This window comes from Lytechinus pictus, chromosome 19, assembly GCF_037042905.1.
Source record: "Lytechinus pictus isolate F3 Inbred chromosome 19, Lp3.0, whole genome shotgun sequence".
Taxonomy (NCBI): Eukaryota; Metazoa; Echinodermata; class Echinoidea; order Temnopleuroida; family Toxopneustidae; genus Lytechinus; species Lytechinus pictus.
The window spans coordinates 4,014,012-4,086,100 of NC_087263.1; the positions used below are offsets into that span (position 1 = coordinate 4,014,012).

The 72,089-nt window shown below is 37.6% G+C and overlaps 4 protein-coding genes across 6 annotated transcripts in view; 1 reads left to right on the forward strand and 3 right to left on the reverse strand.

The window, feature by feature from the left end:
- Window positions 1-14,543: 14,543 nt before the first annotated feature.
- LOC129282599 (43 kDa receptor-associated protein of the synapse-like) lies at window positions 14,544-28,630 on the forward strand. Its single transcript, XM_064113795.1, has 5 exons — window positions 14,544-14,638; window positions 22,561-22,683; window positions 23,485-23,538; window positions 23,890-24,089; window positions 25,116-28,630. The coding sequence occupies exons 1-5, from the start codon at window positions 14,546-14,548 to the stop codon at window positions 25,198-25,200; spliced, it is 555 nt and encodes a 184-aa protein (XP_063969865.1). The 5' UTR covers window positions 14,544-14,545; the 3' UTR covers window positions 25,201-28,630.
- A 455-nt stretch (window positions 28,631-29,085) lies between these two features.
- LOC129282568 (uncharacterized) lies at window positions 29,086-35,078 on the reverse strand. Of its 2 annotated transcripts, none has more exons than XM_064113793.1 (6): window positions 34,549-35,078; window positions 33,539-33,749; window positions 32,990-33,072; window positions 32,583-32,604; window positions 30,856-30,959; window positions 29,086-30,234 (listed from the first exon to the last, which is right to left on the reverse strand). In XM_064113793.1, the coding sequence occupies exons 2-6, from the start codon at window positions 33,730-33,732 to the stop codon at window positions 30,056-30,058; spliced, it is 582 nt and encodes a 193-aa protein (XP_063969863.1). In that variant the 5' UTR covers window positions 33,733-33,749; window positions 34,549-35,078; the 3' UTR covers window positions 29,086-30,055. The 2 variants fall into 2 exon arrangements, with proteins under 2 accessions (XP_063969863.1, XP_063969864.1); XM_064113794.1 differs by having other exon boundaries at window positions 33,539-33,754; window positions 34,549-35,019.
- Window positions 35,079-37,263: 2,185 nt separating this feature from the next.
- On the reverse strand, window positions 37,264-51,459 carry LOC129283161 (gastric triacylglycerol lipase-like). 2 transcript variants are annotated; one of them, XR_010296593.1, is made up of 9 exons: window positions 51,265-51,421; window positions 48,572-48,885; window positions 48,005-48,155; window positions 46,299-46,391; window positions 45,373-45,522; window positions 44,100-44,171; window positions 43,349-43,417; window positions 39,638-42,572; window positions 38,740-39,559 (listed from the first exon to the last, which is right to left on the reverse strand). XR_010296593.1 is itself a non-coding variant. In XM_064113873.1 (8 exons), the coding sequence occupies exons 1-8, from the start codon at window positions 51,394-51,396 to the stop codon at window positions 42,324-42,326; spliced, it is 1,230 nt and encodes a 409-aa protein (XP_063969943.1). In that variant the 5' UTR covers window positions 51,397-51,459; the 3' UTR covers window positions 37,264-42,323. The 2 variants fall into 2 exon arrangements, 1 of the variants encoding a protein (XP_063969943.1); XM_064113873.1 differs by having other exon boundaries at window positions 37,264-42,572; window positions 51,265-51,459.
- An 8,865-nt stretch (window positions 51,460-60,324) lies between these two features.
- The window catches only part of LOC129283162 (AT-rich interactive domain-containing protein 2-like), a 21,837-nt gene continuing 10,072 nt past the window's right edge, over window positions 60,325-72,089 (reverse strand). Inside the window, exons 8-15 of the mRNA XM_064113872.1 lie at window positions 71,883-71,988; window positions 71,294-71,428; window positions 70,339-70,475; window positions 65,451-69,483; window positions 63,913-64,051; window positions 63,143-63,328; window positions 61,978-62,069; window positions 60,325-60,864 (exon numbers count right to left, since the gene is read on the reverse strand). Of these exons, the coding sequence (XP_063969942.1) occupies window positions 60,759-60,864; window positions 61,978-62,069; window positions 63,143-63,328; window positions 63,913-64,051; window positions 65,451-69,483; window positions 70,339-70,475; window positions 71,294-71,428; window positions 71,883-71,988 (4,934 nt within the window). The 3' untranslated portion in view covers window positions 60,325-60,758. The remainder of the gene's footprint in view (window positions 60,865-61,977; window positions 62,070-63,142; window positions 63,329-63,912; window positions 64,052-65,450; window positions 69,484-70,338; window positions 70,476-71,293; window positions 71,429-71,882; window positions 71,989-72,089) is intronic.

Here is a 72,089-nt window from a genome sequence, read left to right on the forward strand (position 1 = left end):
ATTGCAAAGCCATGGTCGTTGCTATAATCTTGGGATAAAGCTGTAGGAAACTGCAAGTCCGAGGGGCTAGTTTTCTGTCTATGAACCTCAAGCATTGCCTAAAAGATTTTTTTCTTCAATTTTTCAAGTCTGTTTATTGACTTACTGTCCCATTACATAATGCGCTCTAAAACATTCTACTCAGATTTAGAGAGATCTGGGGCCCGTTGCAGAAAGAGTTGCAATCAATCGCAACTCTAAAAATCATGCGCAACTTGATTTTGAACCAATCAACAGCGCGCATTTGGGACTTGCGATTGATTTTTTGACTTGCGTTTAAACGCAACTCTTTCTGCAACGGACCCCTGGCCTGTCAGAAGGGCCCTGTATATATTTTTTTGAATAAAAATATTAGTTTCTTGTTAATTATAAGAATCTATATAGTTATTTGTTTTAAATGGACATTCTAATCAATTTTTTTTTTAATGTCGTTTTGTTGTGTACCCCTCTGACAAGCACCCCTGCTTGATTTTCCGTTTATCATATAATTTTTGTTTTGGATACTCGAGTTTTCTTATTCCGTAGTCCAATCTTTAACACCGTTTTTAGACCTGCGAATTAATTACTTAAAAAAGCATACAAGTGCACACCCAGTAACCAAGAATATAGCATTTCCATTTTTTGAATGCAGGATAAAAGAGCTTTGTCGATTAAATGCCTTGCTCTCAAGAATAGGTGCCGCGGCCGGGAATCGAACCCCGGACTTTCCATATAGTCAGGCGCCTTAAACCGCTCGGCTACGGCACCTCCACAAATTACCAATGTCATTACTATCGATCGTATTGGTATTGATATCGTTGGTGTGACTGAGGCTAAAGTCAAGGTGACCTTGTGCCTGCGATGAGTCATTTCTCGGGTGGAAATTCGTACTCTTCAACGGCAAGTTTATATAAACACTTTCTAGCAAGATGAAGCAGTATGTAAACATCTCATATCATATTTTTTATCGAATCTCATTTAATATTGCTGTGAAGATGGGCTGTCAGCCCTGAGAAAAGTCGCATACAAAAATGACGATCATGTATTTAATCTGAAAAAAATGATGAAACTATATGAGGCCCACCCACAATTAGAAGTAAATAGTAATATATCGATTGATTATAGGCCTTGTGTCTTGGCTTATAATTGCCTCTATTGATCAAATGTGTTCCCTTCAGTCATAGCAGAAACATGTAATTTTGGCTGAGGTTAAAGTTGCAAGATTCAGGGAATACAGGGATTACGTCAGACGCAGGTCAAGTTGAAGAGGTCAGGCGCTAGCCTGTACTCAAGGTCAGAGGTCAAAGGTTAAAGCTATTGAAACCAAGAATCACATTCTTCACGAGGTCACTCACGACTGAGAATTTGGGCATAGTTCAAACAGGTATACTCCCAACTTTCTGGTTCAAGCTAGAAAAGGTCAAATCCTACCATGGTAAAAGGTCAGTTTAAAACAATAGGTCGAATATGACAAAGTTCAAGGGTCAAGAGTGATCCACGTAAAGGGTCAAAGTGGCAAAGGTTCAAAGTACATTATGACCAAGGTCACGGGTCAAGTCAGAATCACCCTCCAAGTCACGAGTTCCTTGCAAGATTAAGTTGTAAAAAAGATGGTCAATTCTTTTCAAGGTCAAATGTCAAAGCTATCAGACCCGAATTGTTGTTCATTTTTAATCACATGAAGGTTTCGGCAAACTTAAAAAGTCATAGATAAAATCTGATCATGGTCAATGGCCAAATTAATCTGACATGAGAAAGCAGGGTTAAGGTTTTATAAGTAAGAAGTTTCATGTGACCAAGTTCAAGGGTCAAAGTCGATTTCACGAATTTCTACCATTTTGACGCGCATGAGCGGTATCACATTAATTGTTTCTTGTTGAATTTTACTTTTGTTAATTAATATTTTGACAAAGATTGATGGTTATTCATTATAATATTTTAATTTCATAGGTGTATTTAAGCCACCATGTATACATCATTATGGTATCTAAAGTGTATATACTCTACCTGAAGTCTGCCACATGGCCTGTTTTATGTAGAGTAAAAGCACTTTTCAGAGAAACCCTTAAAAGTGCTCTCGTAGGTGAAAAATGATTATCACATCGCTCACGTGACAAATATTTATCAAGATATCCGTTTCACAATGTCAAATGTGACGGAGATATGGCCCATTAGCGTTCCATAGACACCCAATCCCGTATCAGTCACACTGTGATGAAACCTACTCAGACCGATCAAAGCTATTGCTTTATTCCCAATGACATACCATCGGTCGGTTTGGAGTCGGTTTCGTTGGTGTAACTGTAGCGAAGCGCAAGTACATGAGGCGAATCGAGTGTAATTACATTTGCCAAGGGAGTAGTCTTTAGTTACAAGACTCTGGTTGTGAAGATGACAGTGTTGTAACCGGTTTCGAGGTTTGTCCGTCCCAGAGTCAAAGAAATAAAGCATTTGCACCATTGGAGGAATGGTAGTGGGGTCACTTTGGATTCAAATTTAATAATAATAGCTGGATTTATAAAGCGCTTTTTGCCTGAGGATACAAAGCGCTGCTATTATTACCCCGGCTTTAGCTCGAGCTACCATCACCGGCGCCCAGTGCATACAAGGAATTAATCCTGCCGGGTACCCATTCACCTCACCTGGATCGACTGACTGGAATACTCCCCAGAGAGTGGAGGATGTGCACACATTGTGTGCGGGAATGACTGATTGAATCCGATGACCGGGGTAATAATATATCTGTAAAGCGTTTAGACACGTCGTTCCGATGTATTAAGCGCTATATAAAAAACGGATTATTATTATATTATTATTATCGAGTGCAGCACAGTGTGGATAAATTTCTTGCTGAAGGAAAACACGCCATGGCTAGGATTCGAACCCACGACCCTCTTGTTTCAAAGGCGAGAGTCAGAACCACTAGACCACGACGCACCCACAATTTGTCACTTTGATTCTAAACACGGTCGATCACAATGGGATACCCCCAAAAGTCTGAAAAGCAAAATAAAAAAAACTTTGGGGGAGGGGAGGGAGTAATCACTCCCAAAACTTGGAATGATTTAAGTATTTTTTTTCATAACTTCTTTCTGTGGAAAGGGAGGAGTTTTTCAATAGGAAAATCTAGTCATAATTTCAAACCTTTAAGGTCAGACATCTATCGCTAAACGCCTTAAGTTTGCAGATTAAGCAGTCATTCATATTTTTTAAATTCCGGTAGCAATTATTGTCTAAATAGCCAGCGTATACCACGAGAACTTTTATAGTTATATACAAAATATATAGATATTATCGCATTTTCATTTTGATTATCATTATCGCGATCAACCCGTCATAAGTCATGTCTCACGGCCAGTTATATACATCTTCCAGCTCTTTCCCACCAAATTATCGGATTCATATCATCAGATAAAACACGGATTCGAGAGAAACACATCATAAATCATGACTCATGCACGTATCGGTGCGCAAATATAATTTATTCCCCGTTTTATACCTTGGTCACATTTGTTCTACGGCGGCCGTACGGCGAGTCGAAAACAGCCGTTTTAACATGTTTTTGTACCAGCTACATAGAGGTGGTTTGAATAAAAATGAATAAAACGACTGTTTTCGACTCGCCGTACGGCCGCCGTAGAACAAATGTGACCAAGGTATTAATGACCGTAATGACCCAAATTAGAATTCATTTTGCCGCCATTTATCATTGTCCCCCTTTCAGTTTCGGCGCGCACTGTTATGTAGTGCGCAGTTGCACCAAGGACACCAAAGTACATTACGACCAAATCTATTGCGTTATTCTGATAGGATACCATCGGTCGACTTGTAGCCGGTTTGAGTTGGTTTCATTCATTGTGACTGGGACTTTATAGAAAGCAGGGGATGGCCAGCAGCGTGTATTTATAGAGATTTATGCTTAGATTAATCGGTGTGTGTGACTGTAAAGAGTTCGTTAATTTATCTCATCAGAAAGAAAAATGCCCCGCGGGGGTATTATAGGTTGGTAGATCTGATTGAGCTCAGCTAGCGAACTCCCAATTAATTAATATCCATTTAAATGAGTAAATCGGAAGTCAGATCAAATCGCGATGGAGTGTTGTACTGTGTTAAGGTTACAGCAGGTCAAAAATCAGGATTACTCCATTGTCAGACGACACACTCGAAAAACACTGAGTAAAATTTTACCCAATATTGGGTAGAATGGGAACATGCATGTTTGCTGGGATTTTTTATGACCCCATATTGGGCTATTTCAACGCAACATTGCGTAAAATTTACAAAATATTGGGTATCTTTGCTCCCATTTTACCCAATATGGGGTAAAACTTTTTTTTAGAGTGCATCGTTGCATTATTTGTAAGATTTTTGTAGATTAAAGCAGTAAGTTATGTTTGTAGCATTATGGGGAGTTATCCAGTTATTGACTTTGTAATGTTTTTTAACATGAATTATTAGTGCCCATTATTTGAAGTAATAAATCATTAAATTCGTAATGTTTGTGGCTTGAATTATGTAAAGGACATTGCAGGTGCATAAATAGGTATAGAAATAGATGGAGATTTCAATACTATCAAGTTGTATTAAAACGAAATTTAATTCAGGATATTGTATCTTCTACTGCGTGTACAGTACGTGCTATGAGGGGAAACATCAGGTTAAGCCATAATGTTTCTACATCTTTTGAAGAATACGGTTGTACTTTTGACATGGGCATTTCAAGGTTTGATCTTCACAAAAAAAAAACAATTTAGTGGGTTTTTTTTATAGATATTGTAAGTGAAACTTGAAACCATTATCACCTTAAAACTTTTCCACTCATTAACTATACTCTATTATTTGAGTAAGCCTGGCTATAGAACTCCAAACTGTGCATCGGGATGTTAAGTATAATTTTCATGTACTATATATTAGCCTACTTGCAATAATGATTGTTCACGTTTAGATATAGAATCTATAGATGATGCCATAATTATGGTACAATTCGAATTTGAGTATTTTTTCCCCTGTCCATGGCTTAGAAAAAAACCCACAAAGATCATAACTCCAAACGGAAAAAAAGTAATTGGTAAAGTGTAAACAACAAGGTGAAGTCATCCCTCAAGAATTCACTCGAAATACCTCAGCCTTCTAAAGACGGACCTAACGAGATGAACATGACCTTTGACCCGAGCAATGGTCTCCTGGGCCTTGACGCGATTTGAGCTCCCTGGTCATGTCGATCAAGGCTCGTGGATTTTCGTGTGATTCCGAAGGTCTTCGGAATTCTTCGGATATCATGGAAAGGCTCGTTTATTTTCGTATTTTTTCTAATTTTATCGGAATTTTCAAGTTCTACTAGTTCCATCTATGTTCACTGATTGTAAATTCGCATATCTTCTCACTGTTTCTATTATAAACTAATTATTTTTGTCAATGTACTTTGTTCGGGATGATTCGGAATGTCTTCGTATTCATGTCTGAGAGTTCATAATTATAATCGTCGTAATATGAATATGCTAATAAATTTTTAAAGATTGATGATAAATTTTACACCAGCTTTTCCGTTGCATTACTTTGTTTATCAAAACTATCTGAATGCATGACGTTTGTTAGACCAAACTCAATGATGTTTAGGTCAGTTTGGTGGAAAAGAAAGAGGAACTCTCGTATCTTTTCGCATGTGTACGGAATACTTCGGATATCATCGGAAGATCAAATAATCTATCGATAGTTCAACACCTCTCTTTGACGAACTTTTCCATCCAATTATATTTATTTATATAGACAATATCAAAGGATCACTTCTATTTGATGTAGGATTAGGTCTAAGCTTGATATAGATTCTGTTTGGTATCACAACTTATCTCAAGACGAAACAGACACCCTGCCCCTCCTCCTGTCCCTCTTCCCAGTATATCAGGGAAAATTGTTTCCATCTTAACTCTTCTCCCTTTTTCAGGTTTTTTCGCTCCATCCTGGACCGCCTCTTCCCATCAGCTTTCCCGTTCACCTTCTTTGTTTTCTTTCGCCCTCTTTCTTTTTTTTTTTTGTGATTTTTTTTTTACACTTAAAGGACAAGTCCAAAAGTTCTTTTGAATAAAAAGAGAAAAAAATCCAACAATTAAGCATAGCATTAAAAATTTCATCAAAATTGGATGTTAGATGAGAAAGTTATGATATTTTCAAATTTCGCTTAATTTCACAAAACATTTATATGCACATCCTGGTCTGTATGCAAATGAGGGGACTGATGACGTCACCCACTCACTATTCCTTTTGTATTTTATTATATGAAATATGAACTATTACAATTTTCCCCTCATTTTCATGTGAAAGAAAGTTTTATTCCCCTCCGAACATGTGGAATTTACAATTGTTAATGCATTTTGTGGTTTGGTCAAGTTGGTCCCTATTGTCAGATTTGTAGAAATTGAAATATTGTATATTTCAAACAATTAAAGAAAAAATAAATAGTGAGTGAGGGACATCATCGACTCTCTCATTTGCATGTCACTGACTTGTTCATATAAATATTTTGTGAAAAATAAGCGAAACTCTAAAAACTTTCTTACTTTACATTTGAATTTTATGAAATTTTCAGCGTTATGCTTGTTTGATTTTAATCAACATTTTTCTAGGGCGGACTTGACCTGTATGGTGTAGTCAATGTTGTAAGCTAGAGTAAAAAAAATTATTGAATGTTATTTTATCCCAAGTGGCGCAGATTCGTGTCCATTAATATAATCATTCCGTCCGTCATAACCACACCGCGAAATGGACCACATTAAAGTGCGGCATAAGAAGGGGAGGGGGGCAGGTGTGTTTTTCAGCTGATATAGATGGGCGTGCCACCACCCTTCCTCCATCCCCTATGTTTTAGAGTTTAGACCGTTTCTGGCACTATGATAATTTCAACGAATAGTGGAAATTGTTTTGAAGAATTCAAACTTCATAGGCATGACTGTGTCAAGTTCTCTACCATTATGACATGATGTTAGTATCATTCCTGTCATACGATGCGGTCTGTAGACATTTCGTTTACACGACATCACTCTCCTTCCCTTGTGTTTATAGTAACAAGGGGCGGCGCAGTAAACTTCAGGAGGGAGTGTCCCTATGTTTTTTTTAAAAGTGAAAATATAAAAAGAGAGGAAAATGAAGAAATGAGGAAGAAGAGTATGGAAAACGAGATTTGGGCTTTGTGACTCTGTAATAAATCTATAATTTAATTGAGAACAACTATAACGTCATCACTCTTAGGTATTTTTGTCCCCTCCTCATTGAATCCTGGCGCCGCCCCTCACATGCCTAATGATAACATCTCACTGATATGCATACTTTTTTTTCTAAGGGAACCGAATAAAGATAACCGACCCTGTTGGATAACCCCTTTTAACATTTGGGGCCTGTAAAAATGAAGATATTTTTGTCAGAAAATGTTCTTTTATCTGGTCAAATACAATGATTTTTCATGAAACTTATAAGTAGGTGTTAGTGTTGATCATCCTGTCATGGTCCGGGACTAGTCTGCAGGCACAGACCCTGATTGGAACTTTGATCAACAAGTGTGCCTCCACGCAAAGGCTAGCACGTACAAAACTTGCTGTTCCAAGCGAGAGACCCTTCAGTACACAGGCATGAGTAGGCTGCACATTCAGACGAGTGAAGGGTTTGCCCAGCAGACTAGTCCGGGACAGCGCCATGATAGGGGGTGGGGCCGTTGACCTAATTAATGACGCAATATATTCTCGATTGTAATAAGAGTAATATACAACATACCTTCTTTTTATACTTTTCTTTCTTTATTCCCATGCACCCCTTCCCCCTTTTTACTATTTGACAAATCTCAGATCGCCCCGCGTGCCCCCTTCCCTGTATTATGTGCACTTCTTCTTGTTTTCTATATTAAATAATTTCATCCTTGTTTTTAATTTGTAATGTCATGTCTTTGTAAGTAGTATAATATTCTTTAGGAATTCCGTGTTACATATTTTTTTATTTATCATCATCATCTAATGAAAGATGTAGCTTACAATCTTGATGTTTCGATATTTATTATCAATGTGAAACATTAACGACTTTTGTCGCTGTCTGACTCCCGAAAAAGAAATAGAAGCTGATTTCCTCACAGGCGATTTCTAATCATATTCAAGCAATGTACAAATGAATTGAACTGACCCGTCGATACATTGCACTATTAATATAGGTCGTGGTATACTCGCATACTGCCTCGGGGACAGTTTCGTACATTTTCGGAAAATAACTCGAAAACTTGTCGGTGCTGTGATTTATAAGACCTTTAAAATCATGACTCATATTTTTCTCGCCTAATGTCATTATTGTCACGCTGTGAGTTATGGGACAATCGGCTCGCCGCCATCGGGTCAAAGGTCACGTCCTCCGACCCGACCGTCTTTATTTTCATTCTTTCCTATTTGGAAGTCAAGTTGTTGGCTAGTCTGGATTCAGTCACTAGTTGTTGAAGTTTTCCATTTTATTTCATCAATTCTTTGACGAGGTGGGTTTTTAAATTATATGTTACTATATTTGTGTGATTCCCTGCGATGAATAGTTTGACTAAAAGAATAATTCATCCTTTTTTTTCAGGATGGTTGAAAGATTATTTTGTATTGCCCCCCCCCCCCTTCTTTACTTATTTTAATCACAGTGGCTGGAATTTTTCTGTATTGCTTGTCATGCTTGTGGGAAATCTCGCTAAAACCCGAGTGATGACGGAGTGAAAATGAATCCCTTTTATTTGAAGAATCTCACGAAATTCAAGTAATTGCAAAGCTGGCAAAATAAATCACGCACACACCTTCATACACACACTCCAAACACACACCCACTCCCTGCTTACTTCAAGCATGGACAATATTGTATGTAGGCATATTTTGTATTATGACCGCAATGCCATAAAATATTATTGTATTCGAATCATGCCTGTTAATTTTAACGAATTTTGAGATATTGAACATTTGCCCAAAGGTGGTGTAATTTTTGTTCTGAAAAGGGAACTAGGTCATTGTATCGTAGAACGACACTATTTTCAATAATCTTGTCTGTTTTTCTAATCATATTTTCCCCTTTCTCCCCTCTTTACCCCTTAATTTCTGATCACTTACAAAAGTGAAAAAGGACGGTCGCGCGCCCCTGCCCCCCCCCCCCTTGTGCCACCCATGATCACGGAGGTGATTTTGGTGGTATATACATGATAGAAGGGAAAGGCTTAGCAATGACCAAATATCTAGGCTAGTATGACAATGAACACAAAAAGAAGATCTGATCCACCCTCAGCGAAAAGTTTTATATTTGAATAGAAAGAGAAAATTTAACAGGCATAACTCTTAAAGGGGTGGTCCGGGCTGAAAGAATTTATAGTTTGATAAATAGAGTAGAATTCACTGAGCAAAATGCCAAAAATTTCATCAAAATCGGATAACAAATAACAAAGTTATTGAATTTTAAAGTTAAACAATATTTTGTGAAAACAGTCGTCATGAATATTCATTAGGTGGGCTGATGATGTCACATCTCCACTTGTTCTTTTGTATTTTATTATATGAAAATAGGTTTAATCAATTTTTTTCCTCCAAGAACTAGACAAATTGGATTGACATCTGATTTAGTGCATTAGATATTTATTGCTGCAACTTATTTCATTATAAAGGAGACATATTATTTACACAAGTGTGAAATAATGAAAAAAATATGATTTTATGTAATGACATAAGAAAACGGAAAGTGGAGATGTGACATCATCAGCCCACCTAATGAATATTCATGACGACTGTTTTCACAAAATATTGCTAAACTTTAAACTTCAATAACTTTATTATTTGTTATCCGATTTTGATGAAATTTTCGGCATTTTGCTTAGTGAATTCTACTCTATGTATTAAGATATAAATATTTTCAGCCCGGACCATCCCTTTAACATGTCTCCAATATCGATGTAATTTAAGGAGATGACATTTTAAAGTTACGCTTAATTTCTCTCAACACTAATGTGCGCATCCTGGTAGATAATTATGCAAATGAATAAACGGATTACTGACGTCACCCATGCACAATATTTCTTTTGTATTTATCATAAGAAATGTGAAATGTTTTAATATTCTCCTTAATATAATATGAACAATTTTGTTTCCTCCCTGAACATATGGGGTTGCCATTATGTGATTTATTGTGATTTGACGAAGAATCTCCGAAGTGTCATATCTGCAAAAAACATGAAATACTGTGTAATTCAACTAATGATAAAAAAAGTGAGTGAGTGACATCATCGGCTCTTTCATTTTCCATTCTCTCGTTATACCAGTTTCATAGTTTCCTTATAATTTCCTTTTCACATTTTGTGCCTTTTTTATACTTATAGTGCTGTTTTCTTAATTTGATCAGGAAGGTGGCAGGAAAAATCTTTCCTCGCCAACCAGATGCTGGCGCGCCAGGAAAATATTTTGGCAAAATCCTTGGAAAAATACGAATTATGTCCAAACATTGTTGGCTTACAAGACCAAGGTATGCCCGGGCCGAAGGGTTTATTTGCATTACTCAAAATGGAATGACACAGTGTGACTTACCTGGCGAATCAACTCTCAAGTTCAGGGGCGGTTCGAAGAGCAAGTTACAAAAATCAATCGCATGTAGTGAATGCGCATGCGCTGTTGATTGGTTGTATATCATGGTTTGAATGAAACTCATTTAGCAACGGATGGAGTCATGGGCCCCGTGATACAAAGGTTAGCGATTAATCGCTAATTTGAAAGAGCAATTCTGATTGGTTCCTAGTCAGTCTACTGAGCAACATGCGCATGCAACGATGATCTTGATGGGCCATTTCTTTTCAGTAGAGATTTATCGCAAACCTTTTTGTTACGGGGCCCAGAACACGGATGAATTATTGTTCAACTCCATCCCTGGACCAGTGGCACAATGAGCAATGGAGGGGGGAGGCTAATCATGGTGTGGGGAAACTTTTCTACAAAGACGTGATCGAGCGCAGCGAGTGAGCTAAAATTTAAATCTTTTTAATTCAATTGAATTAAATTCTAGACAATTCAACACAGTTATTTCAAACAATACAAAGCGTCATTTTTCTTTGTAGATTTAAACATAGCATTCCGAAAATAACATATTCCACCACTTTCTTTTAATCTATTTTCTGTCTTTTTCTGTTTTTTTTTTTTTAGGGGGGAGTGGACTTTTTTATATCTAGTTCCCCCAAGCCCGAGTGATATGTTTGGGATTTCGTCACATGTGTAATATCGGAGTCTATTAGTCCAGTTCCGAATGATTCAATTCAATGACGTTGTTGAGGATTATTCTTTGGTGCGATTTCTTCCCACGGGTATCCCTCGGGCAAGAACTATTGAAGTTTGAGGTCATGACCTCGTGACCCGATGACCTCTTGAACAGCTGAACCATATTCATCCGGGGTTTCTTGACGAATATCAAACGAAATCAAGAAAAGAACTCGTTATGATATGCCGCCTTCATTCGTACCGTCGCTGTTCAACTGACAAACACCTACAAATTACTTCGAATGTTTTATGGGTTTCCTGAGAAATGTCAGTTTTGATTAATTGCCCGAATTCAATTCCAAAATTTTGTTTAACTCTCTTGAAAACTTGTCAACATGGTCAATATGAAATGAGATGAAATAGAGGGTAGATAATGATTTTAGAAATGTTTCTTCAAACTGTCTTTAATTTTATTCTGCACAAACATTTCGAGGAAATACATTTGAACGAGAATATTGGAGAAGGCAAATCAAAACGGGTCTTTATTTATTTCTGACAGTTCAATTCGCCATTATTATTATTATTATTACTGATTGTTTGCTTAAAGTGAGCTAGTGTGACGATTAATCAGGTTTATCCGGACGCTGGAACTTAATATGTAAAACTATAGATAGCTCTTTGGAACTTGCTTATATTTATAGGAGTACTTAACTTTGTTCTAACTAATGATTTTCTTATTATGATTATTGTTAGGGACACCACCCCGCCCCGGGTTTTTTTTAACAGCAATGATTTCATATAACGCACAAAAGAGAGCTTGCATATTTTGAAACGCATGCATTTTCGTTTTCAGTTAGGGTATGATAAATCTGACCTCTTTCATACTTGCCTGAGCTGATAGAAGGTAGGAAGAATAACAAGTTTGGAAGCGATTTCTCGGCGATTTTCATTCTACACAAAAAAGAACGGGGGAAAAACTTTGACGTTGCTGACAAAGCAGTGGTGTTTTCACAAGAACTTTTACAAGATGCTTGGCCACAGGGGGTCAAGCATCTCTCTGGGCTGTGGCATTCATGGCGTAATTGGCTGCTTTTTTGTTCTCATTGGTCATTGTAGGGGGCTTCTTACGTTGACACACCCTTCACGCCCAAAGCACCCCTCGAAGAACGCTTGTACCCCTCCCATCTCTCCCCCTCCCTCTCTCCTCTGTCTCTCTCTCCCTCATCCTTCCACTTTCTCGGTCTGTAGACGTTCTCTCTCACTCTTTCCCCCTCTCATTATTGTGTTTGTAGGCCTACATGTGTTCTCTCTCTCCCCCTCTCTCCCACTATTCCCCCTCTCTCTTTCCTTCCATCCCCTCTCTCATTTTCTCTTTCGTCCCCTTCCTCTCTTTGTCCATCTCATCCCTCTTTTGTTCTGATTTTCTCTCTTCTATTCTACCCCATTGGCATACCCTCCTGCATCCATCCACCGCCTCATCATATTCTACCAGGAGTAATATCTACCTACCGATACACCTGTGTTTCAAATTGCAGAATCGCGGGAAGCAGGTTCTGTGCTGAGGTCATTGGCATTCATTGACACGTCAAAAATCCAATCATGCATTTCATGACACTAAGATCCCATAGATGCAAGATGAAGTCGTTTTACATCATTGCATTGCAGCCGAATCATGATAGTAGTATGATATTATGGTTTTATTATTATGTCAACACATAGTTCGTAAGGAAGAGAAACAGTTCCCAACTAAAATTAAGACGGGAAGTGTATATGACACTGTGGAGTGCGGGTGGTTGTGAAAATGACAACGATGATAATGATGATGATGATGATGACGACGATGATGATGATGATGACGACGGTGATAATGATGATGATGATGATGATGACGACGATGATGATGATGATGGTGGTGGTGATGATGATGATAATGATGATGATGATGGTGACGACGACGACGATGATGATGATGATGATGGTGGTGATGATGATGATAATGATGATGATGATGGTGACGACGACGACGACGACGACGATGATGATGATGATGATAATGATGATGGTGATGCTGTCGGCGAAGACGATGGTGGTGGTGGTGATCGTTGTTGTGGTGTTAATGGTGATATAGTGTTGGTGTTGGTACTGGTAGTGATGGTGAAGATGATGATATTGATATTGATAATAATGAGGATGACAATGATGACGACGAAGATGATGTTGATTAGTTAGCTTATTACTATCTTATGTATGTATTAATTCATTTCAAAGCGAATTGGAGGTTCTCATGTCATTAAACAATTCTTCTAAGAATATACCCACTCATTTTCGACTATACAGCATCAAAGTCGCTATTTCGGTCTCCATCTCTGTACCGTCAGTAAGACTATAGCTGGCGCTCAACATATTAAAATAGTTTTGCTTTATTCCTATTCCCAAGTTATCACAAATCACGGGTTACACATATGCCCCCCCCCCCCCCAATAAAAAAAAAGACCCTTTAGTCTATTTTGTTGATATATAGGGGATGGGAACTCTGTATTTCACTTCCCGTGGAAGTTTTGTCACTTGTTTTTTAGTTTTAAAGAAAGTACTCAGACCCAATTCTCTTCTCGGTTCAAATCCTGGATTCACGTTAGCAAAAATTTATCTCTTAAGATATTTTTAGAATGATTTATCTTAGTAATTAATTGTCTCTCGAAAAATTCCGGGTTATAAATGAGAGAAATAGATAAGTTTCAGAACCCAGAAATACTACTTGAGAACTCCGACCTTATGAGAGCGAAATACTGCACAATTTTTTTTTCTAAGTGATAGGGACTGAAAAATGAAACTGAAAGTGCATATTACTCAGAAATGATAAATAAGGCACTAATTATTCTGTTTCGGCGTTGAATGATCCGCTTCCGGAATCTTAAGATGGGTGGTTTTAGTCCACACTTCCTGGATTTCACCTTTCTTCCTTCATATTCATGATACAAAAATAAATGACTGAATAATTCATCGAAAGGCACTGTATTATTTCTTTCCATCTAATATTTTGGGACATTACTGTTGCAATAGGATTAGAATAGTTTGCACTGGGCATGCTGGGTGTTGTCCTATAGGTCCTCATTGGCAAATCGGCCAGGATGCAATGCACATTATTGCAACTGTTTTGTGAAATTAAGCGAAACTTTAACAATGTCAATTCTTTCTTACTTGACATTCCATGTTTTATTTTAGGACCAATATTATGTTTGATTGATATTAATTAATTGATCAATTTTCTTGTCCTTTCTTTGCCATCTCTTCCACAGGAAGCGATGAAGCTATCCCTCCAACAGCACGATCACTTCGCCCAAGCTCGCTGTATGTGTGTCTTCGCTGATGTGCACAGAAATAGAGGGGATTGCGAGGTTCGTATAAGAATATATAAATTGTTTTTTATTCACAGAAGCGGCGCTACAGGAGCAGGGGGATCCACCGCCCCCTTCCCACGTGCTTTTTCAGCAATAAACACAAAAATAGGGAGGACCAGAGAAAAGAGGAGAAGACAAGGGAAGAAAAAGAGATAGTTGTTGCTAGTAGAATGTATAGAGTTATAATAGAATTACTGAGAGCAGGTAGGCCTTATTCTTTCTAAGAGAAAGAAGAATCCTGGTTGTACAATCTCTTCTTCACAGCCGCTGTTGTCCATATGGGGCTTGGAGGCCCTTGCCCCCAATATCCCACGACCAAGAAAAATAAGGGGAAAAGGAAGGGAATGAAATAGAAATGGATTTGAAAAATGTGTTCTGGATGTTAGAACTTTAAAGAGTTTTTTTTTTACTCACTCGCTTCGCTTTCATGCGATTATTTAGAGAATTCCAAACACGTCACAATTCAACCCCTCAAATATGTTGCCTCATTTCGCCAATATTTGCAGCATGTAAAATATTTGCAGCATGTAAATCAATATTTTACTTGTTTTTCATACACTTCAGCATGTAGTGAATTGTAGAATGACGTTCTGCCACACATGCTGAAGGCGATAGGAACTTGACCTTTGACCTCAAGCACGTGACTTCCGATGACCCCTCTGTCACTTTGAGCGAATTAGGATGAGTAACGAGCTTCTGTAACACAATGGAATGACTTCAAAGTGGATGATTTGAGATGATGAAACTTGGAAAATGCGGCAACAAGCCACATGATATGTCGCTGCATGGAGTTTACAAAATATCGTTATAAAAATAGCTAGGTACATGAGTAAATGAAAAAATATAAATGAATGTTAACTGAATAAATTAATGAAGTTGAAAGTGAGTCATAAAATATTAAGTTAAAGTAATTTCAACCCTGGTAACGCCTAAATGAATTGATAAACGGATGAATAAAGAAGTACGTAGATAAGTGAATAGATGAATAAACTATTAATAGAACGGTTCATGAATCAAAAGATAAATGAATCGACCTAGATAAATGAATAGTTAATGAATAAACCAATCAATGAAGTAATCAACCAATCAATCAGTTAGCCAGTCAATCAATCAATCACAGATGAACACATAAAACAATCAAATATAATGCTTTTCATTTTGTTTTCACATAATAACGTTTGAAAAATGAAACTCTCTTTCTCGTTGGTTCCGCCACATCACGTGCTGCAACCAGGGCTCCGTAACACAAAGGTTTGCGATCAATCGCTTAATGAACTGACCAATCAAGATCAATCTTACAGGCGCATTTGGTTTAAAATACTGACCAGGGACCAATCAATGCGGATATTTCATATTTGCACTTCCATGGCAAACCTTTGCGATACGGAGCACAGATGTTGCATCTGCTCAGCATCTCTCTGATCCTAAGATTTCCGAGTTTAAATCCTGGTTCCTACTCGAGACTAGAATGTTTCAAGAATCTGTGCCAATCCCGGATTGACATGGTTAAGTAGTAACATGATAACTGGGACATAAAGAGTTCAATTAATGACATCGTTTGACGTTTCGACAACATGCTCACGATATGGTCTCTGTCACATACGACATGTTTCCGTTTATGTTCAGTGGCGTGATGAGCCAAAAATTTTGAGGGGGCAGATGTGTCGTATCGGGCAAAATGTATTTTTAAAAAAGCTGCGAGCGAGCGAAACTTTTGACAATTTTTTGAAAGATCTTAACATAATATTCAGGCAATATATATTTCACCATTTAATTCTCTCATTCCTATTCTTTCCTTTTCTCTTTTTTTCTTGGGTCTGTACGCCACCGACGTTGTTAGATGGCGGCAAACGCTTTTTGCCTGTTAAGTAGGGATGAGAGAGAAACAAGTCTGCCATTATACGACTAAAAATCACCTCGACTTCAGAATGAATTTAACAAGTAAAATAAACGTATGTACTCGCTTTCTAGACGGTATCTGTGTAATGACTTCAGAGTTTGACAAGTTCTTAAGGAAATTCATTCCACATGACGCCCAGATAGAGTGAAGATATCGGTGTTTATAATTCTCTTACCCGTTTATTTGACTTTTTTTAAATCTCAGGACTGATGTAGTTGGTCTGTGCCACGTCACTTGGATATTACCCAGCACAGATTGTTTGATATCAGTCAACAACTCTTGCGTTGATAGCGAAAGGTCCCATGTTGCATAAACATGAAAACAGTTGATCTGATCGGAAAAGTTCAAAGCGAATTGCCATATGCAGCGATTCGAAGGGACGGGGGATATGTCCCATAGCATCTTTTCTTAGGGGTTGTCCGAATTTAGACCTTTTTTATTATGCCTATTTTTCGAGGAAAAAAAATCAGCCTTCTCGTTTTGCTCCCTCGCATAAAATCGACTATACCCCCTTCGACATCTCAAACGGAGTAAGTGGGCGGGCTATAGTTGCAATGCTGCCATGATATTTATTTTCAACGAGACTCTTATTTTATTGTAAACTCACACCAGGCTCAAACTAGCGCTGTAACATTGCTTGCAAACTTCCCCCAATTGCCAAACTCGCAGACAAAATAAACTTGCATCTTGTTCGGACCGGGTTGGGCTCGCAACTTGTTGGGACCATGATCCTGATAATTACAATTCAAACTTATAGTCATGGCTACCCCCCCCCCCTCCATTGTAAACCATCCGTTATTCGTCTCTACAGTGAGAGGGAGAAAATATGTGGGTGTGGGGGGGGGAGTGGGGAGAGAGAGGGGGGATGGGGGAGAGGAAGAAAGAGACAGCTAAGGGATGAGTGACCGGTGTGCCAATTTGGTCAAGTTAACGGCCAATTGAAATTGTCCAGAGTTTTGGCATCCCAGATGTCAGGATCTATTTGCGGACCTGATGTGCCAGTTGATATGTTCAGCTTGTACGCCATATAGACAGGTGTACTCGAGAAGCTTGCGATTGGGTGACGTCACAATAAATGGGCAGTTATTAACATATCTTTTCGTCAATATATTATTTTGTTTTATTGAATGTTGAAACCAGTGGAAGACAAGATGTTGCATTCTAGATGCCAATAAATACAATTCAATTATATTCATTAAAGAGAAAATATGTATTACATGTATTTTATATGTTAGAATTTTGCATCATGCATCCACGGATTTCACTCATTTCTACATCACAGTTTAGTGACATATAGTAGTAAGCCTATATTCATGGGAATACCTACTAAATTGGGCATTTACTGATATTAACTTTCAATTAGATTAATATATATATATATATATATATATAATCACAATTATGGCAATTATATTTACTTCTGCATGAGATACGCAGTATCATAATTATAAGATTATGCATGAATGTCATCTTGCTATATTTATCATTGCGTAATATACTGTAATTCAATCATGCATAAAATGATTTGATATACATAGGCCTAACTTTTTTAAATCTGCTGGACCCTCTGACTTGTCTTCGGAGTTGATGTTAGAGGGAACGGAGAATCGGGTCACACCTTGAAGTTCACGTTCGTACATGCGATCCGACATGAGAGATTTATATGACCGCGGGCTGCTGTCTTAGTTGACATCACGCTGTTGATAATTGGAGTAGGTCTATATAGTTTAGGAGTGGTGATGATCACATCCATCGCTTACCGGTCAGCTACACTGCAAAAACTCCGGTGTTGAATTAACACCAGCCCGGAATCTATATTATGTCCACACCAGAGAAGTATTGAAACAACACCAGTTTGGAATCAAACCGATGATGTTTTAATACTAATTGGTGTTGTAGAAACACCTATCTTGTGTTAGACCAAAACGAAACTGGTGTTGTCTAACACTTCTGTGGTGTGGACATATATAGTTTCCAAACTGGCGTTAAATCAATACCGGAGTTTTTGCTGTGTATACACTTTGTAAACCTGATCACAAGGGGCAGAAAATTTCGGACAAGCTAAATAAAAGAGGGCTCACCAGTGGCAAAATTTCCGAAAATCTGACGACGAAAAAAAAATCTTGAAAAAAAGATAAATGAAACTAAGAATTTGGGGAACGCTGCCCTCCTTCATTCACCCCCCGCCCCCGGTACGCTAGTTACTAAAGTTTTAATCTGTCCCGTGCAATGTTGCTCTGTTCATTTGTTTATAAAAATGACCGTCCTGATTGGTCAAGACTAGTCAATGACGTTATCTCTTGCTTGGATGCCGACCAAGATCAATTTTCGCCGACAGAATTACGTATACGCCAGCGCGTATAAAATTATGACCACTTTGGTTTTTATGGATTTCAGATCACTAACGTATAGATGGGGGCTTTGGGGGCTCTTGCCCCCCCCCCCTAAAAAAAGGATTTCACGACCAAGAAAAAAAGAAAAAGGGAAGAAAAGGAAAGAGGGATGGATGAAATATTATGTTATTTTCTGAATATTATGTCAAAATCTATCACAAAATTGGATTTGTGAAAAATTTTACACGACACGCCATATCTCTAGCCCCCTCAAAGTTTTTTACTCATTACGCTACTGTTTCAGATAGTATCTCGTAATAGCTTAAATCACTCTTTGTAAGCATAAAATTTACAGTCTAAACCTCTAAATCTAGCTCTATTTGTAAACATTCCCAAGCCCCATGCTATCGGAGGTCCGAGTATTACTGTTTTGGTAAAAAGGTCGATCTGATGAAGATATGAACTTAGTCATTTCGTAATGACGGTGTGTAGGGTGTTGTGACAGGGGGGGGGGGGCGTTTTATGAAAGTTGACAGCTCTGACTGACTTGTCAGCGGTGATAATTCTAGTGAAATCCTTGGTTTTGATCCCGGGGTTTTCATTGGCTAAGAAGGTGGTAACTGTCGGAGAAAGACGACTTGTCAGTGCTGACATGATACGGTCACATGGTGAAGAAATTATAGTGTCACATAACGCTTATTCGAATATCCTACCTAAAATGTCAAAATAATGTTACGAACACTGAATGCGTTTGATATATATATATATTTTTTTAAATATAAAATAGACCGTTTGGGTGGGGGAGGGGGCTCCGATTTTCATTCATCGTGCGAAAGAAGGTGCTTTGATTTTGTTTTGTTTGAAGAGAAAAAATCAGATTTTAGCTCAGGAAGTTGAGTTCAATTCGTGAATTTTATATATTTTTATAACGTTGTTTTGGAAACACTGCCAAGCTGATGTGTTCCTGCATTTCCTGTGGCATGCTATTACTATTCGTCTAGTAACTCGAGTTATCTCGAGTATTTACGGACTCCTGTTAACAAACCAAAACAAGGACTGCACCAGTGGTGTCATCGATTCAGGTTTATGTCAGTTATGTGAGGGACGCCGGAGCTTCGGGGGTGAAGTCCCGTAGGAGCCCGCTGAGATAACCTTTTTCATCATGGTTTGACCCCCTGGCGTTTTGTGAATTCCTACCGGTACTGGCCCGCTGAGCGCCTGTCCAACTACCGTATTACTTGTAAGACTAGTCGCGAATGGCGCTGGCATGCTCCTCTTCATATTAGACAGTTTTCGCAAACGACGTGGACGCGGGCCCCGCTTTCTACAACGCTCCATACTCCTATGAAAATGCAAGTCTAATAACAAGGGAGAACTGAGAGGCTTTTGTCGAAAGTTGATGGACCGGGTCAGCATATTTGGACCGGAAACAATTTGCAAATATGTCGTTGTCCGGATCGGATGCACGAGACGACGCTGCTCTCCCGGTCCTCCGACTTTCGACAATAGCCTCTCAGCTTTTTATTGTGATTTGACTTGCATTTTCAAACATGTCAAAGGAATTGGTCATACTGTCATACCTCTCTAACTGGGTCCATGACGTTTGCTCCGACGACAATAGCTCCGATGGAAAATTCGCGCATGAAACATGTCACTGAAAAAAACTATTGGGTAACATATTTACCACCACGAGGGTAATTATGTGTCCAACCAATTTGGGGCAGTATCCAATGCGGGAAGCATGTTGTCTAGTAAGGTTGAAAAATAAGCAGCAGTTACTTTAGAATGTGCAAAATTTTCATCTCACTGGATAAATAAAAATGCCCAAAAGAAAAAAGCCCAATGTTGGTTGGACACATAATTACCCTCTTTGAGCACTTTTACCCAAGATTGTAAACCCTAATCATAATCTTTACATTATTCTGAACCAAAAACTATTATATTCCTAACTGTAACGCTATTCCCTCTGAGATATTAAGACCGGAGCAAAATTAATGTCGCATGTCGTGTCACCCTCTAGCTCCATCCATCTTTTTCTCTTTTCTGCCCCCCCCCTCATTTTGTAACGTTTTCCCGCCCACATCATTCCATCTTCCATAATGTCTTGCATAAAATTTGTTTGGCATGTGAAAGTGGATGGCGTGTATCAGACTACATTCCCGGACTAGATTATTTTGTCCCCCCCCCCCCCCCCTTTCTCTCCTTCTCATCGGGGCGGGGAGGTGGAATATTGGTTCATTTCCATCCAGCTTTATCACATTCTTAAATACCTAACTGATATCTTTCTGCTGGAAAAAAAAGAGAGAAACGCTACAAAACAACTAAACAGTCAAGCCCCCCCCCCCCCACCTTCTTTCATCTTCACACAACGCCGCTTCGCCTGTCCTATACCTACATGAATGTTAATCAATTCAACGTCCTTAGACAGCTTCCTACCGTTTATGTTACTGGAGAGATGCAGATATTAAAATAAATGTTTACATGCCTAAGTGCATCTGCTTGTAAACATTACTATCTCGTTGGCACGCATCAGGCCTTGCTAATTTCCTCCTCCTTCAGATAACGCCCCATTAGAGATAAGGCATGTATAGTCAGTAATGTCCACTTATTTTATTAAAGGACAAGTCCACCCCAACAAAAACTTGATTTGAATAAAAAGAGAAAAATTCAACAAGCACAACACTGAAAATTTCATCAAATTCGGATGTAAAATAAGAAAGTTATGACATTTTAAAGTTTCGCTTCATTTCACAAAACAGTTATATGCACATCTCGGTCGGTATGCAAATGAGGGAACTGATGACATCACTCACTCACTATTTCTTTTGTATTTTATTATATGAAATATGAAATATTTTGATTTTCTCGTCATTGTCATGTGAAATGAAGTTTCATTCCTCCCTGAAGACGTGGAATTCCATTATTTTAACATTTTGTGCTTCAGGCAAGGAGGTCCTAATCATCAAATTCGTAAAAATTGAAATATTGTATAATACAAACAATAAAAAACAAAAGAAATAGTGAGTGAGTGACATCATCGACTCTCTCATTTGGATGTAACTGGCTCGTTCATATAACTATTTTGTTAAAAATAAGCGAAACTTTGAAATGTCATAACTTTCTTATTTTACATCCGATTTTGATGAAATTTTCAGCATTGTGCTTGTCTGATTTTTCTCTATTGATTCAAATCAACATTTTTCGGAGGTGGACTTGGCCTTTAAGTCCCCTTCCTGACTATACTGACGACAAACGTTATCAAAATTGCCAAGGAAATCGGCAACGGAAATTTGTAGTATGAGGGTGACCGATATTTTTCCTTCGAGCATAGCGAGCGAGAATAGTTTAGGACAATTTGCTCTTGTGCCTTCTATCTTATCTATCTAAATATGAATTTAATATCAGTTTACTTACATTACTTGAAATACTTGTCGTCTTGTTTATTTTAAGGGATGAGTTTTTAGCTCACTTTCCTCACTCTCGCGAATCAGCGCCTGTACTTTTGATAAGTCAAATTTATTGTCAATATTCATGCCTCTTTTCTTTTCCCCTTACCTCTTCACTCCTCTTCTCCTCTCTTCTCTTCTCCTTTCTTCTCTTCTCTTCTCCTCTCCTCTCTTCTCTTTTCTTCTCACCTCGTCTATAATATTGTACTGTCTTGTCTTCTTTTCATTTCTTGACTACAGAGGGCGTTTCCTCGATACGAGTCTGCGTTGAATCTGATGTCGGATATTGGTGATCGCTTTGGTCAGATAATTGTTCTTGCCGGGATGACCAAAGCATTGATTCATATGAAGCAACCCGAAAAGGTAATGAACTTATAATAAACCTTTAGAAATTATAAGTTTCCTACATCCACCCCTAAAGTCAGCCACTATAGATTTATAAATTTTATATCCCTACAACCACTCTCATCCTCCCATTAGTTCCTCTTTAATTTTCTTGTTTTCATCCCCACCCTTCTTTCGTTACCTCCTTCCCCACTCCTTTGTTCCTTCCATCCACCTCCCTATTGCTTCCTATATTCTCCCTTCCCTCCTCTCTTCATTCATCCTTCTCTGTCTCCCTTCCGATCATCCTCTTCTTTTTGTCTATTCCTCTTCCATTATTCGTCCACCCTTCTTCTTCTACACAGCAAAAACTGTGATGTTAACCGGTGTACATAGAGGACCACACCAGTTGTTTTACACCGGTGTTAAATTGGTGGTGTTAGTTTTACACCTATAGGTGTTATTACAACACCTTTGGTTGTTACATTTACACTCTTTAGTGTTATGTTCAATCTCTAGGGTGTAATTTTAACACCTCAGTGTGTGGTCCTCTATTAACACCAACTGGTGTCAGTTTTAACACCACAGTTTTTACAGTGTACACCCCCCTTATTCTTTCCTCAAAACCCTCCCCTCTTTCCCCTTCCAAACCTTCTCCCCTCCCCATCCTTCTTTTCCTCTCCTCCCTGTTTCATCTCTTCTCCTTCCTTTCCTCTTTTGCAATCGTATCGTCTTTGAAAGTGACTGTATGTTTCTGTAAATATCCCATATCCATTCGCTTTGATTGCACACCCTGAAAAAGGAATCATTTTGTCCTGTTTTTTAATCCTTTATCAACAGGCAATAGATTTCTGCAACAAGGCGATGGAAGTCGCAACAAGTATTGGCAATAAGGTAGGTCGAATTATCATTTCCTTTCTCGTTGTTGAAAATGACCGTTTTCATTTTTTTTTTAATGCAGAGATAACCCCTCCCCCCCAAAAAAAAAAAATAATTAAAAAAATGATGGAAAAATGTGGTTGTAAAATGTAAATATAAATATCTTGCCTTTTTTAAAGTCTAATCGGCCAAGCTTTGTAAATTCTTTGTCATAAAATTTGAAGGGAAAATTGAACCATTCATAGTGACCATAAACGAAGTGACATTCACGTCTCTGATTGGTCAATAGTTATCCTTGTTAACAAGATGTGAATAATACAATGATTCTGATTGGTTGGCTATTTCAAATAATTGTGTGAATTTCAGATGTGCATGCTGCGATCAAACTGGACGCTTCACACGCTGTACCGAGCTATAGGAGACATGACGTCATCGCAGCAACACGCCTGCAAGTTTGACCAATATCTTCAAGAGATGGAGCTATACTGTGGAGTGTGTCATGAAGTCATGGGCAACAGGGAGAATAGTCTTAAGAGTCTCACTTGCTTTCACATTTTTCATTCAAGGTATGTAGCTCATCATTATAAATACCATCGTCACCACTCTGCATTGTCATTATCATCATCACCAGCAATGCAACCACCATCATCACCCTCACCACTTTCTTCATCATTATCACCAGAAGCAACTTCGATTTCATCATCATCATCATCATCACCATGACCATTATCATCATCACCATCATCATTATCATCATCATCATCACCATTACCACCATTATCATCAGCATCATCATCATCATCATCACCATCACATCATTATCATCACCATCTTCATCATCACCATCATCACCATCATTATCACCATCATCATCATCACCATCTTCATCATCACCATCTTCATCATCATCATCATCATCATCACCATCATCCTCATGACCATCATCATCATCATCACCACCATCACCATCATTATCACCATCATCATCATCATCATCACCATCATCCTCATCACCATCTTCATCATCATCATCCTCACCACACCATCATCATCATCACCATTGTGGGAAGCTTAGAAAGAAGTTGTGTTGCAATACTACGATATGCGAGGGTCGTGATGGTGTTGGTGTTGGTGGTGGTGGTGATGGTAGTGGTCAAGGTAGCAATGTATAATTGATGGGTTATTTTAGGGTTTAGCTGATGATGTACATATCCATAGATGGATTAGGTGGATTATCTTTTAGGGGATGTGGGATAATGAAACTGTAATGTTAAACGGTGTTGATGATGACATTGATGTTGCTGAGAACGATGATATTCTTCCCTTGTATTTGTTACTGCTTCTGATGGTGATGAAGGTGGCGGTGGTGGTGGTGGTGGTGATGATGATGATGATAGTTGTGGTGGTGGTGGTGGTGGTGAGGACGAGAATAGTGGTGGCGATGGTATTGATGATGATTCATTTAGAATCTTTGAAAAAGCATGTATTTCAATAGAGTGTGATATGGTTGGAGATACAGTTAATCATCTTAAGTTCTAACATTCCACCTCTGCTTTCTTTCATTCATGTTTTTTTAAACTCTGGTTCTACAGGTGCGTGGAGAACAGTACGTTCAAGACACGAGGCTGTCCAAACTGCAAGAAGACTTCCCACCTCTCATCTCCAGTACGAGTATAGCATCATCCAACACGACCAAGCACCACCTGCACCCATCAATGGGGTTAAAGTCCACCCCTCATCCTCGCACCCCTCAATGGGGGTAAACTCCATCCCACTTCCTCCAGCAGCACCCCTCAATGGGGGTAAACTCCACCTCACTTCCTCAGCGGCACTCCTATATGGAGATGAAGTCCGCCCTTCTTCTTCCAGCAGCACCCCTCAATGGGTGTAAAGTTGTCCCATTAGGTCTTACACGAACTATTGGCACCCCTCGAGGGGGTAAAGCTGCCCTCCCCCTCCGCTACATCATCTGACATAACCAAGCAGCACCCCTCAATTGGATAAAGTTGACCCCTCCTCTTCTATATCATTCAACCCTACCATGCAGCACTCTTTAACAGGGGTAAAGTTGACCCCCTCTTTTACCCAAGCTGGTCCACACGGCAGATCAGCACTCCTCAAATTGGGGGTGAATTCCATCCCCTCTTCCTACATTACAGCTTTTTACACAACCAAGCAGCATAAGTTGGGGGTAAAGTTTACCCCCTTTTTCCAGCAGATCCAAATCAACCTATAATGTGAGAATTCCTAACCACCAATTAAGTTGTAAATAAATAAAGCGATATTTACCTTTTATTTACATATGTTTGATATAACTTGTAAAAAATAAAGCTATGTATTTAGTGTAAATTATGTGGACATATTTTATACGCAATTGTACTGTTACCGATAACATTATTATGCAAAGTATTATTGACAGTGCTATGTAAAAAAGGGAAAATAAACCCTGATTATTTTGCTACAAGCTGGGTTTAATGTCTGAATACTAGTTTTTACTGCATTGCAAAACTAGTTAATCAAAACCAACCATGTATCTATATATTTATGACAACAACATGGAAGTGTTTAAACAAAAACAAGCACAGTTTGGTTTGGGATTACAACAAATAACATGTATTTAAACAACACCAGTCATCAGTGTTATAACAACATCGGTTTGATTCTAAACAGGGTTCTGTAACACAAAGGTTCGCAATCGATCTTACGCTTGATTTTCATGATTGATTGTACAGTGTAGCCAATGGAATCAATCGTAGACAATGTTCTACGATCATTGCTAAGTTTTGTGTCACGGGACCCAGGTGTTGTTCTGACAAACATCTCTAGTTTGGTCTTAGATGCTGGTTTAGGGTTAAATGAACGCCACGTTTTTGTAGTACTTTTTGTCCTTTGCTAAGATGTTTATGGTGTAGTGTTAATTATAATAACAGTGATGATGATATTGATGATAAGCATGATAAGCTTTACTGAGGATAAGCTTTATTGATGATAGTATTGACGAGAAGCTTTAATTTTGACAGTATTAAGCTTTAATTCATAGCAATTAGATATTATGGTTATTATAAGTTACATTGCGTGAATAAGTCTTTGACTGTTGGCATCTGGTTTTTAACTGGCTTATGAGGGAAATGGGCTTAGTATGTCGCGCATTTTGTATGGACATGGGATCTTTCTTTTAGCATGCAAACATGCATCTGTGCACTGTCATACTTCGAAGACTTGAAAAAAACACGATTGCTACCCAATTATCCTAGGATTATTTTCATTAGACAAAAATTAACATATTCCAGAACAATCTCATCTTTGTCTTTTTTGTTCACTTATGACTCTTGTAATTCGTCAACATTTTATTTCGTTTTCAATGTTATTACCTGATCATAAGCAAGCAATATCAGGTCATTGTCTCGTAGAGTTAGGATTCAAATTTTATTTCTCCTGTATAATTTTGATGTTTTGACTCTTTCATCAAATGCCTCTATTGTACACGAATTGCATATCACAATAAATTATTAAAATATCTTACATGATATAAGACTTGCACGGGACATATCTTATGATTTCAGTAATCAGTACTCAATGTTGAATTTGTACTACGCATGTTTTAGGATTTGTGGGATTTTATTTGACTTTTAAGTACTTTAAAAGCATGGATGTCTTATGTATATGAGTTTAAAAGAAATGGGATATGAGAAGGCAAATCGCTTGAATTGGTAAGGAAAAGGAGAAGTTAAACTAACCTCGTTTCGGAAGATTCGAATATATACTCTGAATAAAAACATGGTTGAAACTTTCATGCTTTATCCCAACAAAATTTATTTGATGTCCGAATATTGTTAGAATAAAGCGTGAAAGTTTCTACCTTTTTTTTATTAATCCAGCACGTGGGCTATCTAGCCCTACTGAATTTATACTCTGAATAATACATATAGACGGTAACACTCTTGCCCGTGCTACTTTAAACTACACCATAATGTACGGTGTTGTCTAGTGCACAAGGTTTATTGGTTATTATAACAATATGAATAAGTTTAAGTTTTATAAACTATATTTAATGGGATAGACAATGGTAGTTCTAGACAGGAAGGAGACTGGACTTCAAGGCAGGAACTCTTCAAAGGTTTACACAATGTTGATCAAAAGGGAGCAAACACGTATGTAGGGCAAAACAACGCCTAATGCTGTGTAAATTATTTACGCAATTTTGATTAAAAATTACCTATGAAACGCGCTTTAATTTATTGTATTGCCCACCAAAATGCATTTCCCCTTTTAACTCAATATTGGGCAACCTTAAACTCAACCTCACACGTGCTAGACTCCATTTTTATAAACTCCATTTTCATGATCATATATATTTCGGTTTTGGTGCACAAAGTTTATGTTATACGTTTTTATTATTCATATTTTATGCATTTATATATAACGATGCATTTGAGGTAAGAAAGGAATATGTCATGACGTATAGAAAAGGGTTATTCTATTGAAGGAGTGGTATATAGTGAATGGTTTTCTTTTAACAAAATGTCATATCTTGCCAAATTCACGTTTCACACTGATTTAGCGATAAGGTTAAGAGGTTTTAATAAAGTTTTAATAATGTATTTTGTGTATCATTTTGTTTAATGCAAGAATTGCATTGTCATGTTATAATCAGTCACGAAATTGCTTTTTCAAAGTTTATTTTCACTCAAAGTTTTTTCCTGTATGCCATACCATGTCTGATTTTACATTATGCCTTTAGAAAGATTTAGAAATAACGAATCATCATGATCATTAACTACGAAAAATCGAAAACTGCGCACTAAAAGTGATTTTCGCTTTGCTTCAGTAAATCAAAACAGTATATTGCATGAAATGTGTCTTTTCCCATTTGATATTTCTCTAATGGCATATAATGTTCTACCGAATTGAATATATTTATTACAATTGGGAATGTCTAGTATGACACAAATATATGTTTATTTCTGTTTGAACCATGTTGGTATTAAAATGTTATGGGTTTATTTATTTTTCACTATTTGCCTATAGGAGAGGCATTTGTAAATTTCACTGAAAATAAGATCAAACTGCACATGGTTGATAATTGATAATAAAAGGATGAAATGTACTGGAAACGAAGTGTATATTTGTGTATTTTCCTGGATTCTTGGAAAATTAAACAGAGATGTGCGAGCATTTGTGTCGGGCGAGGATTGGGATTAAAGTCCAAAATCCTTTTTAGGCCATTTTGACCGAGCTAAACCACCAGGAATGCATAATTCTGCAGAAAAACACAACAGGACTTCTCTACACGGTTCTGTAAAATTTACAGATTGCTAAACTGCAATAGCAGTTGTTAAATTCCCATTTTATAAACATTTTCTACACAACTGTAAGAGCATATGTCGGGCAGGGGTTTTCGAAACGCGTTATTATTTGAAATGAATTGAATATGAATTTGTTAGAATTTATGCGCATTTTAATGTTATTTTAGATTCGTGATTAGCAATCATCTTTAAACGGCGATCTAATTCTAAGTATAGTTATAAAACTACTAATTAAAATATCACACAAAACAGTAGATTATTATTTTGATGTGTAATAATTATTTGCACATTAAATCATTAGTTCACATCATTGCTCTGCAGTTTGAAACTTCACATGCGTCTTACAAGAATAAATACAATTCTGAATGTTTTTGTCACGTAATTTCCGCGATTCAATATGTTGGCAACATGCCTCCGTCGTGTAGCAACGATTCGTGGCGTGAGCCATCTATTCTCCACACTCAACAACATAATCATTTTCCTAGAAGTTTTATTGAAGAGCATTATTCGTTGTACATGTTCTGCAACATGATGGCAACGAAATCGTCTTTGTCAGCACTATCTAACAACAAGAGAGAAATAGGGTCGCCGGTTGCTTGTCACGTGATATCTTCGCATTTCAGTCGTTGACGCAGTTGTCTTTTTTGGCAACTGTTGGGGAGCATAGTATTCATTGTATGCAAATCCTCATCAGCAACGTTGCAGCAACATAGTCGTCTCTATCACCAGCCTGTTGCAAGAATGATTATTTCGTGTGTCAACATTTTGTTCACATGACGGCAACACACATTGATGACACTCCTCTTTCTACAAAGTTTGTTGAAGAGTGTACCGACGTTTTTCGTCATTTCTTAATTGTACATGTTCATCTGCAACACGATGACAAAAAATATCGTCCTTTTCATCAGCTTGTAGCAACCGTCATGGTGTTTAGCATCTACTTTATCTATGACCTATTATGTTCACACTCAGCTCTGACAACACCTGTCTCTACAACGTTCGGTGACGAGGCGGCCTATACATCGAGGCTATTTCGTACATCGAGGCTATTTCGTCTGCAACACGACGACAACAATCTCGTCTGCAACACGACGGCAACAATCTCGTCTCTCTCAACAGTTTGTAGCAAGAAATCTAGTTCGTTTGTCAACACTTTGTGCACACGATGGCAACACACACAATGATAAACATGTCTTTCTGCAATGTTTGTTGACAAGAGACTTTCGTCACTCCTTGTACATGTTCGTCTGCAACATGATGGCAACAAACTCGTCTCTGTTGATAGTGTTGTCACCACTGCTACTTGCCTCCTCGATCATCTCTCTGATCATGCTGTCGCTGACCTTGACCCCGGTTTCCTTGGCAACCATCTTGAGGTCATCCGTGCTCAGGCATCCTTTCTTCCCTTCAAGTTCATACAAAAAAGGTATAAAATACAAAAACAAATGAATAAAATAATAGAACAATCTTTAAGCAGTTATTTCGTCATCACGAATAATTACTTAAGTGAAGCGAAGTTATTCGCGCAACAGGAAAGTGTTTTATAAACATTTGTCGTAAGACACTCTGACAATTTCCTCGAGTTTGGTTGGCTGAGCACAGATGTCTGACTGTTGCTATGGTAACTGTTGGATAAAACATGCGACAAATCCTTTCCTGACGCGCGTCATTGGTCCTGAATATTTACGTGAAATACGTTCTGCATTGATATGTGGCTCAAAGTAACCATGACATTATCGGCACTTCAAGAAAATGGCTCGAATAATCTGTATTTATTACAAAAAGAAAAACGGTAGCAAAATTATTCCTGTATGACATTCCATGCTGTCAGCTGTGATTTTTGCAAGAATTTTTAAGATTTCTAATGTCCTTTCGCGGAAAGATTTAATACAACTAGGGAAGTTTCATTGTTTTTCATTGACAAAGCAGTTATCCGTCAATCATATTCGAGGATTAGCTCACAAGAGCCGTCAGTCAAAAATCACTGATAAGTAGTTTCATGAAAATTTGTTTTTAATTTTCCTACCGTAGTCCATCATATCGAAGCCTTGGTGAATCTCATCGTAGATGTCTCTTGAGTCTCCCTGGCGATGGGCTACCAGCTCAACAAAGTCTGGGAAACTCACTTCCCTGATTCGAGAATACATGAAATAATATTGCAGTATGTTACCATGGTTACGAAATGAATAATTGTACTTTTTGAAGAAAACTATATACTGATTTGGATGGGTGGATATTATTGATCCATGGGTTCTTCTTCTATACACGATAATGAATAAACTGATCATAATGATGACGATGATGACAACGACAACGAAGAAGAATATATTTTCCCCTCCACATGGATTTTATTATTTGTTCAACATAACCATAATCTATTCAATGACAAATCAAATTTAAGGTAATAAAATATAATAAAACAATAATTGGGGGATATATATTTAACTGTCAGGGTCACATAATAATTAACAAATTAAGAAACAAGAACAAGTAAAGGAAAAATAATAATCATATTGTACAATTCACAGGGAAAAAAACTGAACATATCACTTCATCTGGGAACAAATTCGAGAAAGAAAATAGATCTTAATAGGAGCAGTTTCCACGCAAAAACGAGCAATTTTTTGCATTAAAAAATGGGGAGTGAACGAATCGAGCAACATTATAAAGTTGGCATCACTAGCGTACCTACGGGGGGGCAGGGGGGCACTCTGCCCCCCCTGACGAGTCACAACCCATGCAAAAACCTATCTTTGCCCCCCCTGACGGGCTTGAAAAACCTTTTTTGCCCCCCCTGACGAGCTGTAAGACCTTCAATGCCCCCCTGACGAACTTGAAGACCCTTTTTTTTTTTTTTTTTTTTTGCTTGTCAATTTTTTTTCTGGTACGAAATCCTTTATTTGTGATCGAAAAAGGTAGACCCATTTTGCAGGTATATTCAAGCCAATTTTATACAAATTATGATATATAACATGCAACACAATAATATTTTTTAATCATTTCATAGAAATCGATATCTAACAACCCCCCCCCCCAAAAAAAAAAAAAAAAAAAAAAAACTCCAGGGCCCCGTCTTACAAAGAGTTACAATTGATCAGGGAAAGGTTTCACGAATTCACGAAAGGACTTGTCAGACGTTTATCCGACAAGTCCTGAGGAGTATTTCATCAACATTTTCATCCAACAAGTTGTCAGATCTGACAACTTACCTTGATGTTGATTGGCTAAGAAGCAGTGTTACCATGGTAACTGTCGATAAAAGGGACTTGTCGGATAAAACGTCCGACAACTCCTTTCATGAAACGCTGTCCAATTTTATCCGACAATTACCATAGTCACAGTGCTTCTCAGCCAATCAAAATCAAGGATATTTGTCAGATCTGACAAGATTGTCGGACAGAAATGTTGATAAAAATGCTCCTCCGATCAACCTCTACTGCATCGTCATATTTTTTCTATGTAAAGGAAATTTGCACAATGTCCTATGTATAGAGAAAGACTAAAGTACGATGAATTTCCATGAAAAATATTTTGAACAAACATGCATTTTTTTTTATGCTGACATTGCTGGCTTTCCATAGTTGTGGTTGATTGGATCAATCACAACTCTTTGTAAGACAGGGCCTTGAGCGATAGTGCTCGTTAGTTCGGAAATTATTCAACGAATAATTTCCTCTCAACAAAGTCAATCAATTATATTAACTGAAATAAAATGCCAACATTCAAGTGACAGCTCACATTATTCGTACTTACCCTATTCTTCTGCCAATGTCAGCTGAAAAAGGAAAAGGATAACATTTGAAGAGATAAGATTCATTTTCTTTTCTTTCTTATATGGATGAATAAAATATTGTTCTCCAATAAAATAGAGGTGATTTTGACGACGAGAAATTTGACAAGCAAAAAAAAGTTTTCGATACGGAATGAATTATAATTGAATTTCTGTTATTAAGCATATACCTGCCAGATTTCCAGGAGTGCTGTCTATGGTGAATAATTCACGAGGGGCCCGCTTCTAAGGGCGGGCCATGGAGACCAGCCCCCCCCCCCCCCCCCCCCCCCAAAAAAAAAAAAAAAAAAAAAAAAATCTGGATCTGGATCTGCGACAACTCGCCAATAATTTTATTATATAATAATTTTGATAATTTTTGACAGCTTACCTATAGCTTCATCTATTTGCTCATGAGAAAGTTTAAACCCAAGAACTCTCATAGCACTCCGAAGATCAAAGGCATCGATGTATCTAAAAATAAAAATTGAATAAAAGATAATGATATATTTCAAAAGTCACAATAATGACAATAATTAGAATATTTTCATGTGGAACTTTGGAAAGCCTAACTGGCTGGTCCTGATTGGTCCTAGGCGCTGACTTATTAGAGGTCATAGTTCAAACAAATTGAAACATTGCTATCAATTTATGTATATGTAAATTTGTTGAAATAAGCATTTCAAAGTGTTACAGAACAGAACTTCATAGAATATGCTATACAGACCTAGAATCTAAATTCATTTTCCTTTAATCAATTTCACATTTATGTGTAAAAATGTATCGCACCCTAATTCACCATGAAAATGATTAAATTATGAACATCAGTTGCGCATCGCAATTTCTCTAACGAACATAAATATGATTTTGGTTGGTAAAATTCAATTAAATTGTCACGTCAGAAAAAAGATTGATTTTCTATAATCAATTTGTAACTTACCCTTTTTTATTCTTATCAAATGTATCAAATACCATCCTCAGATCTCGGAGCTCCTGCGCCGTGAACTGCGCAGTGAGGGCGGGGTCTATATCAGCCACGTGATCCCTTTGTTGCTCCAATGAGTGAAGGAGACTGCTGGCCACGCCCAATTGGCCTTGTGAGGAGGAGAGCGATGACGACGGTGGAGCGGCCATATTGGATGAGGTTCGATCTATTCTGTCAAGAATTAAAAACGATTATCATTTCAAAAACTCGAAGAATTATTGGAAAGGAAACACACAAAGGAAATTCTAAATAAAACCACAAGGGGCTGTTTCATAAAGCTGTTCTTAAGTTAAGAGCGACTTTAAGAACGACTTGTGATTCTTTCTTGCCGTGAATGATGTTCAGTGGTAATTATATACCGCGTAAGAAAGGATCACCAGTCGTTCAAAAAGTCGCTCTTAACTTAAGAACAACGTTATGAAACACCCACCTGGAGAGAAATTGGAAAAAAAAGGAGAGGAAAGGAAAAGGGGTGAAATAATATATAATTTTCTAAATATATTGCTCAAATCTATCACTAAAAGAAAAAAAATCAAAATTAGATTTTCGTATTAAGAGGGCCAAAATTTTTTGCTCGCTTGCGAATAGGCCTATACCATGTTTGGCTCTTCATGTTTTCCGCTCATTACGCCACTGACGGACATGTCAATGTAGTTTAATAAATGAATTCAATTCTATTTACGTCACCGGTTACGTCATTTCAGATGCACCTCAAGTAGATTAAAAAAAAAACTTATAGGAAGAGAAAACATATTTAAAAAATTGGTGCATTTAACAAAAAAACCACATATATATTTGTGTGCTTCATTACTTCTGTATCCAAATGTTGCTTTTCGTGATCTTCTAATTATTTTAATCGTATGCCTATATGTAACTAAACACTTGTAATTTGTGAATACAATATCATGGTAAGACAAATATTTTATAATTTTCAGAAGAAATATAGATTTAAATGATCTTCCTACCTGATTCTGAAGTCTCTGTGGGTTTGTCTGGAAACTCCTTTTCTAAATGTCTACGAATTACTCCTAGCTATAAAATGCTTCACCGTCCAAAGTTCACAAAAGCACTCGATACAACATATTCAACAGTGATATATAATATCTTCACAATAGCTACGTTGTTTTCCAAGAGGCAGACTGCAGCAGCTAGTTCAGATATGACAACGTCTTTCACGAATACTGATCAAAATTTGAGCACCATTTTTATTCGGATCATTATTGGCAGTAACAATGCAGAATTTATCATAATCATGTGCGCCGCGAACTCACCATGTGCGATGCATACCAATAATTATCCAAAAACAATGGAAGAATGCCGCTGCTTGGAGCGGGTGTAATTAACCGGGGTAATTAACCAATGTCGTGTAATTAACTAACGTCTTGTAATTTTTGTTGTAACCAACAACACACACGGAGATGTTCGCTACTGAAGACATACATGATAAAGCTTAGGGCTTGTATTGTCTGCCGGGGGCTGTTGTCTGAGCTCGAGTATTTGATTAAAAGATAATGATTTACTCAAGTAACGGACTGTAACATTACCACTTCGTGCAACGATCTAGTTTTGCAGTCAAGCATGAGATCCTATCATATTTTTTATTTCTTCTTCCTTTTTTTACATGTCTTTCTGACATTTCTTTTGTCAGATTCTCCCCCACCTTCCACCGTCTTTTCATAATTATTTTTATTATTTCGTGAATACAAGTAACTGATTCTTGTGATAATTTGTTCCATTTCAACAATCTGTAATCAGAAGCGACTGTGGTATTTCATAAATGGGGGCACAAAAGATGAATCGAATTCGTTTTGGAGATTTTTCTCGGTCAAGAATATAAGAGATTGGTTTTAAAAAAAGACTGGTTTTTTTTTTACAATTCAGTTTGTTTGATTTATGAAACGTATAGAAGTAATTGATTCTTGTGATATTTTATTTATGTTATTTCAACCCTCTCTGTAATTAGAGGCCGAGGCGTATCTGATATTTCATAAATTGGTAGGGGGCAGGAGGTGAACCGAATTTGTTCGGTAGATTTCTTCTTGTCAAGAAAAAAAATTAGGTAAGCTTTAATAAAAGGAGTAGGCCTATCATTCCCTGAAAGAACTTCAATTGTCTCTAAGAAAAAAATAGTTATCACTTAGAAAGCGGAAAGAAAAAAAAATCTACGAATCTTAGAGCAGAAATAAAAGAAAGAGGAATGAAAGAAGACCCCACTCCGGAAATGACTGATCATTCCCCCTCATTTAAACATGGAAGGCAAAATTATATTTTAATATTGAGCAATTCTTACATAACAAAGGAATATCAGTGTACAACTTGTATCAATATGAGGGTCTCATACCCCTGTACCACTGGCGGATCCAGGATGGGGGCACAGCCTCGGCCAGCCAGTGCCCCCCCCCCCTTGAGAGGCACAATAAAAAATTTGTAATGTAAAATGCCCGTTAAAACAGAAGTGTGCCCCCCCCCCTCCCCCGTTCGAAAGTGAAGACCTTGCCCTGTACCCCAGGCCTCGGAATCAACGCATGTATATATGTCATAAAATAAATATCCCTAAATGAACATATAGTCGGTGAGTTGCCGGTTGTGTACATTGAGATGAGGGGCGGCGGGGGGGGGGGGTAAGTACTGAAGTATAGAGCTAAGAGCATCGACAAAGGACGACACTTCAATATTTGATCGCCTTGGAAAATATTTGCTCTTGGTTCTTTTGTCAACCTAATAGTTCCCCGTCTCCACTACACAAATAGAAACTGAGCTATGTTTTTAGATGATCATTTTGGTGATGCGTTAGTGGTGCCTCCATGTCTTGTTAATGATTATCATGGTTATGGTGAATATTTCATTTCTTAATAAAATAACATTATGTCAAGCAATGATTGTCTGTCATGTGATATCTACAGTGCGTCTCAAAAAAACTTTACACTTTTGAAATGGCTACTAAACCAAAAAATGTCACTTTGGGGGAAAATACTTATATATATGGAAATCCAATAAAGTCAACTTTTAGATGACACCAAAAAGTTGAGAGTGGGGGCAGGGAAAAAGGGCTAAAAATGCTAAATTAATGTTGATACACTATAGTGTCTACTTCATTTTTTATCTCTAGGCAACTTCAGAAAATGCAACGGAGGGGGGGGGCTATTTCATTTCTTACCATACTTTGCACATTGTGCTTCCTTTTTTGTATGCTGTTTTATAATAAAGAAATGAATAATAAACAAAAGAAAGAGGATCAGGTCCATCCCAACAGAAAAATTTAATTGAATAATTTAGTACGTGACGTCATATACTCCCTTATCGGCATAGAGGTCAGGTTATATTTGGTGAAAATAAGCAACACTTATATATAATTTCCTTCAGCAAGAAATGTATCCACATTGTGCTGCACTCAACCCAGGTGAGGAGATTGGGTACCCGGCAGGATTAATTCCTTGAATGCATGAGCGCTGAAAGGCAGCTCGAGCTAAAGCCGGGGTAATAATAATAATAAACACTGCACTTCGGAATAGATTATTTCTAGATAGATGGCGCTATATAAATGCCTATTATTATTATTATTATATTGATGAAACTTCCAGTTATGCTCGTTACATTTTTCTCTTTTTTTAATCAAAATCAACTTGGAGATTGACTTGGCCTTTACAAAAGACATTATCAAACATAGACAAATACAACAATAACATTATTTCTTGATTTATTGGTACTTTTAATATCAATCAATTTCATCGATTCTTAGAAGACATCAACCATCAAGGCAAAGGTGTAATATTATATACATATTTATAATTAAATTAATTATCTGTCATGTTACACAATAAAAACAAAATAAAACCATTGGAAATGAATTCAATGTACATTTACAATATAACCTAAGAATGGAATTAGAATATTGAATTTAAATGTAATAAAAAATATGACTAGGGGAGTCAGATATAGTAACTTAACACTGTGATAGTTGAAATAAAAATTGAACACATCATTCATCATATACAGTGGTGCTCAAAAGTGAGGGTTCACAGCTTTTCAAGAAAACTAAATTCCCTGATTTTTCCATGATGAAGTTTAAACATTCCCGATAATTATTTAATCCCATTCCCAGTTTCGCAGGTTTTCTAAGTTGTTGCAGTGAATTACATGTATTTTCAGTATAAAAACAATAATGTAAAACTAATAAGTACCACCATAACCAGTCATTCAATGGATGTTGTTTTGATATGCAATAAAATTTAACAGAGTCTCACTGACTAACGTGTTTCGACCTTTGGGCCGATCAAAATTCCCTGATTTTTCCCTCATGTGAGGCATTTTTCTCTGATTTGAAGTATTTATTTTCCGAATTCCCTGATTTTTCCCTGACTGGAAAAAAGTAAATAATTTTCCCTGATGGGCTGGGAACCCTGAAAAATAGTGAACCCACCAGAAAATGAACATATTAAAGTGTTCAAGTTCTGCCTTGTTTTAGATATTTAACTGTGAAGTCAGATGATAAATATTACATTCTATAAAGTTTGTTTTTTCTGGGCTCGCAAAACATTGTACATTGTAGTGTTGTTGTCTACATTCAACACTCAGCATGAAGGAGTGCATTTTGTGGTGGGGTTCACTAACTTTTGAGTACAACTGTATACTTAGTATGTCTGGTTGAGAACAAATAATTCACAAGAAACAGACAATTTTAGGATTAGGAATATCTGTTTTTCTACATTCAAACATGATGACATAGCACACTATGCAAACATGACATTGTTCACCGGAAGCACCAACATATTCTGTATATCAATGATTTTTTTTGAGCAAGTACTGAAAAAGCAGTGCATTTCCACCACCACAGTGAAAATTTCTAGTTCTTAAAATGATTAATGCAAAACATCAAGTATGTTAAGGCCACGACTGGCTTGCGACTGAGTGAGGGGAGATGTGACGTCACAGCTCTTGTCAGCTTGAGAGTCGCAGACCGGTCAGAGACAAATCGCAAGGAAAATTGGAAGGATTTTACATGTTGAATCCTTATGACTGGATCGCAAGCTCAATCCAACTTCCAGCCAATCAGACAGAGTTGCACAACGCGTACACATTAGCGTACCTACGGGGGGGGGGGCAGACTCCCCCCCCCCTGACGAGTCTTGAAGACCTTTTTTTTTTTTCTTTTGCTTGTCAAATTTTTTGGCGGACGAATTTGCCCCCCTGTGAAAAATCCTAGGTACGCCACTGCGCGCACATGATATGCAATGCGCATAAGCAGTAGTAAGCGTCATTTTCTCAGTTGATATGGCAAAAAGCAAAAAGTGCATGCGTGAGTCGCAGACAGAAGGGAAGTCGGATCGCAAGGTGTGCGGTGACGAGGCTTATGACTACCTTGCGATTCATCTTTCATCTCCACTCACTCAGTCGCAGACCAGTTGTAGACCAGTCGGGTCGTCAAAGTGTGCGGTGGCCTTTAATCGTAATATCATGATCAGATCACAATAGAATAAGAGAATCACTCCAAACCGTCAAGATTACCTATGGTTCCTTTTTAACTGTGTTTATATAGATCAATCTCAACTTCTTTCCTATTTACATACATTCATGCTTTTCTTTTTCGCTTCATTGATATTTTGGTTGTTGTTAATATGCTCTGTATTCTCACAATATAGATGTATTTTTGTTACATCATACTTTGTATTCATAATATATATTAGGTACACGTATATGATATCATTATTTCCATAAAAATTTAAATTCACTTACATTCAAATTAATAAATGCAAATGATATCAGATAATTTTAATTTTTTTATAAACAAGGAAAGAGAGGTAATCAAACACACCTAATAAATCAAATACAAGTTGATTTTCAACCAATCTGAATGAATTAAATAGGATTTGCTAATCTTCAATATCTATTAAGTACTCTGCAATAGATAAACTTTAAACGTTAAAAAGTCAGAATATTTATATAATATTGACTGGCCTTGAGGGGAACATCAAATATGTTGCCCGCAACAGAATCATATTGGCCTGGGTCTTTAGACGAGGGTAATATGGTTCTTTTAAGGGCAACATATTTGATGTTTCCCGAAAGAAGAGCCAGTCAAATGAGTCAATATTATTATTACCTAAGGTTGTATAATATGGAATTCAAGCTAATATTTTGAACAATTTATATGCCTGATTGCTTATCACTCCTTCTGATTTTAGGTTATTCACAAATTTATCGAAGTAACCCTTGCTAAAGTTTTGCGCATTAGCAGAAATATGGCCAATATTGCCCTCTGTTTTTGTACATGATTCCTATGGACAAAGCCCAGGGAGGGCAACATGGCAAATGTTTACCTCGTTGGTCTTGGATTGAAAGTAGCGAGCAAAATATGATATTCATTTATCTGCTAAAATGCCTTGTATGATAATAACTGTTTTTATGACAACAAATGAAATATCAATTATACAGTCATGATTACATTACTAGACAAAGCAATTATCTAATAACAATGGGCATTACACGGGGCCATTGTTTTAAATAAAATCTAGTCTGAGGCGAACTATTTATATAATATTGACTGGTCTTGAGGGGAACATCAAATATATTGCCAGCAAAAGAATCATATTGGCCCGAGTCTTTAGACGAGGGCAATATGGGTCTTTTAAGGGCAATATATTTGATGTTCCCCGAAAGAAGGGCAGTCAATATTTTTATTATCATCCAAATCAGATATCTCGAGCAAAAATCATGATAACAGTGATATCTTTAAAGAATAGAGTTCTGTTGTGTCATGATGATATCAGTTTCTAGGCTCTGCACTTTACCATTATGACGTACTTGCAAGCGCCCAGATCCAGCGTTGTCTTTATTATGACGTAGATTGTTGGTGCGCGGAACATTATGAAGCGTATCACTTCATTCGCATCCTCAAAGGCCCGGATGTGAGACCAGGGAAAATACAAAGGTATATTTTGCGTCGTCTCTGCATGCAAAGTCAATGCGCGCATTGAGACCGAGGAAAATACAAACAATATACCTATCCCTTCCTGATAATAATAAAATACAGGGAAATACGGTTTTGTAAATGACCAGCTCAGATGTCTGATACGGGTGATAATAATCTATATTCTGTTAGCATTAGGCTATTGCACAATTCATCATTTAAAAACAGCTCATGTCCGACAATTAAAAAGTATTGAAAAACCTAAAAACAAAAGTCAAAGCATTATTTACAAATATGTACACATTCCATGGATGAAACATTCTAAATCTAACATAAGTAAGTTGCATTGCTTGGCATCGCGTTGTAGTGACTTTAGGTATTCATCGCCCACAGAAGGGGGCGAGAATATCAAAGCCACTCGGAATAAAAACATTCATATCACATATAACACATAACATTCACATTACTCTTATAACTATCTAAGTGTAACTCATTCCCTCCCCCCCCCAAAAAAAAAAAACAATAATAACAATAATAATGACTATACAATGAAAGGATAAATAAATTAAAAATTGAACATAAAATGAATTGAAATAAGAGAATAAATGAGTTAGCATTAAAAGTGAAACTATGAATTTTGCTCCAAGAGCAGAATTTCAAGATACTAAAACTGACAAATATAATTATAAAATATCAATTTTTAATCTGAATGAATAACAAAGTAAATATAAAGTACCATTATGTTAGGAAATAGAAATGCATTTGAAATGCTTTAAAAAATCAAATTTTATATATTAAATAAATACCCAAACAAATTTGTGCACTGGGAAATATAAAATATGAAGGAAAATGTCTGCATATTTTGTTATGCAGTTTCTAAAATGGGGAAATTAATAGATAAAACCAACCTACAATGATTAGCATACATATGGAGTACCCATCGGAATACTCTTTGAGCATTAAAGGGGAATTATATCAACTTAAACATAAAAAATAAGATATTTTTTATGATTTTTTACGAAAAAATTGCTCAGAGTTTTTCGCTTTCAAGTGAAAACAGAAAAGCTACAGTTTTGAGTCCTATCTGAGGGATTTATTTATTTGTTTTAAAAAAACAGGGAAGCCCATTCAACAATGTGTTGGTCTTCCATGGGGCCCTGTGACAGTGTACATAGCATAACATAACAGATATAACAATTCATTTACATAACAGCATCGTAATCAGAGAGGCATAGATAAATTGGTATTGGTGGTGATTTTTTACCTGATTGCTAAGAAAGCATGAATGCTTGTAAGCAAGCAAACAGAGGACCGACGGCTTAAGGTCCTCTCCGAAGGACCTGGTACTGAGGATTAATGCCTTACCAAAGGGCACTAGCGCACCAAGTGGGAATTGAACCCGGGTCACCGGAATACGAGTCCCCCGCTCTACCGACTGAGCTATCGCACCTCCATACATGTGAAGGAATCTGAAGTATCAGATCGAGGACCAGTTGTAAGGTTTCCAGATGTCTTTGAGAGTTACCTACATCACATAAAAATCACAACTCTCACAGCATTCAGCACTCATACCTGGGGGGTGTTTCACAAAGATTAAGTATGACTTAGAGTTGCACTTAAATACCGTGTTGTGTACGGTACGAAAGGCTTGACCGCATTGGTCAGATCGTGTCATGAGTACGCGCACTAATGCGTATCTATCAATAAGATCGCGCGCTGCATATCATGTACGCGTCGGTATTTAAGTGCGACTTAAGTCATACTTAGATCTTTGTGAAACACCCCCCAGCCAATCCAAGTAAAAATACATCTTCTCTATACTACACCCGACTGCTATAACGTCCTACCGGATCTTTTCTTCAGGTCTTGGACGATGGGGGCGTACACTCGACTCGGTGCGTCCATGCCCCAGATGAAGTCGAGGTGATCGTAGTCCTCGTAATGGTAGTTCCCCTGAATGACTTTGGTCAGTTTCGGTATAAGCCACTGGACGTCCTTGGGATCGGCCAGGTAGTCCTTGTCGCCCCAGAAGATGGACACCGGAGTGGTCATGCCTTCTGGATTGTACAGGGGCGGGGTGCTCTGAGGGTCAAAATATACAAATGAAAATACCCTTTAAAAAAAGAAAGATGGATTCGCACATTCAAAGTGTATGCCTTCGCTACTGCCAGACCAAAATATATTACACACTCATATTTCTAAAATTTTTAAATGACCTTTGACCCCATAATCAAATCTGGGCCCCATTGTAGAAAAGTTACCATTATGGTAACTTTGCCATGCAATGGTTGGTAACTTGCATGGAATCCTTGATTATTATTGGCTGTTGATCAGCGTTACCATGGTAGTTACCATAATAGTAACTTTTATGCAATGGGGTCCAGATCATTCATACATAGGGATACATGAGCCAAGTTTCAAAATGATCTGTCAAACAGATCATTTAGTTCTCACAAGAATGACCTCTATGACCTTTGACACCAACAAAACTATTGTGTTGATTGCCACTCCTATGTGCATACTTCGGGGCATAAATCACCCCAAGCCCCCGACTGCTATAGGTGGAACTTCCGTAGTTTATTTTATTTTTATTTTTATTCCGGTAGGAAGTAATTCCTTAAAAAGCTGTGTGCGCTATGAACGCCTAGCTTAGCCGGGTAATATAGGAGCGCCTTGAGCACCTAACAAGGTGGATATGTGCGCAATATAAATACCCTAAATTATTATTATTATTCTCCCCATATTTTCTAGTTCATATGAATTACTCAAATTATCATGGTTAGAACAGTTTGTGAAGTGAATTCTGATTATTTTATTGAAGTGCTCAATTATAAAAGATTTTCTTTCCAGTCTCTTACCTGGTTATATCTTGCCATGTTTCCTGCCACTCCGTAGTCGTACATCTGGAATGTGCCCGACTCAACCATCTGCAAGAATAATGAAGTCATGAAAAGAAAAGAGCTTTTAAATCATTTACAAATCAACTTCCTTGTATACGGTAACTTATGTTCGAAAATGGGATCCTCAAACCACAACATGAAGCTTGAAAAACTTATTATTGTTAGTTTTTACTTTATCAATGGATCTGCCCGAGTATAATGTTAATTTGTTGATCCTCGACTCAAGATCTTCTGATTCCAAATCATGGGGGATTGGCCATTTTTACCTATGTTGGACCTTTCCTGTGGTATCACTTGTTGCCACATCACAACTGTAATATATTCAAATGTTTGTTTTAAAATTGCTCTAAAACCCATTTATTTAAATTACCATCCAGTAGATTCTTTTCATTGCCATCCTTTGTCACTTTCCTCTACATGTATTTTTTCCCTTTTCCTCAGCGCCTTGAGCACTTAATCAATGTGGCTTTAGTGCTTTGGAAATACTCCATATTATTATCAGTAGTAGGACTGACTTTTACAGCATCACACCCAGAACTCACCAAGAGGGCTCACTTTATATATTTTTTTAAATTAAAAAAGGAAAAAGGGAAGAGGGCAAGTTGGTTTGTCATGCTCTATATAGATATATATGAATATTTTCTAAAAATATTTCTTTTAAGGAGCTTGATTAATTAGACAGATCAAATTGGCAACATTTATTGCTTACCTGAGCATAGTGAACAACGTCCATGACAGATGTTCCAGCAGGATCATGGGTAACATATACAGGGAGACGAGTCTGGAGAAAAATCAAGAGAGATAAGTGGCAAAATCAGAATTATAGTAAGAATTGTATGTGATATAACTAATCCTTAAATCATTCATTTTATACTTTTTATTTTAAGTCATACATGTGACATGTAAGGAGCTGACAATCACAATTTTATTAAGATGTTATCATTCTAGTCATACAAAAATATGTGGCATGAATAATGGCATGAAATTTGTTCTGCCATTATATTATTCAAGCTTTCAACTTCCGCAAAAAAACAATGGTATTTTGTGGTGAATTCTAAATGCACAATCTCATTTAATGAATGATTTTGGCACATTGATTCAGCTCTGGTTTATATAACTCTTTATCTATCACAATAAAAACTCTTGCCTTCTATTCAGTTTCCACTAATATTTACAATCCTAAATAAGGTGCTGAGACAAGGGTTGGACTCAATTACAAAGTAATTGATCAATTATGTAATTGAAATTTTTAAAGGGAAAGTAATTGTAATTGACTAAAATTATTGTCAATTACTTTTAATTACATTCAATTCAGGGGCGGATCCAGGATTGTCCAAAAAGGGGGGGAACATTTTTGCGAGGAAAATGTTTGATAAGCCCCCCAAAAAAAAGAAAAAAAAAGGTTTTTAACCCAAAATTAATTTTTCTTCCCCGAAAAAAATTGACAAGCAAAATAAAAAAAGGGTCTACACTTTAAAAAGGGGGCACACTTCTGTTTTAATGGCATTTTCACATTACAAATTTCAATTTTGCTTCGCAAGAGGGGGGGGGGGGCACGGGCCGGCTAAGCCCCCCCCCCCCCTCTAGATCCGCCAGTGATTCAATTACATTACTTTATTACTTAATTTATTATTCAGTTTACTCTGGATTTCATATTTCTCTTTTCCCTTTAATAGCTATATAGTGCTCTCTTGCATGAAACTGTATCCTTTCCTATGATAGGGAGGAAAGAGGAGACACTATTGCTATAAAGAAGTGCACAAAATGGGTGGTGCTACATACAAAATATAATTGATCCGATGTATAACTTATAGAAAGTAATTGAATTGTAATTGACAGAAGTAATTCGTAATTGTAATTGAAAAAATGTGATTTAATTGAAAAGTAATTGTAAATGAACATTTCTTCAATTACGTAATTGTAATTGTAATTGTTATTGTAATTGAAGAAAGTAATTGAGCCCAACCTTGGCTGAGACTTACCATGTTAAGATTCTTTTGGTCAAAACCGCAAATGACGAAGAGAACGTTTGAACACAGTGTCTTATCTACAGTACACATGTCTTTTGCCAACCACTTCACAAACTCGTTGCTCGGCATAAACTCCCCCTCCCCTAAGATTTCAAAGAGGAACTGGAAAGAATGAAGACAAAAATACAATGATAAAATTAATTTTTCCTTCTATATCTACTTCTTCAAAAAATCACTGATTAGCAGGGATTCATTCGAAGAGAAACTGGAAAGAAGGGTGAAAATATAGAATGGTATCAATTTTTATTACACATACAATGATACTAAACTTTTACAATTGCATTATCCTACATACACTATGCTCATATTCATTGCATCAATATGTCATTTGGTGCTAAGTAATTCTTCAACTGATAAATAGTCACTAAAATCCTTAAATCAGCAATGCAAAGGAGCAGTTCAAATTCCCTATATGAACATGCAATTTGGCAATCTTCTAAACATTCTTTTTTCAATTAACATTTATTCAAGATACATGGAAATTTGTAAGAAAAAAATATTGGTGTTGCCAATTTGAAGGAATAGCAATTCAAAGAGTTTGTAGAAGATCCAAGCCAATTCTTAACATATTTTTTTTAATATGATATTACAAAAATTATGTTATGAATTGACAGAAATCTTCTACAAATTCTTTTTGAAAACTCATATTATTTTCACATGAATATTTGTGTAAGTGAAAAAGAACTGGTGCCTGCTAAACTTGACAGAAAATCTGTTCAAATACAGATCCAAACAATTCAGCCATGAATAAGATGGAAAACTCCTTAACAATATTCATACCAGATACAAGAACGTTTGTGAGAGAAAATGAATAATGGTGTTGCCAATTTAAATGAAAAGCTGTTCAAATACAGATTCAAATGAATAGGTTTACTTACCTTAATTTCAGGGAGGAAGTACGTAAGGTAGCGAAGAGGGCTTGTCATGTTACCCACTCTCGTTACCGGTGCTAATGCATACATCATCTTTACCTATGGTATGGGAGAAACCAAACAAAATAAAAAATCAGTACATGTCCTTAAGGATTGAAAATTTGTGGAATAGCTATACATATTGTGGGGGCCAGTGCCTTTGAATGTTTCTGATAGATAAATGGCACAAATTTTGTTTATCGTCATCATCTGACATCACCATATATATACACTAATAAATTTCACTTTATACGTCTGAATCTTACAGGGTTAAATAATCAGTCAAAACTGGTGGAAATGAGTGAAAAACTGTTTTTTTTTAATTACATTTCACAAAATTGGACAGTGGGCTTGAAAGAAAAAAACATGGACATTGCATACAAGCAGATAATTCTTTGGACACCTCAGAACTCTATCTAGATATGATATCTATGAACTCTATCTAGAATCTGCTCTATGAAGGAAACTAGAAAGCTTCTTTAGAGTCCTTCATTGTTCTGACACAAAAGCAGGAAAGGGAAAATAAGAATTGAAGCAACAATTTCCTTCCTTTGTGCAAGAGAGCAGGTACCTGTTTTCATTTACATATTGAGCACTTTTTGTACACCTTTACATCATGGCCCCGTCTTACAAAGAGTTACGATTGATCCAATCTATCGTAACTCTATGGAAATCCATCAGTGCCATAATTTTTTCTAGGAAATTTGCAAAATGTCCTTTGTAAACAAAGGACATTAAATTGTCAAGAAATCAATGAATTTATGGATATACATTCATATCTAGAATTTTTTTAACAAACATCCATTTTACATGTTGACTTTGCTGGCTTTCCATAGTTGCGATTGAGCGGATCAATCGCAACTCTTTGTAACACGGGTCCCATGTCTCATTTGTACAGTAAAAGTAGATTTGGGAAAACGTGGGTATTGTTGTTTATCTTTGCTTAATTTTCAGAAAACAGATTCATGTATATGCACAACACAGTGGTAAGAAATGAGACAGTCAATGATGTCACTCAATCAGCATTTCTTTTGTATTTCAATGAATTGTAGAATATTTCAATTTTTTCAGACTTGACAATTAGGAAACTCTTCATCAAATCACAACAGGTTTAATACAATAATGATGATTCCGCATGTGCAAGGAGGGGCTTGAATTTAATTTCACAGTATATACATGTAGTTGGACTACATTAGAGTATCATATTTAATTTAGTGAAATACAAACGAAATAGTGAGTGGGTGGTGTAATCATTTGCATACCGACCAGGACATGCATATAACGTTTTTTTCTTCAAATAAACGATCACTTCTGATTTCCCTATCAAGCTGGATGCTCTGCATGAGCTGCCAGATAGTTGATAGCTACCAGGCGCGTACGCAGAGGGGGGAGGGGGTTACAGGGGTTCAAACCTTCCCTCCCCCCTCTGATTTTTTTTTTTTTGGCTTGTCAATTTTTTTTTTGTTACGAAAAGACCTAAATTTTTTTCTTGTCAAATTTTTATCAGGTGAAAACCCTTCTTTTTTTTTTTGCTTGTCAAATTTTCATGCAACTCGAACCCCCCCTTTCAAAAATCCTGCACACGCTGCTACATCAAGCTTGCCTTGAGAGTGAGAGTTTGCTCTCACAAATTATTTTCTGACTAATCTAAGCAATCTTTTTTTTTAACTAACCTTGGATGCAAGCTCAATGTTTCTGGAAAACTCTGCAAATGCGATTGTCGTTCCTTGAGAGTGGCCGATATAAAAGAGATCTCGTTGATTTGTTTCCTTCAAAGCAAGATTTATCATGGCGGGAAGATCGTACTTGGCCATTTCATCCCAACTAGAAAAATATAAAGACAAATGGTTTGGCATAATACAATATAAGCTAGTCATTGGTCACAGAGAGAGGGGCGACAGTTGATACTGAAGAAAGATGGAATTCATAAAATAATGGACTATTGTACACATAAAATCATAACTTTTCTAATAAAAACAGTTTTCTAATTAAACAATTCTCCCTTTTGTCCCTAAAGTTACATTGGCTTAATGTAACATTAAGCCAATTAATGTAACATTAAGGCATGAGTAGTTTTCTCCTTAGAAAGGAATGACTTGAACATCATTTAATGAAAATAACCAATTGAATTGTAAAGAACAAATTCTTTGGAATAACTTCAATTTTGCCAATAGTCATAATTAACTCTCTTTGAAACATCACTCCTCCCTAGATAATCCATGAAAGCTCGAACAACAAACCTCCATTTCCAGAAGTCCACATCTTCCGGCTTATACTTGACACTTTTCATCGAATAGACATTCCCCCGAACGTTGCCGAGCCACACGTCGAAACCAGCATCGGCAAGGATGTACGCAAGGCTCTCATTCGCGAGGTTCGTCAACCAGTTGGTGGCAGATGCTAGAAGGCCGTGCTGCAAGAATACAACGGGTCGTGGCGTGTACTCGGATTCGTTGCGACCGTACGGAATGCGTTGGACACCTAGGATAAAACCATCTTCAGTTTGGACGGTGTATTCTTTGCAGGGGTAGCCTTTACTGGTGATTAATTCACTCTGGGGGAAAAAATAAAAGTGATGGTTGGGCGACTTTTATTTTTAGCTTAAGATGTTGATACTGATGTTGCAAATTGTGAGTTAAGACAGACCTATAAAATCACAAGGAGTCTCAATGTCTACCTTTATCGTCATCACCATAATCATTCTCATCATCATCTCAACCATTATCATCACCTCAATCATCATGATCATCTTCGTCATTGTCATCATCATCATCGTCATCATCATCATTATCATCATCATCACCATCATCTTCATCATCATCATCGTCATCATAATCATCATCATTATCATCATCACCACTATGCACAAATGGCTTTGTTAGATCTACCCCAGGTGATAAGCTCGAAGATTTTATTCAATCGTTTACTCTAATATCCAATAAAAAATACTGATAATGAACAATTCAGATACAAAGGAGACATACATGTAAGAAAATCATCTAATATTATATTACATGATGTGAGAGACTTTGCTAGTTTGATGGGGAAAATGAGAAAAATCTAAACAAAATTTGATGAAAATCATCTCGGAGCCACAGCTCCATCAGTTAAAAGTTAGGCTCACCTTTAGAATACTAAAATGTCATGTAACGATTACAGATCTATGTGATATAAATATAATGTCTCATGTGTGTGATGCCTTGTTCTTATACTTCATGTTCTCATTTAATCGATTATGACATCGGATTCTAAAGTTACTCCATAAGTTGTGACAAAAACCAGAGTTCGAAATAGACAACCAGCTGAATAGTGTCACTCAGGCCCATTCAATTTCCCTTTTTTAAAAGTGTAGATCTAGTTTATGATGCCATTTTCTGACCAACACCACTGATCCATGTACATTCTACACTACAAAGTTCTGTAAGGAATGAAATTCAATGAAGGACAAAGTGTGTCGTCCATCTTGTTTAATATTGCGGGAATGCACCGCCACTGGATTGCCTATATGGACTCAACAATTTACACAAAATGTCACAATTAAGGATGGTGAGTGCCCAATTCTGCAGTGCTCCTGGCCTTGTACTGAAATTGTAGCTGAATCAAATAGTGTGTCAAGTGAACGGGTGCGGAGAAAAGCGACACCATTTTTTGTTCAATCTGTAAAATTACTGGCGAAGGTTTTATTTTAAGAAAATCATGCATGTAGGACTTAGATCTGTAACTTGTTAGACCCTATATTATTTTTCTCAAATTTTTATATTTTCTGCTCACTGCCACTAGATCTGGACCTCAATATCTAAGTCTAACACGTTACTCGATATATTATATCAACTGAAAATTTTGTGAAATAAAAAGAAATTCACGTTATTCTTAAAGGAGAATGAAACCCTTGAAACCAGCTGAATCCATATAAAAGAGAAAAATCAAAGAAACATATTGTTGAAAGTTTGAGGAAGATTGAATGAATAATAAGAAAGTTATGAGCATTTGAATATTGAGATCACTAATGCCATGTAGATCCTCCCATTGGCAATGCGACCAAGATCTGTGATGTCACACACGTACAACTCCCTCATTACTTTAGTACTTATTTCACTTATATTCTCACTTTTATAGAGTCTATCACAAGGTGAGGTGTTCTCTTTATGAGAGGACAAGTACAGAGGTTTCACAACATTATATCATTGATGAATCGTTTGTCATATGATTAGAATGAGCAAAAAGAGATGTTTTGGGGTATATTTTCAGTGTCCAAAACTGGACAACTCTCCCCTTTTGGACACTGAAAATGTACCCCAAAACATCTCTTTTTGCTCATTCTAATCATATGACAAACGATTCATCATTGATATAATGTTGTGAAACCTCTGTACTTGTCCTCTCATAAAGAGAACACCTCACCTTGTGATAGACTCTATAAAAGTGAGAATATAAGTGAAATAAGTACTAAAGTAATGAGGGAGTTGTACGTGTGTGACATCACAGATCTTGGTTGCATTGCCAATGGGAGGATCTATGGCATTAGTGATCTCAATTTTCAATTGCTCATAACTTTCTTATTATTCATTCAATCTTCCTCAAACTTTCAACAATATGTTTCTTTGATTTTTCTCTTTGATATGGATTCAGCTGGTTTCAAGGGTTTCATTCTCCTTTAAGTTAAATCACAAGGTACACAAGGGGCCCCATCAATCATGTCTGTGCACACGTACCGGTATGCACAGACATGATGGGGCCCGCTTAGCTGGGCAGGTTCACGGCCAAGCTCAATTACATAAGAAAATGCGGCCCTCTGATTGGACAACACCGGGGTTCGCCCATGACACACCTACCACGTAACATAACACAGCCTTTCTTACACAATCATCTGCACCACTTCGATACATTTCCAACTGAAAATATGCTATTCAAACAAAACTATGAAATTTCTTACCGCATTCCTGTTGACGTCGGGATCTTCCCCTAAATTTCTGTAGTTTCGGGCGTCCAATCTGTAGCAAGTGGTCGCTCCAATTAGTGATATAATGGAGAGAACATGCAAAGCTTTGGGCACGATGACCGCCATGTTTTCAACTGATCAGCTCATCACGTGCTGCGTGTGCATATTTACCGGTACTTGCTATTGTGCAGTGCAGTGTGCAGCATGCAGTCACGAGACGCTATTATACGAGATTAATGTTTTGCTTGCTTCACACAATATCTACGATAAACTTGTGATGATTTGTTTTGAATGTATGTGGCAGTCGGCACTGGCATACAAGGGGGGTGGGGCCATGGATCCCCCCCCCAAAAAAATAGATATACATGGTTTTTAAGGGAGAAAGGGAGAGAAAAGAAAATGGGTGAATCATAGTATTTTCTGAATCTTTATTAAAAATCTGTTTAATTAAAAAAGATGGAGATAAGATTCTAAATTCACAGCTTTGATGCAATCAGTTCCTAATATCAATACTGTCTCTTGCTCTTTAATGTATATACCCATGGACCTCTCTCATGCACCCCAACACCCCCACCCCCTCTCTCTCTCCAACTCTCTTCTCTCCCTCTTTCTCTCTCTCCCTACATGTCTATCTCTGATATTACATTTTCAAACATATTAGTTCAGATATGATCAATACTTCCTATCATCTGATACATTCAGATAATTGAAACAAGTCACATATCGCCATTTGGGGTTACTCTTCTTTTTGATACAGATATCGGCCCAGATATCTAATACGGAAAGTGAACAGACCTTTAAAAAAAGAGTAGAAAAGAAAATAGAATGACACATTGGCATGTAGGCCCTATATTGACTCATATTTTTCACTTTTCCTGAACGTTGATATTTACAAGTTCTTCATCTCAAATACAACTCATATCGTTTTCAGTTATCAAATACGAGTTTGTCTTTTTTATTTTTTCAATTTCAAAATGTTTTATCTATCACCAGGCAGGAACAGCTAGGGTATTTTGAAGGATATGACCCAAATGTTTGATCTCTTTTCCAAGCCCCACCGTCCTTCTTAATTTACATTCTCTTATCTATCACAACTTGAAAAATCGAAACAGGACCGTTGCCCTTCAACAGACTACATAAATCAATTTGCTTTATTTGAATGATTTTCCCCTAGTTTAAAATGTTGAATTCATATGGAATAAGTTACCTGATACTTAAAACTCGTTTGCTACATTCTTTTCATTGAAACGTAGATTGAAATAAAACCAACCATCTGTTATAGTTGAAATGTAATTCCAACTGCCTGTCTAAAGGGGGGGGGGGTGATATCGGTGCTGTTCGTTTTTTTTTTCATTATTCTATTTGTGTTTTTGATTGTACGATAATGTAGTAATATAGGGAGTCGGCTTTGACAGGTCAATGGCCTATCCGACTTCCTACATCCGCTACGTTTCCTTTTCATTTCTACTTGTTCTTATTGCTTTTGTCATTTAAATTTTCTTTTTTGTTGTTGTATCATAGTATTCTTGTGCATGTGTTTGTATGTTTTTATAGGATGTCAAATGAATTGAATTGGGGATTCATGCTCATACCATAGAGATCTAAACAAGATGATCCCCTACTATGTATTAGTAGTTAAGAATCTTGTAGCAGTTTGGGCTATGGATACTCTCATCCCACACCCTTTTTTTTAGGGGAGGGGTGAGGGATGGAGAGAAGTAAGTTATGGAGGCGCGATAGCTCAGTCGGTAGAGCAGGGGACTCGTATTCCGGTGACCCGGGTTCGATTCTCACTTGGTGCGCTAGTGCCCTTTGGTAAGGCATTAATCCTCAGTACCAGGTCCTTCGGAGAGGACCTTAAGCCGTCGGTCCTCTGGTTGCTTGCTTACAAGCATTCATGCTTTCTTAGCAATCAGGTAAAAAATCACCACCAATACCAATACCAAGTACTTTGGCTGGTAATCAATGACTGGAATAGTCTTCCTGAAAACTTCATACAAATGCCAACAACAGACAAATTTAAAGGAAGTATTGATATATTTTGGCAAAATAAGCACTTTGAGCTTCCAGGACTCCTCATGCAAGCTCATGAAGTAGTAGTTTTCAGCAATAGTAATCCTATAAGAAGCAACCAGGAGTTACAGGCTCGCGCCTTCATCCCGTACCAGATGATGATGGTCGGGGAAAATTGTGTTTTTTGACAGGGAGAGGGCATCTTTGTGTATCAATCATATTCTTACCCTGGATTCTTACCCCCCCCCCCAAAAAAAAAAAAAAAAAAAAAAAAAGAAGTAATAATAATAGAATAAAATGAAAAATAAATAAATATTAATAAATATATTTTTAAAAATAAACAACTACAGAATCATAAAGAGAATCAGAAAACAAATTTTCAAGTGAACACTCATGAAGAGGTTGATTGTTTTTATTTTATTTTTTTAATGTCAATGTCAACCAACAAACAGTTGCTCATGTCATTTACATTCGGCCTAAAGCTCTCGATTCCTAATATTTATATTACTACATTCATACAAAAATCTTGTATTTATTTACACATTACATTTAAACATGCATTCCTCCACAAACCCTTTAGTCTTCCCTTCTTGAAGAAAAAAAAAATTTATAAGGAAGAAATAGAAATGAAAAATACAAATATTGAAATATCTGAATGAGAAAATATCAAAATCGCCTTGTTTTAACCAGATCACAAGACGCACAGATGAGCACGCTCACTTACTGCAATAAATAACAAGACAATAATTAATTTGTCCTCTCTTTCATCAACAGGAGCTGCTCATGATCATCTCAACACCGTCAAAACAAAATCGGAACAATATAGAAAGGTATAGAGAATAATACAAATCTAATTACATATCTATACCAAAGTCAATGTACATGTAATCGTATGTACATTCATTGTAAATAATATACTATAGAAGGAAATACTTCATAGTTTCCAACTTTCCACCATCGAGTGAAAAAAAGGTTATGTTTATATGACATGGAAAACAATCGCAGTATTGCAGACACTCGAAAAGATAGAAAATGTAGGCCAAAGTGTCGTTGCTATTTCACTCAAAGATATTTCTTTCCCACTCACCCTTCAAGGGTAGTGTCATTGTGTACAGAATAATTTAGAACAAGAGGCAGAAACAATAATACTTTAGGAAACAGGAAAGCTCAAGTACAGTTTTATAAATAAGTTAACCTTCCAATGGCACAGTATATGTGAACGACTTAAAACGATACTTTAAAACGATATATCGAAAACAAGGGGGAAATGGGGAGTATGCGATTCTTTTAACGTTCATAAGGTGATCTGGGGTCCGTTGCATAAAGAGTGGCGTTTAAACGCAAGTCAAAAAATCAATCGCAAGTCCCAAATGCGCACTGTTGATTGGTTGAAAAACAAGTTGCGCATGATTTTTAGAGTTGCAATTGATTGCAACTCTTTTTTAAACAGGCCCCCGGGGCCACACAGGGGTTAGTTTTTCATAATTTATTGAAGGTTTCAAATTGTTAATTGCCACTTGGTCCAAACCCACTCGGTCTAATGCAGGTATAATCCCATACGGTTTGATCCACCAACCTACAACCAATTGGTCTGATTGCTATTAGGTCCAACTGCCACTCCACTTCTTTAACATACCGTTAAAGAGTTCCAGGTATGACTTTGCCATTTTGTCTACTCCCCTTTTGGTCAATCTTGGACTTTGTTTTTTTCAATAAAATACAATAACTCAAAGGTAATTCTAAAAATGTGTGCTTCTGATTGGGTGGAACTCATGTTGCGATTGATTTTGGAGTTATGATTAATGTCAACTCTTTCTGCAACAGGCCTCTTGATAGACTTGTTGTAAACGAAATAATCATTAAACAAGGGAAAACTAAAGAGATGATGAGGTAAATAGACCAATTGATTGGACCAAAATTATAACCAAAATAGAATTAAACAAAATGTTTGATGGAGTGGTGTTGGACTGTCATGTGACAAATTGGCTTTAAACACCAGATTATAAGTTTAAAAAATTCAGTCGAAGAGATACATAATTTCAGTAGAATGTAACCACCTGTGTGCGTAACACAAGGCGTCGCAATTGACCGTGGGGCTGACTTTACGATTGATCATGTACAATTAACAATGTAATCAATAATAGAAATCATTACTTGCAAAGTTTTATGTAACAAGGCCTGGGGCCCCGTCTTAAAAAGAGTTATGATGGATCCAATCAATCTCAACTGTATGGAAATCCATTTATACAATAATCTTTTCTACTGGAAATTTGCTCCATTTCCTTAGTAAACAAAAAGAATCACACTGAATCTTCAAGAGAATGATGAACGTATGAATATAAATCATATCTAGAACATATTTTGAACAAACATGCTTTTTAGATGTTGACGTTGGATGTTAGACGTCGGATCAATCTAAACTCTTTGTAAGACGGGGCCCAGGTTTCTTCATCAAACATGAAGGCTCACTTTGAATGTTAACCACTGGGAGACTGAGAATCTTGGTATACAATTAGAGGAAATAAATATACATCACTTTCGTTTCTCTGTACAACACTGGAATGTACTAATGCCCAAACAGCTCTTCAAAAATAAATACCATTCAAATCACCCTCTTGTCGAAAGATGCATACCTCCTTTTCCCTACTGTTACAAAACTATTACTCATGGAAAAGAAAAAATAATTATGGCTTAAATAGGTATATGATTTACTGACAAAACAGGAATATGTAAGATATATTGTATCAAACATATCCAGATATTTCTTTAACAAAGTCAATGAACTGTAATAGGGCAGTAATATTTGGTTGCAATACTTTTAATATACATTATAACTCAAGGTGTTTGATTGTGGCGGTGGGGGAGGGGGAGGAGGGATTTAGGAGGGGGTTGTTATCTAACAATGTTGATTACTGAATTATTGATTTTGGACAGGGATCCACCATGTAGCCGATCAATTAATAGCTAAATTCAATGCTACATGATATAAATCAATTTCAAGATGGTCTACAACTTCTTTACAATCAATTTCAATTGTTATAATTCACCTGCAGGACATAATTTCCAAGGGGTGGGGTAGATTCAAATTGCTATTGGCTTTCCATAGTTTAAGTTAATTTTGATTCAAGCTTAACTATGGAAGGCCAGCAATGCTATAATCCATCATCTAGAATATTTCCTATGTTCCACTGATTTATTGTTGCCATTCAGTGTACTGTACTGTTATTGTAAAAATTTGAAGGTGGTGGGAGTGTTACATTAAAGGGATGGTCCGGGCTGAAAATATTCAAATCTTAATACATAGAGTAGAATTCACTGAGCAAAATGTCAAAAATTTCATCAAAATCGGATAACAAATAATTAAGTTATTGAAGTTTAAAGTTTAGCAATTTTTTGTGAAAACAGTCTTCATGAATATTCATTAGGTGGGCTGATGATGTCACATCTCCACTTTCCGTTTTCTTATGTTATTACATAAAATCATAATTTTTTTCATTATTTCATATTTGTGTGAATAATATGTCTCCCTTATAATGAAATAAGTTGCAGCAATAAATACCTAATGCACTAAATCAGTTGTCAATCCAATTTTTAAGCTCTTTGAGGAAAAAATTTGAATAAACCTAATTTCATGTAATAAAATACAAAAGAACAAGTGGAGATGTGACATCATCAGCCCACCTAATGAATATTCATGATGACTGTTTTCACAAAATATTGCTAAACTTTAAAATTCAATAACTTTGTTATTTGTTATCCGATTTTGATGAATTTTTTGGCATTTTGCTCAGTGAATTCTACACTATTTATTAAGCTATACATACTTTCAGCCCGGACCATCCCTTTAAGAAATCTTACATTTGGGGAACATAATGGTCTATTCATTTGGGTGGGGAGGGGGTGAATAAATAACTATTTTTACATTAATTACACTTATCTGAATTTCTTTCACACACCAAATGTATCTTGGGTGCATTTATACTCAATTGTTCTTGGCTAGAATGAGCGTTTCAAAATGTATTTCTTAAAAGCATTCTTTCTCAATTTCACATTTATGGAAAATTGTGAAAGGTGAAAACGCACCTTAATTGCCATCACAAACAAGTGCTATCTAGGTTTCAACCTGGATAGCACACGCAGTGCACGTTTTTAAAAACTTGTTTCTCCCAAGCCCCCTAACATTGGGTCGAAGAGCATGCTTTAAAACAGCTACAGTGCAAGTTTCAAAATGCTCATTCTACGTTAAAATATAAGCATAAACGCAGCCATGACATTACTCATCAAATAATCTCAATTTAAGAATGAAACAAAAAGGCAATGACATTTAAGACAAAGACATTAGAAAACCATACAAAAATTAACTAGGAAATTCTTACAAAATCCAACAAAATAATTATAACTTGACATATTTGTTGACGAAATGGCACACATATGATCTCTATTGAATCCCTCTGACTTAGGGGCCATTCCATAAAATAATCAACCTTTTGGTAAGTCCGACCCAAAATATCACTTTACACCATAGTCTAGTGATTAAGACTTTCGTCTTTCAGTCTTGAGAGATGTGGGTTCGATTCCCAGCCATTGCATGTTTTCCTTCAGCGAGAAACTACCAACATTGTGCTGCTCTCAACCCAGGTGAGGTAAATGGGTACCGACAGGAAGTAATTCCTCAAGAAGTTGTGAGGACCGGATTCAGCAGACTAGCTAAGCCGTGGTAATATAGGAGCGCCTTGAGCACCTAACAAGGTGGATACATGCGCTGTACAAATCCTATATTATCATTTATTTTTATTATGTACTTGGTAAACTGCTCGATCCCTTACATTTTGAGAGCATTACAACTCTTTTCATTTGAACTAGAAGTAAATCATTTCAGGTAGATCCTACCGACATATAAGGGAATCTGGCATACATGTGCATACTTTATGGAATTGCCCTTTTCTATCTCACACAATTAATCATGGAAAACAAAACACAAAAACATGACAAAGAAATGATCAAAGATACATATTCATCTCTCATAAATAACACTTCATTTTTTTACACGTCATCATAACATTTGTCATAAAAAAATTTGTTGGTCCTTTCTGATAGTGATATGGTAGAAATTATGTACATTTTATGCAGCTCGTGGTAATTCCACATAACTTAAGAGATGATTTTTGTACATTGGTAATTTACAGTCATTGCTCCCCTAAACTACCGAAAGACATTATAAGAAACTTGGTATACCAAGGTACAGTAAAGAACATCTTGAAGATCATCTACTAAGAGCTGAAAGGTAGTAGCTCCGAAGAAGAGGGGTTTTTTACATCCTTTTTGCTCTCAGCAAACCATAGGAAAGAAGCATTTCATTTTGGATTCAGGAATTGTTACCATCACACGGCCATCCATGTTAAGGTCATCAAAATCATAAGTCTGTTGAACAAGTTAAATGCATCTCTAATTACAGTATTGGCCTAAAGTAAGTTTTCTCAATGGATATTTTGGGGAGAAACTGGTGACTACATGCGTGCTTTTGAACATTCACATTGTGTGTATTTGTGGAAATAACCTGCAAATGATCATCATATGCGGGTTGTTCTCTCGGTGAACGTGACATCATACACATGGATTGGGCATCATGGTCACGTTTTAAACTTCTTGGCATAAAGTTACTTGTAACTGTTATAAGCTACAAAAATGGAGTAACAGAATGGTTGAGGACAAATTTGTCAAAAATTTCACCCAATTCTGAATGATGAATTTTGTGAAATTGATTGCTCCAAATAAAGTTAACATGAATTTCATTTTAACTGCAATCATGTTCTCAAATCAGACTTGAGTGGCTATACCTATGAAATTCTTGGTCTAGAATAAAAGTTGTGGTAATACTTGTGCGCAATCACTTATCATGACTCCATTGCCATCCACACATGGCTTCAGACAGTTTCACCTGTTAAGACGACATCGCCAGAACTCAATGTGCCATTTAAAGATATGTATAAAACATATTATCAAGAAATAAGTGTTAATGGAAGAAATTTTGAGACTGAAGCAGTATGTTTTTCCTGGGTTAACTCGGTCTTTAGAAATTATTGCTGAAAGGAAGGAATAGCCTGTGCCCCGTAACATATAGCTTGCAGATTTGTATGATCAATTGCATTGATTATTGTGCATGATCAATCACATAAATTAGCCCCACGATCTATTGCAAAGCTTTATGTTAAAGGGTTATGATAGGTGTATGGAGTCCTATCAAAATACTTTTGGCAATGGTTGGTTTGAAGTTATGAAATTAATGTTCACAAGAGGGTCCATTCTAAAGATTTCAAGATTATTTGTCATTAAATCTGTTGTGCCGTCCCCACTCCGAAACCCATTGCTTCAGGCAATTGACAAACAAGTGCTCATCTTTGCCCTATGCCTCCATAAATCCATGACCAAAAGCTCCTTCAAAATACTGAGGTGCGGAATCTTCTCAAGTATTAAGAAATCTAGAGTTGTTTAACCCTAATCTTTTATCTGCCAGGAGCAATTGATGTACGAAACTTCAGAAGCATCCTTAAATCATCCTTAAATCTGGAGTTGTTATACAGGAAAAGCTTCCTATTGTGCAGTCTCGCTATGTAAGTAGCAGTAACTGCTTATTCTGGAATCAACTGACTTACATGTACAAGAATCTTTTCAGGGTCGAGGATTTTGAAGTTGTTGGACCTGAATAGCCTCCCAGTGTGACCTTTGCCAACTCGGGTCATCACCACTTTACATTCTATTTCAAGCAGCAGATCTACAAGAACTACAGTATCAGGGATTTCAGGTGGCCTCCAAATAGATTTCAGCCACCTCACAAGTTGCCACTCTTTCGTCAAGAAGGTGATCAACAAGAACTTCTACAGCATTTAAACATTCTGAAGTAGCTGCACCCAGATGGTCTCTAAGTGCATTCTTGCCACTTCATAGGTCGTCACTCATTCTTCAAGCAATTGTCTTCAAGAACGTCAGCAGCATCAAGGATTTCAGAGTAGTTGTGCTCAAGTGGCCTCCAAAATTTTTTTTCAGCTACCTCAGAAGTTGCCACTTATTCTTCAAGCAATTGATTTTCAGGATCAAAGCTTCTGGAGTAGTCGTGCCAGATAGCCCCTAAGCATTCTTTGGCCACTTAAGAAGTTGTCACCCATTCTTCACATGATTGATCTACTTCTCCAGTATCAAAGATCCTAGGGCAGTTGTACTCAGATGGGAACCTCAGAAGTTGTCACTCATTAAGCAAGCAGTTGATCTACAAAGACCTTCTACACCATCAAGCATTCTAGACTAGTTGTGCCCAGGTGTCCTCCCAACAGATATCCGCCACCTCACAAGTTGTCACTTATTCTTCAAGCAGTTGATCTACAACACCTTCTGCAGTATCAAGAATACTTGAGTTGCTTGTTTGATCACATATCCAGACTGTCTCAATGTTCTTCACCTTCCTGGAAGCTCAGCTGGTGTCACGAGTCCATAACCAGTTTGTTCAAGCACTTGGCTAACGTTGTGGATGATTCCGTGTTGCTGATAGCCAGGCGAGCCAGTAGGAGCTCATGTTTTCGGATCTCCCTGCAAGAAAAAAGATGAGGATATTTTTATGCTGATATATCAGGGCGATTACTTGATCTTTTAAAAAGATTTCATCACAGAATGAGACTGATAACCTGCGTGCTTATCCTTTCTGCATTAATAAACAATCCTCAACTTTCAAAACAATTTTTGTCACATTCACAAGCTACATTTGCCACTGTTAGTTGGCCTTTCATTACAACAGTAAGGGTAAACATGAGTGACATATTTTCAAGATGATGAAATTCATGAGAGATCATCATAAGGAGTTCAGGAGCCTGTTGCATAAAGAAATGCAATTAAACAATTAAATGGCCGTATTCTGGAGTCGGGTTTAAATTAAACCCTGGTTTAAAGTTGTGGTTTAACTATGGAGAGCCAATTGGGACACAAATCCCGAACAGTACACATCAAATCTATTAACTCAAATGACACTCAAATTATCTGGGAGTGATAACTGAACTATACTGAGGTTTTTTTGTTCAATATGAAATCAAAAGGAAACAAAAAAATAGTAAACCTAAGAAAAATACAATGTGAAAAGAATTTTTGAAATTTTGGTTCCCTATAATTTTAAACCCGACTTCAAAATAAGGGCTAATAAAATTAATCAAATTGACTTTCAATCAATCATTATTACCATTCTCAATTCTAGTAAATTGGTATGACTCGGCCAGGGATCGAACCTATAATAATAATAATAATAGGCATTTATATAGCGCCATCTACCTAGAAATATTATATTCCGAGGTGCGTTTTTATTATTATTATTACCCCGGCTTTAGCTCGAGCTGCCTTTCAGCGCTCATGCATTCAAGGAATTAATCCTGCCGGGTACCCATTCACCTCACCTGGGTCGAGTGCAGCACTCGGCCAGGATAAATTTCTTGCCGAAGGAAATTACGCCATGGCTGGGATTCGAACCCACGACCCTCTGTTTCAAGTCAGAAGACTTATCCACTGGGTCACAACGCTCCACATGACCTTCCTTTGATGAGGCTGGTAAGTATTCTGGCCTTGCCGTTGAGAAACAAACCTCTATCTTCAATGGGCCCCAGTAAATATACATGTATATCAAAGCACAACCGATGAAAGACTGTCATTGCTACTCACCTTCTTCCTAAAGCTGAATGCGATGCAATGTTCTTCAAGATAAGAGCTGCCGTCAGTCGTATACTCTTTGTGACAGGGCCTTCATTTTCACCCTGTATTGGAAATAATAATAATTAAAAAGTTCTGATGTTTGAATGGCGAAAAGTAAAAATGAGAAGATGGAGCAAGAGACGTGTACTATCAATGTCTGGTAATACCAACACAGTTGTCCCTGTATATCAAAATAAAAGTGATTGTGATAGTTCAAAATTCTTTTTGAAAACTCTTTAGCATGTAGAGTATATTTATAAAGTGGCTGTGCCAAACAAATTCATTGTATGATAATTAAATGCCTCATATTATGATAAGTTTTGTCGGTCTAGAGACTGTTTCGCCAGTGTTACTGTGACAATTATCCCATTTACTTACCAAGAACTCCGTGAGTGAGGATGTATTGAGGCTTCTTCGTATTGCATGGTACGCAGTGTGTGCATTGTGGATGATTGGGGGAGGAGTCTTGTGGAGGGGGCGAGGCATGTTTACTTATCAAGAACTCATTGAGTGAGGGTGTATTGAGGCGTCTTCGTATTGCATGGTAAGCAGTGTGTGCATTGTAGATGATTGGATGAGGTTGAGGGGAGGAGTCTTATGAAGGAGTGGGCGGGGCCTGTTTACTTACCAAGAACTCATTGAGCGACGGTGTATTGAGGCTTCTTCGTATTGCATGGTAAGCAGTGTGTGCGTTGTAGATGATTGGAAGAAAGGTTGAGGGGAGGAGTCTTATGAAGGAGTGGGCGGGGCCTGTTTACTTTATACCAAGAACTCATTGAGCGATGGTGTATTGAGGCTTCTTCGTATTGCATGGTACGCAGTGTGTGCATTGTAGATGATTGGGGGAGGAGTCTTGTGAAGGAGTGGGCGGGGCCTGTTTACTTACCAAGAACTCATTGAGGGTTTATTGAGGCTTTTTCGTATTGCATGGTAAGTAGTGTGTGCATTGTGGATGATTGGGGGAGAAGTCTTGTGAAGGAGTGGGCGGGGCCTGTTTACTTACCAAGAACTCATTGAGTGAGGGTGTATTGAGGCTTCTTCGTATTGCGTGGTATGCAGTGTGTGCGTTGTAGATGATTGGAGGAGGTTGAGGGGAGGAGTCTTATGAAGGAGTGGGCGGGGCCTGTTTACTTACCAAGAACTCATTGAGTGAGGGAGTATTGAGGCTTCTTCGTATTGCATGGTATGCAGTGTGTGCGTTGTAGATGATTGGAGGAGGTTGAGGGGAGGAGTCTTGTGAAGGCGGGGGAGTTGGCTGGGCGGCACGCTGAGCTCGCTTGTCCATTGATGCTTGGATGGCCTGCTCAGAACAGTGCTTCTCCTATGGAATAAAAGGGGACGAGATAAAAAAGGGTTTACATAATCTAAAGAATCAATTCAATCAATCAATCAATTGCAAAGTATGATCAATGTAATCAAATTATCAAAATCTGTGCAAAGTTTTAATTATGGAGGCAAGATTTAGAAAGCAATTCAACTGGAAGAATAAAGGATAGAATGGAGAAGGAAGATGAGGAAGAAAAGAAAGAGATGGATGGAATGTATATGGAGGGAAGTATATTAAGGACCAGAAATAAAGGAAAAGGAAGAGGGAAGGTTAGATAGAAGAATGGACAGATGAAAGGAAATGAAGAAAGGAAATGAAAAGCAGAAAAATAATGAGATGGAAGTTTTCAAAGGTCAGGATAGAAAAAATGGAATGGGTGGATGAAAAGAAAAATAAAAGGATAAGGAAAAACGGTAAGGATGGTACGAAATTAAGAAAAGGAGTAAAAAGAAAAGAAAAATTGAATGAATGAAAGGAAATGAGATAGAGGGAAGTAAAGAAGCAGTAAGAAGTAGATTCAAACATGAAATCAATCAAGAAAAGAAAAGTTATCCTAAAAAATTGACTGCATGACTCACCATAATGTGGCTAACAACAGACCAACGTTGCCTCTGAATACGATCGCATCCATCCCATTCACAGATACCCCTGTAGTTGATTGTCAGGACATGGGCCAGACACGTATGAGTGTGGAGAGCCTTGGCAGACACAAGCTTCCTGTGGATCAGGTAATAAAGAATATCAGTATTAAAGAAACAAAGAAGACTTGGACCTCCCATTACAGTGCTTATACTATTCAATGAAAGTCTTCCTGTCATAATCGCCCAAATTCACTATTCAATGAAAGTCTTCCTGTCATAATCGCCTGAATTCACAAGGGTGGTTTTGAAAGCCATCAGTTGAACCCATGGTTTATGAAGATTTCATGTATAAATTACGCCTAATTTACCGCGTATATAAAAAAAAGTCCAATGCTGATGTGCTCTTTTGTCACAGTGCGCCATATTGACATCTGTTCCCATGATTGAGTATGCTATTTTATTCATGAGTCCACTGCTTTGAATTAACAAGTCCACTCTTAAAAACATTGGACTCATGAATACAATACCGTACCTAACCATGGCAACAGGCGTCAATTTGGTGCACTGTGACAAAAGCGTGTATCAGCATTGGACATTTTTTTTTTAAATTAGCATATTTTATACATAAAATCTGCATAAACCATTGGTTCAATTGATAGTTTTCAAAACCACCTTTGCGAATTCTGGCATGGACTGGAGACGTCTCAAATATCAATAAATTTCTTTCAAGAGGACATTGGTGCTCTTGTGGGATTTGAACCTTGGACCTTGAAAGAATGCATAATGCCTTACTCATACATGGTGCAACAAAGCTCAACAACAAAGTGCAGCAACATTTTGTGTACAAATAGAATGGGATATAAAGCTTTTTTTTTTAATAACATATTCTGCCTCTACAGATATTTTTGTTGCAAGGCAATGAACTGCTCTTGTTCAATCAGATTCATGTTTTATTTTAAAAGTTAGCATTAAATAAACTTTGTTAAAAGTTGCACAGCTTTTGCAAACAAACTCATGTTCATCTGTCAGACTCATCATGATGAACTCATCTTATAACATGGCTCCTGCCATCATAATAAAACCATTGTGATGTCATGAATTTGTCCTAGGAACTTGAGACAATCTTGGGGACTTGAAGCGTATAACATCAATTGATTAACTGAGGCTATTTGTCTCTGTAACAAACTCAATGAAAATGTCGTTTAGCTTGCTTTCACCATATCTGGAAAAGGATTAAGTCTCTCAATTAGATATATGATTTGTACAATATATGGTACGGAGATTAGACATGTTAAGGTGAAACAAACAAGTCTATGTTTTTAGAACAGTTTTAACACATACAAAGTATGTTTCCCAAAATAAAAGAAAGATAAGTTCAATGATTTAATACTTCTTTGAAACCTCTTATTTAATAACTGCAATTCAAATAAAGAAGCCCTGAAAAAAAAATCAAAACCCTGAAAAGTATTATTTCTAAAACATGGTTTTGAATACAGTAAAGACTGAATGAAAAGTAATTTGATTCTATTCCTCACCTACAACATCCTTTCCATTCGCAGATGTACTTCTGAACCGCAGGTGCTGATTTCCCGCTAACACTACCAGACTTCCGACTTGAACTTGAAGTTGATGACGACGACGAATGCCGCCTCCTCTTCTTACCAGAACGGGGTGTTGATGGAGAAGGCGGTGTAGGAGCCGGAGTTGTCGGTGAGGGTGCTGGGTTTGTTGATTGCTTGGGGTCTGGTGATGACAGAACGTCATCGATGGGTCGCTTGAAGCATGGGGAGGCAGTGGAAGGGCTAGATACTTGCACAGTTAACGGAGAAGGTGGCTGCTGCGCCGGCAGAGGCAAGGAAGATTGCGTTGAGGTAGTTGAAGCTAGAGGGGCAGATGTCGCCACTTGTGAGGAAGAAGTGGTCATCCTTGCCTCGGAACTGCTCGTCGGGTCGACTGAGCTTTGAGTCCTGTTTGAGGCCGCGGAACTTGTCTGGGTGTCACCAGACAGCGAGGTGGAGAGAGGCACTGACTGACATGAAGTTTGCTGGTTGTTGTTATTAGCATTGGCCACTGCACCGACAGTGACGGAAGGCACGGTACTGGGAAAGCTGGGGCGGATCTCGTGGCAGAAAGCCACGAGAGACTTGGGGTTAGGAGTACTGGCATTTGGAATGTTAGGTTGGCTAAGGTTTGGTACTGCTCCATGTAGGAGCTTATCGAGTCTGTCACTCACAGTTTTATTACTATCATAATTGTCTTTGAGCAAAGAGGGTTCTGCGTGTGATCCCATATCACCATTTAACACATGATTTAAAACTGGTTTTCCCAACTTATCCGCGAGGATGCCATTTTCCGCTGAAGAAGACATGTCCCTTTTCATTTGTTCCACCACACTGTCTACTTTATCGCCAATTGTTTGAGGGGTTTTCTTCAAGAGAGATTCAATGTCTTTGGAAGCGATGCCATCCTTGGCTAGTTTTATCCCACTATGAAGTTTATCATTCATATAACCATTAGGCAGTCCTTGCTTAGTCGGGGTGTCTTGATTCGGAGAATCTACTGAGTTATTGCATTCACCGGAATCCATCCTTGTGCCTACAGGTACAGGCAAGCCATTGCAAACAACCCCTACAACTTTCTTATCACCCTCCTCCGATATCACATTGATTGAATACCCACCTTTACCACTGTCCTTCTCACCGTTTGCAGCCACTTGGCTTTCAGGGACTTTGTTCTGATCATTCTTCATACTTCCATTTTTGTTCTTCTCGCGTTCCTTGTCCTTGTCTTTGTCTTTCTTTTTATGTTTTGATTTGTTTTTCTTGGACTTTGTATCCTTCATGTTGACATTGGGGCTTGTGGTGCCTGGTGGGGCCGGCAGGATGGGTTGGTGATGAAGCTGGATCTGCGGAATGTTTCCAATGGTTGGAGATGACTGGACAGTCATTCCTTGAGGGAACTGGGTGACCACTTGGACATGGGACAAAGGCATAGTCTGACCTTGAGTTTGAACAGTCATAGGAGCACCTTGTGATTGCCCAATGGCATTTAGCACTATCTGTCCCTGCTGAGGCTGTATCACTTGTAGCTGCTGCTGTCCACCGGTGGCTTGAAGAGCTGGTCCTTGCTGAAGCAACCGTTTAATGAGAGGAGAATCTCTGTTTGTAGGGCTCAGGGGGCCTTGTAATCTCTGCATACCTGGAAAGCGTGCTATCTGCACATTTTGAGCATTCCCTTGAACCTGCGCGACACTTGTTGCATGGACCTGGTGAGGCTGAATGGGTTGTGCGAACTGAATATTCTGAGTTCCATGAAAATGTGCAGGTTGTGGGTAAATAGCTCTTGGTGCCTGAGCCATAGTAGAAACAGGTGGCGGCTGTGGTAGAATTGGCTTTGGGCCATTTCTAGGAGGAGCACTTACATTCTGCACCACAAGCTGTCCAGGAGTCTGGGAGAGAATGGTAGCCTGGGCAAAGTTTCCTTGTTGTTTACTGTTGGTGTTGGTCATGATCATTGTCTGGCCAGGTTGAAGATGTTGGACACCTGTTACCACACTGACCTGCTGCTGCTGGACTTGCTGCTGACCCTGACTTTGTCCCGGAGGCTGCTGTACTAACGTCACTTGCAGAGGCACTTGACTCTGGAACTGCTGTCCTTGGAAGTTTGTCTGGTTATGAATGACCGTTTGATGGCCTTGCATTTGAATCTGTGGTTGAACTTGCACATAGCTGCCACCTTGGGTCTGATAGACTGTACCCTGCGAGTTTGCAACCACGGTTCCTGCTGACATGGTCACTGGATGACTCTGAACCATATTTCCAGCCTGAGTCTGCAGCACTGCCTGGTTACCGTGCATCTGGACATTGACAACACCTCTGGAGACTACAGCCTGTGCGGGAATCTGCTGTTGAATAACATACTGTTGCTGTGGTTGAGCTTGTGTCGCCATTCCACTAGTTGCTGGTTGTTTATTGCTATTGGCCATTTGAAATTGTTGGGTAACCTGTGCCTTTGTCTGCTGTTGTGGTTGGCTAAAGACACCTGCTTGACTATTACCAACAGATTCTGGGACAGTTGAAACCAAACCTTGCATCTGCTGAGGTTGAGGCAGATCAGGTGTTGACGTCTCCCCGTTCATCTTCGGTGTCTGAGATCTCTCATCCTCTACAGTTTCTGCCTCAGACATCATGCTCTCATTTTCTTCCATTGGAATGCTGCAGGAACTTTGGTTGAGGACGGGGGAGCCTGCAATCTGGCGAACGATACCTTCTGCAAGATCTGTCCTGTCCTCAGCATCCTCATCATCATCCTCCACCCCGACAGCATGCATATTAGGAATCTTTTCTATTCTAACCTCACCATCTGGCAGTGGAACTTTGAGAGGGGGTTTGCACTTCTCAGTTCTTGCATCCTCATCAGAAGGATTAGGAGATTTCTCCGCTCCTCCAGATCCTCTGCTTGGACTCTTACTTGATTGTCTTGATGGGGATTTCTTCGCTGATTTCCCACTACCGTTTCGGCTTCTGCTCCTGCTTTTAGAGTTCAATTCAATGCTTGACTCTGAATTTGTATCAGATTGAATATGGTGTTGTCCGTTTCCTGTTGGAGCAGATATTCCTTCACTCTGCTCCTGCAGATGTGTAGACGATGGAACACTCATGTTTGTTTGAGGAGGCATCGTAATTTCAGCTTGCGATACAATACCACTGGGCACAGCAGAAGGATTTGATGACACTGCTGTGGGTGTTCCAACGTAATTCTGAGGTCCATTTACTGATTGAGCTGGGCCCATTTGTCCATTAAGAGGCTTGCCATTGGTTTGTTGCAAGCCAAAGTTCAACTGCTGCTGAGGGACTCTCATGTTCCCTGCAACGATATCTGCAACACTGACATTTTCTCCCTGAGATGATTGTGGTACTGGTTGTTGCAGTGGTGCTCCCTGGGGTAACTGCTGCTGCATTGCTTCAGGTCGCTGTATCTGATTCCCACCCACTGTATAGCTTCCCTGTTGAGGATTTTGTCCTATACTTGGCACAGTTCCAGGCAAAACTCCTGGAAGAGTCCCAGCAACAGATCCCGGAAGAGACCCTGCAACAGTTCCTTGAGGAACCTGTCCCATCTGAGGCTGCATTACTTGTGGTTGTGGCACAACTTGCGGTTGCATGGCTTGTGCCAGCGTGCTGGGGACAATCGCTCTAGGAGTCATCACTGGCCCCCCTTGGCTCACTTGACCACCCATCGATGTATGAATCTGTATCTGAGATGGCAGTTGTCCAGTTTGGCCAAGAATCTGTCCAGGAGTTGGTCCTTGCCCGCTTGGAGGATGAGACTGCATCACTGGTGCGTGGATATGTCCTGGTATTTGTCCATGGACCTGACCGGGCAGCTGAACAGCAGGGAGTCCAGAAGGAGGTGCAACAAGCTGTCTTTGGGGAATGCCAGGGGGAACACCCGGAGGCATACCTTGATGAAAGGTGCCACCCTTGGGAGGAGGGCTTGGTGATACTGTAGGAGATGGAGAGTGTCTTTGAGCCATTCTGGCAATCATGGCTGAAGCCGTCATATTACCTGCAGTAGTTAGAAATTACAAAGAAACAAACAAAGATAACATAAATATAAACATAATTTTTTTTTTTTTTTCTACCAAGAAACTTGCTCTCAATTTCAAGTAAAAGTCAATCACACATCTTGCAATTAATTGCCAATGCGTGATTGATTGCTGGTCTGTTTCTAACAAAAGAGAAAGAACTGTTATTAACTAAACAAACACTGATCAATCATTTGCAAACTTAGAACAGAAATTTGCAAACAAATGCAGGTATGTTTCTTGCAACATTCTCTCACTGTGAATTAGATGATATTATCACAAGACGATCTGGGATTAGACTGTATTGGATAGACCGAAAAGGCATGTATGGGATAGACCAAACAAACATTGAATAGTTAGACTGAAGGGGTATTGGATAAAGACTATACTGTGGCGATCAATAAAAAATGCTATTACCCTGTATCTCTGAACACCAAACTTTCAACAGGGCCCTATTCTATAGAATAACTTTGACAGAAGGCTTATTATTTTTGTTCTGCTATAAAAGCATGAAAATTATTTAAAAAATAAAAAGATAAAAAAAAAAAAGGATAAAGAAAAATGTAACCATAATGTTTACTACCACTGAATCCTTGACTTTGATTTGTTGATGAGCAATGTTAACATATGAGTCATCTATTGATTTAAAAGCTTAGGAGGGCCTGTTCCCACTAGAGCCCCATAACATAAAACCTAGCACTTGATTTTAAGCTGATATTTTTTATGATTGATTACATTAATTATCACAAGCAATCAAACATAGAAATAAACTTTATGATCCATTGCTAGGGTGTGTGAAACAGGGCACAGAACATGTTAGGAGAAGTCACACTCACCACCAGGGGAGGGGGCACTCTGGCTTGGTTGCCATTTCCATGGTAACGGGACACGCCTTCTTTTGATGCCAGCAATCAGGAACTGAGGACCTGCCTCACTGTCTGTTTTCTTGCCTTCCACCGCAGGGAAGACAATCCTGCAAAGAAAAAGAGATGAACGTCAGCTTCAATTCCACATGTAATATGTCTGGCCATCACACAGCAATAATTAATAAGATTACCAAGGACATATATAATGGAAGCTTTGGTTCTAGTGTGTGGGGAAAAACAGATATCAGTATCAAATTCTGATTTTATACTCAAATCGTGCAATAATTCTTGTAACTATTGTGATTTTATGATTTTATAAAGACATTTATTAACAAACCAAAATAAACTTTTTTTGGTTTACATCTTAATATACATTCATTAACAAAATAAAATAAGCTTTTTTCTTTTAAAATTTAAATAAACATTAATACTAAGCATAGGATAAAGGAATAAATTATTTATACTAAATATAGGATAAAGGAACAACAAATAAGCGATATCTGTAATTGCTACCTTTAGCTTCACATGTGTAGAAACGTAATTAGCAAATCGGGTCAGAAGTCCAATGAATGATCACATATAAAAATCAATAGCTTTTCAAATTACAAATTGAATTTTGTTTTAAAGATGTATTCACACAAACCCAGTTAAAATGTGTCAATTCATTTGTCTTTTATTTGAAGCATAACAAGTGCTCAAGTGACTATGTAAATAAATTTGCTAAAAACTTCATTCAATTTACAATTATCGTTTTTTTTTCTACTAGAAGACTGTTTCACAAAACGATTTCTCAGTAATTTTCACAGGCATCTGTAATAAGCTACTGAAATCATTGCATCTGATTGGATGAAAGCAAAGTCATCAATGAAAATCAAGGACAAGACACTTTATGAAACCCCTCCTTGGTGAAGGTAAGCTAACTTACTTGACACATCGCATGAAGTCGTTTGAGTTGAGGATGTTCCGGCCTATGATCTTACCACAGGCTGAGAGGTACTCTGCGTAGAGATCTATGTTAGTGATTGAAGCCTCAGGGTCTATGTCGTAATGTGCGCCCAACCTGAAATTAAACAGTTCAAGAATGTATTGATATATCAGAGAGCGAGGGAGAAAGAATGGATGGATAGAAATATGGAGGAATCAATAAGTGAGTAAATAAAATAAAATAAAGATAAATAAAGGAAAGAAAAATGACAGGATTGATGAACAATGATTGAAAAATGAAGAATGGACTTAACTGAATGAATGATTGAATAAATGGAAACAAAAATGGATATAGGAATGAACGGACAGGCGGATGGATGGATGAATGGATAGATGGGTGGACGGACGGATGGGTGGATAGGTGGACAGATGGTTGGATGGACGGACGGGTGGGTGGATGGATGGATAAATGGATGATTGGATGGATGGATGAACAAACAAACGAATGAACAAAGGGCTGAATGAGTAAAAATATATATATAAAATAAATAAATGAACTAAGGGAAAATAATTAAGTAAACATAACTTACCACTGACAGGCTAAACTTTCCATATCAGCATCCTTTATTGGTTGGCCTCCCTGGGCTGGTGGGGGTGGGGTGGGCGAAGCTGAAGAGTTTGACAGCACTAGAGGTCCTATGAAAGAGAAAACAGATAAAGCAAGAAGATGTAAATTATTAATGTTGTAATTACAGATACAGCGGGGGGGGGGGGGGGGGGTTCGTACAAACAGGGAA

What these genes read in the sequence shown, in the direction of transcription:
- LOC129283161 (XM_064113873.1), bottom strand. Translation starts at nt 51,396, where the DNA reads ATGGCGGTCATCGTGCCCAAAGCTTTGCATGTTCTCTCCATTATATCA. An exon ending in GTGGACTTCTGGAAATGGAG is followed by an intron (nt 48,156 to 48,571) that starts GTTTGTTGTTCG and finishes ATATTTTTCTAG; the next exon opens with TTGGGATGAAATGGCCAAGT. An exon ending in ACGTTGTTCACTATGCTCAG is followed by an intron (nt 43,418 to 44,099) that starts GTAAGCAATAAA and finishes TTATTCTTGCAG; the next exon opens with ATGGTTGAGTCGGGCACATT.
- LOC129282599 (XM_064113795.1), top strand. Translation starts at nt 14,546, where the DNA reads ATGAAGCTATCCCTCCAACAGCACGATCACTTCGCCCAAGCTCGCTGT. An exon ending in GAAATAGAGGGGATTGCGAG is followed by an intron (nt 14,639 to 22,560) that starts GTTCGTATAAGA and finishes TCTTGACTACAG; the next exon opens with AGGGCGTTTCCTCGATACGA. An exon ending in CAACAAGTATTGGCAATAAG is followed by an intron (nt 23,539 to 23,889) that starts GTAGGTCGAATT and finishes TGTGAATTTCAG; the next exon opens with ATGTGCATGCTGCGATCAAA.
- LOC129282568 (XM_064113793.1), bottom strand. Translation starts at nt 33,732, where the DNA reads ATGGCCGCTCCACCGTCGTCATCGCTCTCCTCCTCACAAGGCCAATTG. An exon ending in GCAAATAGATGAAGCTATAG is followed by an intron (nt 32,605 to 32,989) that starts GTAAGCTGTCAA and finishes TTCCTTTTTCAG; the next exon opens with CTGACATTGGCAGAAGAATA. An exon ending in CTTCGATATGATGGACTACG is followed by an intron (nt 30,235 to 30,855) that starts GTAGGAAAATTA and finishes ATGAACTTGAAG; the next exon opens with GGAAGAAAGGATGCCTGAGC.